The sequence below is a fragment of the Citrus clementina genome, unplaced genomic scaffold, assembly GCF_000493195.1.
Source record: "Citrus clementina cultivar Clemenules unplaced genomic scaffold, Citrus_clementina_v1.0 scaffold_5, whole genome shotgun sequence".
NCBI classification, from domain to species: Eukaryota; Viridiplantae; Streptophyta; class Magnoliopsida; order Sapindales; family Rutaceae; genus Citrus; species Citrus x clementina.
Window position 1 is genome coordinate 9,297,523 of NW_006262201.1, and position 72,089 is coordinate 9,369,611.

At 33.9% G+C, this 72,089-nt stretch overlaps 4 protein-coding genes and 1 pseudogene across 4 annotated transcripts; 3 read left to right on the forward strand and 2 right to left on the reverse strand.

The window, feature by feature from the left end:
• Positions 1–1,119: 1,119 nt before the first annotated feature.
• On the reverse strand, positions 1,120–4,723 carry LOC112097865. Its single transcript, XM_024183455.1, has 5 exons — positions 4,331–4,723; positions 3,789–4,227; positions 2,471–3,527; positions 2,122–2,368; positions 1,120–1,611 (listed from the first exon to the last, which is right to left on the reverse strand). Exons 1-5 carry the CDS (start codon positions 4,721–4,723, stop codon positions 1,120–1,122), a joined length of 2,628 nt encoding a protein of 875 aa, XP_024039223.1.
• A 267-nt stretch (positions 4,724–4,990) lies between these two features.
• Positions 4,991–6,046, reverse strand: LOC112097866. Its single transcript, XM_024183456.1, has 3 exons — positions 5,807–6,046; positions 5,411–5,731; positions 4,991–5,293 (listed from the first exon to the last, which is right to left on the reverse strand). Exons 1-3 carry the CDS (start codon positions 6,044–6,046, stop codon positions 4,991–4,993), a joined length of 864 nt encoding a protein of 287 aa, XP_024039224.1.
• Positions 6,047–32,661: 26,615 nt separating this feature from the next.
• LOC18042889 (coumarin 8-geranyltransferase 1b, chloroplastic) lies at positions 32,662–35,713 on the forward strand. Its single transcript, XM_006431791.2, has 12 exons — positions 32,662–32,824; positions 32,924–33,210; positions 33,448–33,531; positions 33,624–33,698; positions 33,798–33,881; positions 34,012–34,101; positions 34,224–34,325; positions 34,432–34,527; positions 34,664–34,735; positions 34,864–34,959; positions 35,056–35,160; positions 35,284–35,713. Exons 1-12 carry the CDS (start codon positions 32,767–32,769, stop codon positions 35,323–35,325), a joined length of 1,191 nt encoding a protein of 396 aa, XP_006431854.1. The 5' UTR covers positions 32,662–32,766; the 3' UTR covers positions 35,326–35,713.
• A 9,843-nt stretch (positions 35,714–45,556) lies between these two features.
• On the forward strand, positions 45,557–51,359 carry LOC112097867 (probable S-adenosylmethionine-dependent methyltransferase At5g37990). The gene is made up of 5 exons (XM_024183457.1): positions 45,557–45,575; positions 46,135–46,608; positions 48,511–48,641; positions 49,423–50,094; positions 51,012–51,359. Exons 1-5 carry the CDS (start codon positions 45,557–45,559, stop codon positions 51,357–51,359), a joined length of 1,644 nt encoding a protein of 547 aa, XP_024039225.1.
• Positions 51,360–62,494: 11,135 nt separating this feature from the next.
• Positions 62,495–63,894, forward strand: LOC112097868 (annotated as a pseudogene).
• The last annotated feature ends 8,195 nt before the right edge of the window (positions 63,895–72,089 follow it).

Below are 72,089 nucleotides of genomic sequence, written 5' to 3' on the forward strand. Positions count from 1 at the left end.
CATGCTAATTGTTAATTCTATACTTTTGGCACTGGGAATTGGGCTGGACGAGCGCAAGGCCCATGGTTAATAAACAGAACCAGGGCCGGGCTTGAACCATTTTTTTAATTAATTAATTAATTTTCTTTTGATACAAAAAGGGCTTAGTTAAAAACTAGGCAACAACCATTCGTGGGTACGCAGACCCAGACACATCATGTAACAGCCACCCTTCAGTTCCGGATGGAGGAGTTGGAAACACATAGATCCCAAGAGGCAAAAGAAGAGCTTGGTTGGCAAGGTAATCAGCTGCAAAATTAGTTTCTCTATAGCTGTGCGACAGAGATACCTGCCAATCTCTGTTAGGGAGTCTTTTAATTCCCTGAATAAGAGAGGAGTAAGCATTGGGATGAATGTTATTTGTGGCCAGGATTTTAATGGTGCATCGACTATCAACTTCAACACGTAGTTGTCGAATCCCAATATTCCAAGCAAGCTGCAAACCTTGAAAAAGACCCCAAACCTTCGCCCCAGTAATAGTGCAATGGCCAATATTCATACCAAAACCATGAACCCATTCTCCGCAATAATTTCTAATGAGGCCACCTGCACTTGCATGTCTTGAAATCTTTCTAGCACCATCTGTATTTAATTTAAAAAAGGCCAAGGAGGGGGCGTCCATTTCAACCATTTGATGATCATTTCATGGCCTGGTCTAATGATATTCTTCATGGAAGAATTAATTTCAGTCGCACGGTGGATGATGTCCAACACAATATTTACAACACTGATGTTTGCCTCATTATGAATGAATTGAGTTTGCCAATACCAAATCCACCACAGAGCAACACAAAAAATACAGGGCCATTTTTCATCTCTCCTAATCAATCCCATGTTCTTAAGATTGTAGTAGATCCAACTCGTTAAGTCCAAATCAAAAAAATTATTCCATAGATTATTAGGAACCAATCTAAGCCACACTTGCCAAGCAATAATACAATCCCTCAACACATGAATGGTATCTTCAAGGTAGTGGCCGCAACTACAACAAGTAGCATCCGTAGTAATGTGCCTTCGATGAAGCTCAAACTTTGTTTTTAGCCTATTGCTTATGGCGAGCCAAATAAAGGTTCTAATACTTTAAGGTCCATTCCATTTCCAAGCCAAATTCCACAAAGAGTTATCGGCCACATTATTGGACTGGTGCAAGGAGAGGTATGCAGATTTTGCCGTGAAATGCCCTGTATTAGAGTAAGTCCAGTAACATTGATCCTCACCACTATTAGCACAAGGAGCTTTAACTGCAGCAATCTTTAGAATTATGTGGTTGGGTAACAAAGGAGCAAATAATTGCCAATTCCAATTGCCATTGCTATATGAAAAATCAACTACACATAAATTAATCAGCTGATCAGGGATTGGGTTCTGGGCATATGATTGTAAGTTATCAGCCTCATTGAGCCATAAATCCCACCAGAGTTTCACTCTTGTTCCATCCCCAAGGGCCCAATGAGTTCCCTTCAAATCATGATCCCAAACCTTCTCCACAGCACGCCACAAGTAAGACCCGTTCCTCGTTTGTAAGCTATTAGGAAGACAAGTGGTATCAATCTTGTACTTAGAAGCCATAACCTGAACCCAAAAATCATTAGGAGAGTTGACTAGGCCTCACCTAATTTTCATCAGCAAAGCCATATGCATATGAGATAAATTTTTAAGACCAAGGCCCTCACACGATTTGGGTTGGCATAGAGTGTCCCACTGGATGAGATTCAATTTTCTTTTTTCTGTATTTCCACTCCAAATAAAATTCTTGCAGCTTTGATCAATTTTGATAAGAACCGAAGCTAGAATTTTTGTTGATTGCATGGCATAAACTGAGAGAGCTTGAATTACCAATTGTGCTAAAGTTATTCTTCCCGATAGAGAGAGATGCTTGGCATTCCAGCCTGATAAACGCTGCTAAACTTTATCTAAGATCTCTTGATAAGTTGCCTTGGTAACTCGGGAGTGAAGGATGGGCATACCAAGGTATTTACCGAGGTTCTTTGTTACTGAAAACCCGAGTGTATTTTTTATCTCTCGGATTGTGTCCTTCTGAACATTTCGAGAGAAGAAAATTTGGGTCTTTGCTCTGTTCACCTTTTCTCCAGAGCTTAAACAAAAGGTATCCAAAACCTTATTAATCACATGAGCTTGCTCACCAGAAGCCTCTGCAAGAAGAAGAAGATCATCAGCGAAAAATAAATGAGTAATAGGAATACCTCCATGAATAAGCCTGATTGGTTTCCAAACCTCACTCCGAACTGCCTGATTGATTCCGTGATTGAGCCTCTCGATGCACATGACAAAAATATAAGGGGATAAAGGGTCCCCCTGTCTCATTCCTCTAGATAAGATAAAACTTTCTGTGAGCTCACCATTTTACAAAAGTTGCATCAAAGCTGTAGTTACACACTCCATTATAATACGAATCAAGTCCCTTGGTTACCCAATCACCCCTAGGGTCTTTTGAATAAAATCCCAACTCAAACGGTCATACGCCTTTTCTAGATCAACCTTGATAGCCATCTGACCAGTTTTGCCCCCTTTGTTCTTCATGGAGTGGATGATTTCCTGGGCAACAATAACGTTTTCAATTATATGCCTCCCAGGAACAAAACTTGTCTGAGCAGGGCCAATGAGTTGCGGCAGAATGGTTTTGAGGCAATTAGCCACCAATTTAGTTATAGTCTTGTAAACCACTGTGCAAAGACTAATAGGTCTAAATAATTTGAGAGAATCTGGATTATTGGTCTTGGGTATCAGTACAATAAGAGTTTGGTTTAACTCCTTGGGCAATTGCTTTCTCGAGAAAAAAATCTTTAATAAGCTAACAAACTGAGGACCCCACCACATGCCATTGAGTTTGGAAGAAGATGGCATGAGGCCTTCTACTCCTGGGGCTTTCATTGGGCTTATGCTAAAGATCGTATCTTTGATCTCTGCATCATCAACAATTCTGATCAGACTGTTCAGAACATCATTATCAATTAAAGGGAAATCAAGAGTAAAAGGGTATTGGACATGAACACCTCCCTCTTTCATGTACAAGTTAAAAAAGTAATAAACTACATGGGCTTTAATATCAGCTTCATCATGGATCCACTGCCCCACGTCATTTTTTATCATGTCAATTCTATTTCGTCGACGTCTGTCAATAGCATTTTGATGGAAAAAGGCCTTGTTCCTATCCCGATAGACAATCCATTCTCTCCAAGATTTTTGGAACCATAACACTTCCTCTTGAGTTAAAACTTTTTCAAGATCTCTCTTTAGCTTAGTTTCTAACTTGCTTAAACTCCTAGAATGACGCTTCTCCAAAAACCGTTGGATTCCACCAATTCTAGCCAGCAGTTCCTTTTTCCTTTTAAAAATATTGTCAAAAATGTCTTTATTCCAGTTTCCCAGTTTGTTGATAAAATCAGCGGTAGCATTAGTACAGTTCAAGTTGCGCTTCCAGTTATTTTCCACAAAGGGTTGGAACCTCTCATCAGTTAGCCAAGGAGCTAAAAACCAAAAAGATTTCACGCCCGTAGGAGCCAAATTATTTTTTCTACAGTGAAACATCACTGGTCTATGATCGGAATTTAATTTGGGGATGTGGAAAACTTCCGCTGCATCGTTCATCATCATCCACTCTTCATTACAAACCACACGATCCAATCTTTTCGATAAGTTGCCTTTTTATCATGTGTATTTGGGACCCTTAAAGGAAGGTTCCATGAGATGGTTTCGATGGAACCATCCATTAAAGAGGTCACACACACCATTAATTCTGGCTGACCCTCCTTTCTTTTCAGATACTTTTCTAACTGCATTGAAGTCCCCGCCAATCATCCACGGACCATCAATAGACTTGGAAACTTCATCTAACTTAGACCATAGAATTTTCCTTACCATGGGAATCGGACTAGCATAAACTACCGTGACCCAAGAACTAAAACCTCTCGAATCAATAATTTTGAAATGAATAAATTGACTATGATTGATGATAAACTCCACCTCAAACCTGTCATCCCATATAATCCAAATGCCACCAGAAAAACCCTTAGCTTCCACTCGGTGAGATCTCTGGAAACCATTTTTTTTAATGAAACCATCAGCCTTGGATCCACTAATGCGAGGCTCGAATAAAGCAACCAGATTCAGTCTATAATTACTAACAAAAGTCTTAAAAGTCCTGCAAAATCCAGGCGAGAGTGCTCCCTGGCAATTCCAAAACAATATGTTGTACATCATAAGAAATATAAGCAAAGAGATAAGCATGAACTCCTTACATACTAAGCCCTAAAGTCGCTCCTCCATGCACTCCAGGAGTTTCATTAACAACAATATTTTCATCATCAGACATAATGTCTTCATCTTCATTGCTAAATGCAAGTTGAGGATCACCATCATAAAACACCATTGTATTAATAGCTCCGTCATCCTTTTCATCGAGAGGATCAGTTAGGTGATTTGGGTAAAGTTGTTGTTCCAGGTTGTCAGCCTCTTTTCCACTTGAGCCGCTTGGTGGATTACTCACAATCTCATGGTTATTTATGGGAATAGTCACTGCAGTACGTTTGTGAGGATCAAGGGTTGTCAAGATTAAGGTGGGTTCAACGAGCAAGCTATGAGGATGTCTTAAGGGATTTGGGTTAGGGACATAAGTATTGGGAGAGAGAGTTTTAGTAACATGGGGACGTAAATTTGCATGCATGGAAGTAGATGTTTTGGAGTTTGGTAGTTAAGGTCGTGAAAGCTGTGATTTGGCCAATTATTTAGCTTTGGAAAGGTGGTTTTGAGGTTTTAAGGTGCTAAGGGTTTTCAGAGGATGGTTTTTTCGGGTGTTAAAGTGATCGGTAATGGATTTAGTTGGTTATTAGGGAGGGACAATGATGGGGTTTTGAACAGTAATTTTCGTCACGCTATTTGTATTAGGATCATCAGTTAAGGCAGCAAAACGGGAGGTAGTACTATAATTATTTCACTGATTCCTCTCCGAATCGGTGATATTTTCCTTGTCCACAACTACTTTAGGTCTCTCTTTCCGTGCCACAATCATCCATGGACCTAATTTCTCACTACTGTTGTTAGCCACAGCTGAGGCACCATCCTTATCAACTGTCATATTAACTAGTGGAATGCTCTCAGAATTACCGACCTTAGCCCCATTCGAAACTTGTTTTTCAGGACAAACAATATTATTGTGGCCATATTTACCACACTGGTAACATATAATTGGCAACCCTTCGTATTTAACCTTTTGAATTTTTCCGTCTAAATTAAACTAAGACACCAAAGGCTGAGAAAGAGAAATACGGACAACAATCTTTGCAAACTTTCCCCTCTCCCATGATTCGGTATGATAATCAATCTTGATAATGGTGCCCATAAGTTGTCTAACCTTCAGTGGAATACGCTTATCGTATAAATGAAAAGCCGTACCAGGTAGTCGGATCCAAACAGTTGCAGAGGCGATATCAGTAATGGTGCTATCGAATTGAGGAGTCCAAGGTTGTACTGTTAAATAGTGCCCAAAGATTACCCATGGCCCCTCAGTTAAAGCATAGATTGCATCCTTTGGTGAGTGGAGGCGAACTAAAAAGTAATTGTTTTTTAGGTCAATCACTGAAAAATCCTGAATCATAGGCCACACTACCTTCAGTCGATTACACAAAACCTTATATCCAATGTTTCTCCCTAATAACTTCACTACCACAGAATTCTGCCAAGGTTTAGTCAGTTTATCATGGACTCATTTTGAGAACTTGATAGTTGGCATGGTGCCATCCTCTCCAACCGTCACATCGTCAGGTTCAAAGTCCCAGTCATTTTCCATCTCAATATCATCAAAGTTTTTGTGTTGGCTAGGGGGTACAAGCGCATCCTTGAAAGAGAGCGGTGGTGGATTATCCTCGTTCGTACCATGGCTACGAAAGCGAGCCTTTTTTGTGGACCGATCTTTAGGCAACGGGGGTGGAATCACTTTCAGCAAGTTAGGGTTTTCGTGGAGTTTAGAGTTTTCAGAGCTCTCCGACATTTTCTCTGTTACTTGGACTTTTTCTTCTAGCAACATTCTGTTTTAATATGTTTTAGCAAAAAAGGGGGCTCTTTTTTTTTTTTTCTAATCTACCCACCAATTTTTTTTAAATTTTTTTTTCCTTTCTAAAAGAGTTTTCAGCTCCCAAACAATTCACTGCTGAGTTTACCAACTTTCTGCCCATACTGCCCTTGAAAATTAAGCTTCATATTTAATGGATTTTGTTCTCCGATGAATGAACATCAATAATAAACATGAATTTTTTTTTGTCGTTGACTGAACATTATTGAGTGATTTTGTACAATTTTATGCTATGACAATCTTTATTCAAATAATTACAGTTGCAACGATGATTTTAAGAAGTAAATTAAGTTCCAAAAATAATTTTGATAAGTGAATTTTTTTTTTAAATTTGTTTCAATATTGTATGCAATACATCCAAAGCCCAACATGGGAATGAAGTGCCCACTTCATCTACAATCAAAGCTCAAAGCATGTAACTATAACCCACCTTATAGATTTCAATCATCCATTCTTAAGGGAATGAAGTGCCAACCAGCCTAGCCGAAGAGCTGTTGACAGAAGTAAATTAAGTTAAGGATTATGTAACATATTCTATACAAAATCGAAATGGATGCCTAAATTAGCATAAAAAATACAATTAAAGATCCTTAATCCTAACACCCATGCAAGTAGTGATATGAAATATTATCATCTTCATCATCTAATATCCTAATAAAAAGGTTTATTAGGAATAATAATTCGTTTTAACAAATTTACCAAAAAAAAATTTGCTTCATAGTATAGTCTTTGTTCATGAACACATCATGATGAGCAATGTAATTCCATGTTATTACAACGGTAGCTGCCCACTCCAACACAATAAGCCAATAAACTCTTATGAAACCTTAGAAGGCTCCTCACTTGACTTCTTTAAACAAACCATTGGCTTGGTATACAATTGCTTTCCATTCTTAAGTTAAATTTGACTATGAGTCTTCACAAAAACTGTTGGAGCACTTGACTCCAACAGCCAATAAAAAAAAATACCAAATATAATAAAATTAACACTAAAGTACTCTTAAAAAATTGAGCAATCAGTTACTCCAACCCTATGCCAAAATATGGCATGGGAACATCATGGTTGGTTCTTTCAGCCTCAATATCCTCATCAATCCTCTTATAAGAGGCAAGCAATCCCAAGCTTGACGCCATGGCCTTCACAATATTGAGGCTAGCTCCTTTGTATAATTCCAAAAGTTTGTCTTCAACTTTTGTGTGAAATATAGAATGCAAGCCATTCTCATAGTTTTGACACTGAACATATGGAAGAACAAAGTCTCCCTGCTAGCCAATAAGTGGCATCTAATAACAAATAAAGTACCAAATATAAGAAAATTGATACTAAAGTACACTTTGAATCTACCTCAGAATCTTGTACTTAAAGCCATACTAAAATATGGCACATCAAACATCATTATTAGTACCTTCAACTTTAGTCTCTCATAAGGAGGCAAGTAAGCCCAAGATTGCTACCATGACCTTCACAAGATTGAGGCCAACACCTTTTCGTAATTTAAAAAATCTATGTTCAAGTGCTATATGAAATATAACACGCAAACCATCTTTATAGTTTGGACACTGAACAAGTGGAAGAATAAAATCTACTTGCAAATACAATAGCACTTAAGAACAAATAATATACCAAATATAAGAAAACTAATATTAAAGTACTCTTTAAAAGGAAGCAATTTGTCTTGGAATCTTATACTCAAACTCATGGCAAAATATAGCATTAGGAACATTATTATCAGTACCTTCAGACTCGGTATTTTCATCGGTCCTCTCATAAGAAGCAAGCAACAACATTAACGTCGACACCTTTCTACAATCCTAAAAATCTTTCTTCGGTTGCTATACAAAATATAACACACAAGCCATCCTTATAGTTTCGATGTTGAATAAATGGAAGATCAAAATCTACTTACATACAGAGTTATGCCAGGTTGAAGTCTCTGTAAATGAAGGCTTCAAAATCTAAATTAATGAAGTTTTCCACAGATCCCCTATCAGAAAGCCCGCTCTCTTCAAAAGGAGAATCAAAACCTACAAAATCAGAACTACAACAGTCAAACCTCCAATCAGAGAACACACAAACTATTAAATGTGTTTTCAAATTTATAAAGAATTATTATAAAATAAATATAGAACATCATTTGAAAAATAACACCAAAAGCACACTTAACATCCACAGTATAAACAATGAACATCCAAAAGTAGACGTATATGTTATACTTAGTGGACATCTAATGGAACAAAATATATTATTGAAACAAGGAGATGGAGTAATGGACAGAAGGTGATATTTTCAATACTCTGTTTAGTCCAAAAATACTTGGAATATAAAACACAAAATATTTCTAATCAATTATGAGAATATCTACAAATTTAGTTTGTTAGATCTTTTTTATTCTATAGAATGTTGAAATATCATAAACTCAAAACTAACATGAATCTAAGATTAAATTCAATATAAAATAACACTGTTTCAAAAGTTATATAATGTTGATAATTTTCTATAGTGCCAAAACTCTCTTCTAACAGTATATAGAGTATAGCATGGAAGCCATCTCTAAAGGTTTGATGTTGAGCAAAATGAAGAACGATCTTTACTTGCATGAGAACTTGTGCCTAGTGGAAGGAGCTAATTGTAAACAAAGTCTGTAATACCTGAAGTAATTAGATTCTCCACAACCATTTAATATAAAAGATTCTTGATGAAATCCAATACTTTCTTCATTATTCTCTACTAATGCATATTGTTTTCTAGTGTGAAAATTTTGCTTGGGTGCTGTAGTTGTTAAGCCCTTGTTTAGGGTGTAAACACCTTCATTCTAAGCAAGGTCTTTGCTACAGAAGTGTAAGATCCATGATCTAACTATGTTCTAAGTTTGAATCTCATGGTGGATTTTGTAAAAAGTTCTTTCATACAATCTCTATTAAAACTCTTTTGTTATAGTATACAATTTATTCTTAAACTTTTGTCATTTTCTTCATATTTCAAGACAAAAAGCCAAATAGATTTTCATTGATTAATGTTCAAATACCATTTTACACAAAAGAACTCCAAAATGAATTTTTAAATTTATCAAAAAAAAATCATTCTAATAATATAAAATAAATACAAAAGTATCATTTGAAAAACAATATCAAATATATCCCTCTTGTTTTTCTATTCCCTTTCGATAATGTTAAACAAAAGATTCATAAATGGTGGCACCAAACATATTTTTTATTTTTCATTTCTGCAAATGTAAAACACTAAATAATGCTAAAAAGTGGTGACATCAAACACATTTTATTTTTTATTTTGCAGTCCTAAAACAACAAATAAAAAATGGTACCAAACGCCCCCTTAAAGTTTCAGCACATACACTCACACACTTTTTTAGTCTTAGATTTCCCACTTTTCCTTTGTCTTCTCTCTCTATTTTCTCATTAATTTCTTTTTCGATTTATGTAAATATCATTGTTAATGTGTGTGTAGTCCTTCTTATGTGCAGGCACCTTTTTTTTTATTTTTTTCCGTTTTCGTATGAACATGCTATCAATCCATATGGCTTGAAAATGAAATGAACACTAACTCTATTAAATGATAGAACTTAATAGCATCTTTGTATGAAAAGAAATAGGGATGCATGCACCTAAAAGTGTGGGTGTGTGTAGTCCTTCTCTAGTGAGGACATCCTTATTTTGTTAAAATAAGGATATTGCTAAAATTATAAATAAAAAAAAAAGAAATAGATGTCAACAGATTGAAAATATTATTTTTTTGTCCATTAATGTATTGAAATCTGTGTTTGTTTTTGTATTTTAGTAATATCCTCACTTTAACAAAGTGACAATGACCTTATTGAAGAATAATTATTACATACATACAGACACACACACACACATACATACATACATATACATATATATAATTTTCTAGTCTAAGATTTTAAAATGAGGGAAAGTCTGGGAAAGTTTTAAAACCGTGAGATTTAAGAAGTTTAAAATTTAAAGTGCAAAAATTACAAAGTTTTTGCCTTTTTTGGGACTTTTCCGCATTTTAAAATCTCAGATTAGAACATGTGTGTGTGTGTGTGTGTGTTCTTACTAAAGTTTTCAATATATTAATCATCCTCTAGTAAGGTATTCTCATTTTGTTAAAGTGAGAATGCCCTCAATGGAGGACTACATATATGTGCATGTTCCTTTTCTTATCATGCTTTTAAATATCTCTACTTATTTATTGAAGTGATGTCGTTTTGAAGTGTTGTTAGATGCTTTAATTTTCGTCTCCGCAATCTAATTCATGGAAAATATTTTGTCACTTGATAACATTTTTAATTTTAGTTTTTATGTTTATCATCTCTGCCTGCTAGAAATTGCACTTGGAATTATTTTACAAATTGGAAAGCAGAACGCCAGTAGAATTAGCTATTTGAAAAGATTAGTTTTCTGGGTTCTTACGACATTTGATTGATAAGGCAAGAATAAATGAAAATAACAAGTGGTTGTTTCATGATTAAGAAGATTTTTTCTATGAATGTTATTAGGGATAGCAATGGGGTGGGTTGAGGTGAAGAGGCCTATCCCATTCCCCATCCTATTAAAAATTGCACTCCTATTCCCCATCCCATTCCCCAACAAATATAGTGGAGTGGGAATGAGAAATCCTAATGTAGGGAATGATTTCTCCATGCCCACCACATTCCCCATTTATTTATGTTATAGTAGGTATGAGTGTAATTTCAGTAAATTAAAAATTAAAGATTTAAATAAAATCATCACCATATTATAAAGTATTTAAGTTATTAAAAAAAGTCTCAAAAAGTTTAAAACAATATCTTCAGATGATATCAAAAATGTAAAATGTTTAAAGAGAGTGGCACCTTAAGAAAAAGAAGAAAACATAATAATGTTTTAAGGTTGAATACAAATTATATTGTGAAGGTTTCTTTTAGTTATAAACTATTTATATTAGGTAAACATAAAAAAATTTTATTAACCAACATTAAAATTAATTAAACAAAAATTATATAATGGGAATTGGGTAGGAAATACAAAACCAAACCACACCTTATTAAGAATTTAGGGATTATTTTTTCCTTTTCCCCAAAAATTATTTAAAATTCACCCCGTCTGGGGTGGAGCTCCATAGGACCTCAAATCCATGAAAGATTATGTCATCCCTAAATATTATAATGGAATAATATAAAAACCGTAAAGATAAGTGATAAAAACAGAAATTTATTTATTTATTTTGATAAGGATACAACAGAAAATATTAAAAGAGAGGTCACATAAGTACCGTCTTCTGTGTTCTAATTAAATATGTATGCGGGCCTTGTTAAAAAATGAATCTGCTGTGATGATATGTGTAGCCAGCCCAACACCATCTGATTTGTCTTGGATAACTTGCAGCGGAACAGCCTGACCAGCTGCCCAGATCATACTTCCCAAATAATTTTGTGAAGATTTGGATTAACTTTGATCGAACAGACTTAATGCAAAGTAAGGTTTTTCTCACCACTTTAACTAATTAAATTGACTGAACTTGAGATAGGACTTAATTTGTTTCAAACAATCTAATCTTATTTTTTTTCATCTATGCAAAATATAATAAGACTTTTGATTATTATCAGAATCATAATCTTGAGAATTAATGGAGATTGATTTTTTCTTGACAATAATAATATACCATTAAAATTTAGACTCTCTATTCAATTTCAAGATCATGATTCTATATATTACGATTCTGTATATCCCATAATTTATACCTCCCATATTTGTATTTATTTAGTTTCTTATTTGAGCTTAATGTAAAGCCTATAGATAGGCTCATTCTCTTTGTAAATAGAATAATCGAATATATAATAATATTCTTCATATTTGCTTTCATGGTATCAGAGCTAAAGGTAATTGAGCCACAATTTTCTTGTCCTGTTCCTTTTGTTAGAAAATTGGTGGGTGAAGCAGACACACGACTAAAATGAAATTAGAAGAAAATAAAGAACAATCACAATATATGACACCATAAATTACGTGGTTCGGTTTTTAGCCTACGTCCACGGGCGAAAACAGAAGAAAAATATTTTACTAGTGAAAAATGAGTTACAGGTATTGTGGTATTTTGTCTCACTACCCAAAACCCCAATACACCCAAAACTCTCACTCACTAAACTCACAAGAGCTTTATAATTTTAAACTCTTAAAATCTCTCAAGCCCTCTCCTTGTTATTCTCTCACAAATTGAATGTTGAAACCAAAATGGGGGGCTTCCTTTATATAGCCAAAATTGGCTATTATTTTAATTTTTTTTTGTTTTCTTTGGGCGGCACTTATTTTTCTTCCTCTTTCTTCTTTGTCAAAGTTTCCCTTTTTTTTTTCTTTCCTTGGGCGGCATCTACTTAGACTTTAATTTGGGTGGATTTTTCATGGTTTGGCACCGCCCAAGACTTTGACATTCTCCCACTTGGAGATTAGATTGAAAATCAATCAATCTCCACACCATCCTTTTTGCTTCGCCATAGTCATGTTGCCTACGTTTCTGCTAGGCCACAAGAGGATCTACTACAGATAAACTTGTCAGCATTTATCGGCTTGGTCAAAACATCTGATAGGTTCTCCTTTGTATGGATTTTCTGTAAATCCACACTTCCATCTTCCACTACTTCTCGAACGAAGTGATACTGGACTCCTATGTGCTTTGTCCTGGAATGAAAGGCTGGATTCTTTGCAATGTGCAAGGCACTCTGACTGTCACAAAACACAGAAATTTTCTCTTGTTTGTGCACGAGCTCCTCCAATAACCTTTGTATCCAAATAGCTTCCTTGCAAGCTTGTGTAGCTGTCATGTACTCTGCTTCTGCTGTAGATAAGGCCACAACGGTCTGCAGTTTCGAAACCCAGCTTACAGCTGCTCCCGCAAGTGTAAACATATAGCCAGTAGTGGATTTTATTTTATCAAGGTCTCCTGCAAAATCTGAATCCACATAGTCTTTGACAGTAAACTCTAATCCTCCATAACATAATGCAACATCGGAGGTTCCTCTGATGTATCTCAGAATCCTCTTCACAGCTATCCAATGCTCTCCACCAGGATTCGCCATATATCGACTGGCTGCTCCCACTGATTGTGCAATGTCTGGTCTAGTACATATCATAGCGAACATCAAACTTCCCACTGCTGATGCATACGGTACTCGAGACATCTCCTTCCTCTCCGCTTCATTGCTAGGACACATACTTGAGGATAACTTGAAATTAACAGGAAGTGCGGTAGAAATTGACTTACAATCTTACATGTTGAAGCGCCACAAGATTTTCTTCAAGTAATTCTTCTGTGAAAGCCAAATCTTCCTATTATTTCTGTTTCGGTGAATTTGCATCCCTAGAATCTTGTTTGTTGGTCCCAAGTCCTTCATTTCAAACTCCCTAGCCAACTGTGCCTTTAATTCTTCGATTCGATCTTTGTTGGGGCCTGCTACCAACATGTCATCCACATACACAATAAAATAATGAAATCATTATCTTCAAACCTTTTGTAATATGCATAATGGTCTGAACTGAGTCTGTTGTATCCAAGGCTCATGATGAAGGAATCAAATCTCTTATACCAACACCTCGATGCCTGTTTGAGACCGTATAGAGATTTGTTCAACTTGCAAACCAAGTTTTCCTTTCCTGTTTCTGCAAAACCTTTTGGTTGGAGCATATATATATCTTCTTCAAGTTCTCCATGAAAAAATACAGTTTTCACATCTAACTGCTCAAGATGTAAGTCAAATATAGCACACATCGCCAAGACTACTCTAACTGTTGTGAGTTGAACCACCGGAGAAAATATCTCGTTGAAATCAATACCTTCTTTCTGAGCATATCCTTTCACCACCAATCTTGCACGATACCGCTCCACTTGGTCATTGCCATCACGCTTGATCTTGTAGACCTATTTGTTTCCAATTGCTTTTCTTCTACGTGGTTGTGATACAAGTTCCCATGTCTTGTTCTTGTGTAGAGCCTCAATTTCTTCTTGCATTGCTATCATCCACAAAGCAACATCTGAGCTGTTTAAAGCTTTATGGAAAGTTGAAGGCTCTCCATCTTCTGTTAGAAGACAGTATGCAACGTTGATTTCTGTAACATACTCCGAGTGCCACGTTGGCAGTCGTCTCTCACAAGTTGACCGACGAACTTCTGGAGCCTCGGACTCGACTGGTTCTTATTCCTCGTGCTTTGGTGCTGCTTCAGAAGAATCTAAATCTTCTGGATTATTTTCCACATATACCGGTATAGTCTCTGGCTTTTCTTTTACACTGCTATCATCCTTATCTCTCACTTGCAGTTGATCTTCTATAAAGATAACATCTCTGCTGATGACGATCTTGTGGGCAGTGGGGTCCTACAAACGATACCCCTTTACTCCATCAGCATACCCCAAGAAGATACATCTTCTAGATTTTGGATCCAGCTTTGTTCTTTCTTAGGCATTATACATCACGTACACAGGACATCCAAATGCATGTAGGTAGGAATAATCATTTGGCTTTTCAGTCCACATCTCCATCGCTGTCTTCAGCCCAATAGCTGTAGATGGCGATCGATTTACTATATAACAGGCAGTTTTGGCTGCTTCTGCCCAGAATGAATTGGGTAGACCAGCAGTCATCAACATAGCTCTTTTCCGTTCTGTAAGAGTTCTATTCATCTGCTCTGCCACTCCATTTTGTTGAGGAGTGTATGCCACCGTGAACTGCCTCTGAATACCTTCTTGCTTACAGAAAGCAAGAAACTCGCCATCTGTATACTCTCCACCATTATCTGTCCTCAAGCACTTGATCTTTATACCAGATTCAAGTTTCACCGGTGCTTTGTATCTTTAAATATTAGAAATACATCTGACTTTTTCTTAATTGGATACACCCAACATCTTCTGGAATAATCAACAATGAAAGTCAGCATGTACTTTGCACATCCCATGGATATATCCGGTTATTCCCAAACATCAGATGATCAGTTTAGATGTATTTACTTATAGTAATAGATATACTGAATTTTAATCTATGCTGCTTACTTGTAACACAATGCTCGCAAAATGGTAAACTTACCGATTTGAGCCCTGGAAGTAATTTTCGCTCAGAGAGAATCTTCAAACATTGTTCCAACATGTGACCAAGTTTGAGATGCCACATCATCATTGACTCTTCTCTATTTGATGCGACACACGCATCAGCCTCCTGTAGTGTTTCTCCTTTAATCATGAATAAATTAACACCGATCTTTTCTGCCTTCATCAATACAAACGCTCCTTTAACAATCTTCATAATTCCATTCTCCACATGAGTTTTGCACCAATGACTGTCTATTTGGCCCAAAGACAATAGATTTTTCTTCAGGTCGTTGACATGTCGTACCTCCCCAATTGTGCGAATTGTACCATCAAACATTTTTATTTTGATAGTACTAATACCAGCGATCTCCAAGGCATGATCATTACCCATATATACAGATCCTCCTGAGATAGGTTCATATGTGTGAAACTATTCTCTTCGAGAGGTCATGTGCCAGGTAGCTCCTGAGTCTATAAGCCAGACATCAGATAGTCATTTTCTGCCTTCTGAAACAGTTGTTGCCTCGCTGTAAAGAATTTTGACATCATCCGAGGTACTTGCTACACAACCCTGAGCATTTGATGACTCAGATTCTTTGCCCTCTCTTCTCTTTTGGTTACTCCAGCACTATTTCTTGACGTGTCCTTTCTTGCCACAGTTGTAGCATTTAATATTTTTCTTACTTCTGGATTTTGATCTACCATGATTGTGACTCCCACTGGGGCCACGTTCTGTTGATCTCCCTCTCGTCACCAATAGCGCCTCAATACAGCTTTCATCTTCATTTTCCACAACGAAAAATTATTTCCGCTAAATTTCTCAATTTCATACTTTGCCGCCATTTTATTGATAAATATCGCACACAAGCTAGTGTGCCACCTTGAATAGTTGTGAGTATGTGTGAGAATTCACACCAGGAAAGTTCCCATGAAAGACTGGAGGGGTCACAATGGTCCCACTTAAAACCCAGACTCCTTAAGCTCTTATCGCCTTTGTGACAGAACTTTCCTAGAAATGTACAAAACCACACAGTTGCTTTACTCACACCACTATTCCCTGCTTTGCACCGCCAATACTAGGATCGCTCTCACCGTTTCACGTGAATAGTACTGTATACGTGAACAGTATCGTATAGTGTCGTATACGTGAACAATGCTATATACGTGAATAGTTCCCCTTACGTGAACAGTAGCCGACTCAAAAAATACAACCAATGGCTCTGATACCACTGTTAGAAAATTGGTGGGTGAAGCAGACACGCAGCTAAAATGAAATTGGAAGAAAATAAAGAACAAGCACAATAGAGGACACCAGAAATTACATGGTGTATACGTGAATAGTTCCCCTTACGTGAACAGTACCCGACTCCAAAAATACAACCAATAGCTCTAATACCACTGTTAGGAAATTGGTGGGTGAAGCAGACACGCGGCTAAAATGAAATTGGAAGAAAATAAAGAACAAGCACAATAGAGGACACCAGAAATTACATTGTTCGGCTTTTATCCTACGTCCACGGGCGAAAACAGAAGGAAAATACTTTACTAGTGAAAAAGGAGTTACAAGTATTGTGGTATTTTGTCTCACTACTCAAAACCCGAATACACCCAAAACTCTCGCTCACTAGACTCACAAGAGCTTTATAATTTTAAACTCTTAAAATCTCTCAAGCCCTCTCCTTGTTATTCTCTCACAAATTTAATGCAGAAACCAAAATGGGGGGCTTCCTTTATATAGCCAAAATTGGCTATTATTTTAATATTTTTTTTCTTGTTTTCTTTGGGCGGCACTTATTTTTCTTCCTCTTTCTTCTTTGTCAAAGTTTCCCTTTTTTTTTTTTTTTCTTTCCTTGGGCTGCATCTACTTGGACTTTAATTTGGGTGGATTTTTCATGGTTTGGCACCGCCCAAGACTTTGACATTCTCCCCATGGTTTGGCACCGCCCAAGACTTTGACACCTTTTTGGTCTAACTTCAGCCATCGTGAATTGTGCAACCACATTCGGCCATAATCTCTTTTCATTGATTTGGCTTTGCCTTGGTTGGATTCTGCCTTGGTTTTGGCTGGTTGTTTCGACTTTATTTATTATCTTCTTTATTGTTTAGTTTCTTTTGGGATGGAAAAATCTGATGTTTCACAGCCTGTTCATATTATACTTTATGGACATTGTTGTGCAAATTTTATTGAACTCGCAAGTGCACGAATCTATTATAGAATAGATTAATGGTGACGAGTGTCAATCCTACGAGGAGGTGGATTTTAATTATATATAGAATTAATTTTGCATGAGGGTGGTTGGATTTGTGGTGAAAATGATTTAGATTATCCTAAAATTAGAATTGAAATGGCGAGAATAATATTGAAGAGAAATCTATTGAAATGACGTACTTGGGTATCTGGATCCGTATCAACATGCACCATGGGCTAAATATTCCTTATTAATGCTAATTAAATCATGAGGGGGGAATCCACACCTCATGAACCACACTCTAATCAATATGGTGTTAAGGGCTTATCGTGCCAAATAATAATAACCTTGTACTAGGGAGCCGGTGTAACCAAGGCGGTATCTAGACAAGATTATTATTATTTATCGACGAAAAGTCAAATCATCCAAAAAAATTAGAGGGGAAAAGAAAATAAATTTACCAAATAAAGCCCATAACACATGTTGAGACTTCATCTTCAACCCAAGCTTGAAAGAAAATTAGCTATTCATAATTGAACTAGGGGCAAAATGGAAATTTATTAAAATACATAGAAAATATAAGATGGAGAAGGAATTACAGAAAATGGATCCCAAAAATGGATTCAAAGATATCAAATTAGGGGGGGAGGCCCCCTTTTTATAAATACATTGAGTAAATCATGGTCATCGGATTAAAAACAGTTTGGACGCTCAGGATTGCGCCACGTCATCAGTCAACAGTACGCGGTTTGAACAGTAACACGGTTTGACCCGGGTTGAACAGTAACGCAGTTTGGTTGAAAATAATCCTGTGTAATGTATGTACCATACACGAGATTTTTGGTCCATTGATATGCTGCCACGTCATCGATCAACAGTACATAAGAATTTTAGTCCAATAGGATCGTGACACCTCATCAGTCAATGCCACATCATCAGTCAATGCCACATCATCGATCCATCTATGTGAACAGTGTCGTGAATAGTAACGTAAACAGTACCGTACATGTGAACAATGTCATTTTTCCTTTTATGCTCCTCCTAAGGTTTTCGACCGTCCTGAGTTCAAAAGTGATGTCCGTTTTGTCGTCTGATCTCTCGTTCATTGTGAAATGACCATGATGCCCCTAAAATACATAAAATACTTAATTAAAATAAAACACAAGTAATTAAATCACAAGAAGGCTAAATATATAAAAGTAAGGGTGTTAATAAGACTTGAAATGTAAAATGACGATTTTCTCCTTTATAAATATACATTTTCTAACACTCAACACACCCCCCAACCAGCTTATTGCTAGTCCCTAACAAATAAAGCGAAAACAAAATTCAAATTCAAAATGATTTTTTTTTATTTTTTACAATCATGTTTATTCAATCAGACTAATGATAGTAATCAAATAAAAGTATAAGCATTATCTCTAGTCTAAAGAAACATCACACCCACATCAACCATCCATGTGAATCAGCCCAGTAGACTTTGTCACAGCTACTTTCAAGAATGACATGTTAAACCCCAAAATCTTACTGAAAATAGTGACACTCTCACAAAGAAATTAAACCCAATAAAAATAGTCACTCCAATGAATGATAATTGAGAGAGAAAATAATAAAGAAGTGACATCACATGCTCTCACCAAGATGAAAGAAATATGCCCTCAGCTTAGAAATAATACGATCTCAAGTCAAACAAAAATGCTAGTCAACCCAATTTATTTATCTTCTTTTTATTATGCACCACTACATCTTTTTAGCTCATATAACTAGCTTCTACTTCAGACTATAGTTTCCTGAAATCAAGGACTTTTATTAGGACGTAACGTAGGCTAGGGACATGGCTAACGAATGAGGGGAAATAAGGAAAACAAAGTGTATGTTTGAGAAAAATGCAGAGATTTTTGTTTTTTTTTGTTTTTTTTTTTGGAAGTTGCAAAGTGGATTTCACCTATTATTGTTATTTTTTTTAAAACAACAATTTTTGTTTTTTTTTGTTTGTTTTTTTTTTAGCACAACATCACTGAATAAAATAATTATTTACATTTTTCTCAAACATAAATAGGTTATGGAACTTATAAGATATCGGGTAATACTCCAAATCATAGTGGGTCAAGATGATAAGTTGACAAAGAAAAGTTTTTTTTTTTTTTTTGGGTTTAAGGTTCAAAGGGGTTAACTATGGATATTTCATAAAAGGGATGACTAGAAAGGTTCAAACGAATCAAAGATGGTCTTTCCATCATTTTTTAGAGCTCTAAAGAATCTTCCATATCTACTAGGTAGATGGGCCTCCAGATGTAGCAACACACATTTTTTTCTTTTTTTCTCTTTTTATTTTTAATTTTACAACAATTTTTTTTAAGGGTTAACTCAAAAGAAAACTAGAGACCATGTATAAAATAATAAATTGCAAAGCTGTATATAGAATGGGCAAAAGGGTTACTCTCCAAGAAAAATGATAGGCTTAAAAACTCACTTGGTACTTATTATGACATGTTCATTCCGTCAAGCAACTCATATTTGTCTCCGACATCAACATGTAAAGTAGCAAACATAGCGTAACATCACTTAAGACCAAAGATAATACAAATACTAAAATTTGAAATTAATCATGTCATCCAATGTTAAAAAAAATCACACAATTTTTTTTAAACAATATTCTACCCCCCAACCTATTCTGAACATGAAAGGAAAATATGCATGTAGAAATGTGAAAATGATTCAGAAAAACTAATTAGAAAAGTTACACTTAAAATGATAGAAAAATATTTTTTTTTTAACTAAAAAGATGCGTTTCTAGAGGCACTACACTCCATATTCAGCCATCTTCGACTCAAAAAATTTGAAAGTGTATATTTATAAAGGAGAAATTGGAAAGAAGAAGAAAAATGATTGTAAAAAAATTAATAAAGAAAAAAGAAAATATATGAATTTTTTTTTTATTTTTTTAATTATTTTTTATTTTATTTTTTTTTAACGAAGAATATGCGTTTCTAGAGTAACTACACTCCATATTCAGCCATCTTCAACACAAAAAGTTAGCAACAGTTAGTTTCTACAATAAAAAATTAGTAAAAACTTAACAAAGATTTCACAATTGTCGACTATTCCCTCCCTCCAACCAGAACAAAACATTGTCCTCAATGTTTTAAAGGAAAGAAGTAGAGTTTAGAAGACATCACCTGGGTGGTGCAAAACAGAAGAAAATATTTACGGGCGAAGAGTTAAATCTAATTTGTACTTCTTACTGCGGCTACTGTTACCATCATTATTTGGACGCTCCAACACAAAGGTCCAGGGGTCTGGCTCCGGTTTATAAGCTTGTAACATATCAAGTAGCTTATTAGCAGTGTGAGCACAAATAAAAAGCTTTTTCGCATTGGAAGGAACGAAATTGTTTTTTATTGCATGGTTAAGAAATGCGATAAAGCCATCATAAAAATTATTGACATTTAACAAACCGATGGGTTTCTAGTGAATGTGCAGATGGGCCCAAGATGCTAGTGTGATAAATGCCTCTAGTGTTGCAAGATCTCCTGGAAGGAAAATAAAAGCATCAGCATGATTAAGCATTTCAGTTATTCTTTCTTCCATACCTGAGACGACTAACTCTTCTCCAGTCGGTGGGTCAGACAAACTGTCCAAAGGTTTTAGGGCTCTTGGGATGATGCCTAACACTTGACTTCCTTTGATAAAAGCAGCTTCTGAGACCAATTTTAATAACCCTCGGTTACCTCCTCCATACATCAAGTGTAATTTTCTCTTTGCTATGCTTCAACCAAGATCTATGGCTGCCTCAATAAACTCTTTATGTTTGCCATAGTTAAATCCAGAAAACACACAAATGTTCTTGAATTGTCTATTGGGAGTAGCTGCCATTGGAATATTTCTCAAAAATAATTTGTGAGTGCTTAACAAAAAGTCATATTTAAGAATCTTGGTGACAGTGGGTCACAACTGTGTATGAGGTGGCATGTCAATGTCAAATAACGCGTAGAACACATGGATCGCGAGTAAAAAATGAAACAGTAAAAAGACAAAGAAACAATGATAAAATAAAATTATTAAAGACAATAATGGAAAAGATAAAATAACAGTGAAATAAAATAACAGTGAAGTAAAAGGATATTTACAGGTAGTTGCGACTGTGGCTTACATCTTCCTCTGGTTTTACGTCCAGAAACGGCTTTAACACCCTCTATGGGTCGAGGATAGGCTTCCTATCCAGTTTTCTTATAAACTGGCAAACAGGGTCGTTTATAGTCAGATTCCCGAGACTATATCGTGCATGCTCTTTCTGGAATAATGGCCATAACTGGAGAATCGCTCGTTGCACATATCCACTGGGATGCGTTTCAAGAGACAAAAGGATATCATCCAATGACTCCTTATTCAAGCCATCTCTAATTAATTGAATCTTATCTTCCCTGTTATCAGACACCATTCCTAAAGAACATGGTTTTTTATCGCAACTCATTCTGGCACACTTATGACAAGCAACAGAAATTCTTCGAGCTCTTCGTTTTCTTGCATAATTTCCTTTACCACAACCAGGCATGTATGCAATAAATTTTAGAGATAACTCACCTGCCAATCGTACTTTAGCCTCGATTAACCAACAGATGTCAGCAGGTATGTTATTCCTCATGAGTAATCGCGTGCATTCGGACCGAGCTTTATAGATTGTAAGGAGGGCATTCTGAGGAAGTGAAGGGAATCGCTTGTGAAGTTTTGCTAGAATCTCGTTTCTATCCATACCTTCGCCTCAGAATATCAGTTATTATGGGAAACTGAAGTAACCGACTTGATTGTCACGGAGTACCGTTATCCGCCACTTCACCGGAGTAACAAACTAAAGCACACAAACAAAGCACACAAACAAAGAAAAACAAACTAAAACACAAAAAGAAAATTAAAATCGTCTTCTTATTGAATTTACCTTAAGCTCCAACTAGATATTGTAGACACTTCTCTCAATGTCTCTGAGTTGGCTTTCTAAATCCTCAACAAAGGATACTAACTTTGGTGGTTACCGAGCCCAAATATGATGTGTTTTACAATATCGATTCTGCCTTTGGAGATGAGATTTTACACGTTGAAGTGGTTTAAGAATGTTCAGGAGGAACTGTTTAGCTATGGTACTCATGATTAACAATAATAAAAGAAAACTTAATGGTTAAACAAACACACTTATGCAAAAATAATTTCAATTAGCAAAAGAATAATAAAAAGAAAGAAAAAAAATCAAATCACCGAAAAGAAAGAAAAAAAAACTCAATTCAAATCCGGTGGGTCATTCAAATTTATTTCAGTGTCCTCTCCATGTGGTTGGTACTCTAGATATGGCTTTAATCTTTGACCATTAACTTTAAACGCGACACCGTTCTTTGGGTCCTTAATTTCAATTGCCCCATGTGGAAAAACAGTATGAACAATAAAATGGCCAGACCATCGAGAGCGTAACTTACCTGGGAATAGGTGCAAGCGAGAATTGAATAACAACACTTTTTGACCTGGAGTGAAAGAGTTTCTCATAATTTGCTTGTCATGAAAGACTTTCATTCGTTGCTTGTAAATCTTAGCATTTTTGTATGCATCATTGCAAATTTCTTCAAGTTCTGCTAGCTGTAATCTTCTTTCTGAGCTGGCTTACTGCATGTCAAAGTTGAATTTCTTGATGGCCCAATATGCACGATGCTCGAGTTCTATAGGTAGGTGGCAAGTTTTTCCATACACTAGCCTGTAGGGTGACATCCCAATGGGGGTCTTGAAAGCCGTTCTATATGCCCATAATGCATCATCAAGTCTTAATGACCAATATTTTTTGTCTAGTCTCACCGTCTTTTCTAATATGTGCTTTATTTCTCGATTGGAGATCTCAACTTAGCCACTGGTTTGCGGATGATATGGGGTCGCCACTTTGTGAGTGATTGAATACTTCGTCAAAAGAGCCTTGAATGCTTTGTTACAAAAGTGGGCACCACTATCACTGATTATCGCTCGAGGGAATCCAAAGCGTGAAACAATGTTGCTTTTCAAAAATCCTATCACCACCTTGTGATTATTGGTTCTACATGGAATTGTTTCTACCCATTTTGATACGTAGTCAACAGCAACCAATATGTATTGATGGCCAAAAGAAGGGGGAAAGGGTCTCATGAAGTCGATACCCCATACGTAAAAAATCTCAACCACTAAAATTGGATTTAGTGGCATCATGTTCGTTTGTGTAATGCTCCCCATTCGTTGACACCTATCACATGAAGAACAGAAAGTGTAAGCATCTCGAAATATAGTTGGCCAATAAAAACCACATTGTAAAACTTTAGTTGCTGTTTTCTTAGCACTGAAATAGCCTCCACAAGCTTGTTCATGGCAGAATGAAAGAATATTCTGAATTTTATTTTCTAGGACACATCGTCTAACAATTTGATCTGCACAATACTTGAACAAATACGGGTCATCCCAAAAGAAATTCTTTATTTCTGCAAAGAATTTAGCCTTATCTTGCTTGGTCCAATGCTCTGGAAGTTGACCTGTAACAAGATAATTCACGATGTCAGCATACTACGGTAATATTTCCACACTCATCAATTGTTCATCTGGAAATAACTCATTCAATGTTAAAGGTTCAGTAATTGTGTCAAAATGGAGACGAGAGAGATGGTCTGCCACAACATTTTCTGTGCCTTTCTTATCTTTAAATTTCAAGTCAAATTCCTGCAAAAGTAACACCCAATGAATTAATCTAGCTTTTGCATATTTCTTTGTCGTCTGATCTCTCGTTCATTGTGAAATGACCATGATGCCCCTAAAATACGTAAAATACTTAATTAAAATAAAACACAAGTAATTAAATCACAAGAAGGTTAAATACATAAAAGTAAGGGTGTTAGTAAGACTTGAAATGTAAAATGACGATTTTCTCCTTTATAAATATACATTTTTTAACACTCAACAGACATAATTATGTTCTTTGGGCTCAAGCAATGTGCAGTTTTCTTAAAGGTCGCAGATTGTGGCGCTATATTACTGGAACTATTGTTCAACCAGTCCAGAAAGATGACAGGGATGCTGAAAAATTTGTTGATCGTCTTGAGGAATGGGATAGCAAAAATCATCAAATAATCACATGGTTCTACAACACATCCCAACCATCTATTCATCTCCAGTTTGGGCGGTTTGATACAGCCAAATCACTTTGGGATTTTCTTGCTCATCGTTATACTATAGCAGATCTTTCACATTAGTATCAACTGTTGCAGACTCTACATCAGCTTAGACAAGAACCTGGACAATCAATTGATGATTTTCACTCTCGTATGCAATTCCTATGGGATCAACTGGCACTTTCTGAACCTGAATGGAATGATCCTACAAATGCAGAAAAAATCTCAAGCTACCGGGATCATCAACGATTAATACAATTTCTCATGGCACTACATAATAAGTTCAAGCCCACTCGAGCAACTTTGCTTCATCAGACTCTATTGCCAAGTCTTGATCACGCTATTGATCAGCTTATCTCAGAAGAAACTCGTCAAGCTAGCTTACAATCTCCTCCTATGGATACAACTTTGGCAACTCATCAATTTAAACCCAGTCATAGCTCAAAGAAGATATACAAATATTGTCGTGAACCTGGTCACATTTTACTTGATTGTCCAACGAGGCGTTGTAGCTCTTGTCAAAAAATTGGGGTAGGCCATTATGAAAAAGATTGTCCAATTAAAGGCAAACAACTTGTCCCTAAGGATGCACCTCTAAAGAGTAACCCACTTTCTGCTGCAGCTGCTAATGATAGTTCATCTGCTCAAGCAAATATTGAGCAGTCTCATTTTTCTACCTCTATTACTATTAATGATTTAAAATCCCTTCTCCAACAACTTCTCCAGAAATCTGGTAATACTTCTATTTCTGCCTCATCTACTTCATCAGGTAACTCATCTTGGTACTTTGATTCTGCCTGTTGTAATCATATGACTCCTAACTCTACTATATTTACTTCCAAATCTATTGTCTCCAATTCACCTGCTATACACACTGCTAATGGATCCTCACTGCCAATTAGTCATGTAGGTCATGTCTTTGTTTCTAATTTGTCCTTATCAAATACTTTTCTTAGTCCAAAATTTACCTTAAATTTATTATCCATTGGTCAGCTATGTGAACTTGGACTTAATGTAATATTCACTTCATCTGGTTGCTCTATGTAGGATCCAAAGACGAGACAGACACTTGGGATAGGCCGTAAAGTAGGGCACTTGTTTGAGCTTGTTAATCTTCACATCTCATCTCATCTCTCCTACACACATCAGTTTTTCGTATCCACCTCAAAAGTGTCTTCTGCAAACCTCTGGCATTCCCGTTTAGGACTTCTGTCACTTAGTCATTTGCAGTCTTTAATATCTAGTGGGCAATTAGGTACTGTTACCAATGAACATGTTGACTGTTTATCTTGTCGGTTAGCAAAACAAATTGCTTTACCTTTTAATAATAGTGAGTCTGTTTCTCATGGTCCTTTTGATTTAATACATTTTGATATTTGGGGACCATCATCAAATGCCACTATAGGTGGATCTAGATATTTTGTGATTTTTGTTGATGACTATTCTCGTTTTACATGGCTATTTCTTATGAAAAATCGATCTGAGTTTACTAAAATTTATTGTGACTTTGCACAAATGATTAAAACTCAATTTTTTCGGTCTATTAAAGTTTTTCGTACTGATAATGCCATGGAATACAAGGATAGTAAATTTTTAGACTTCCTAAATAAACATGGCACTATATGTCATCGCTCTTATCTAGGTACTTCTCAACAAAATGGGCGAGCTGAACGTAAGCACATACATATTTTAGAAATAGTTCACTACTTTTTAATGTCTGCTTCTTGTCCTGAACGTTTTTGGGGAGAAGCTGCTCTTACTGTTGTATACACTATTAATCGCATTCCTTCTCTTGTTATAAATAACCAATCCCCCTATGAGAGATTATATGGGATCTCATCTGATTATCATCAACTTAAAGTTTTTGGTTGTGCTTGTTTTTTTCTTCTCCAACCCCATGAACGTACAAAACTAGAGCCTTGTGCTCGCTTATGTTGTTTCTTAGGATATGGCATTGAACATAAAGGCTATCGATATTGGGATCCCATCTCTAATCGGCTTCGTATCTCTAAACATGTTGTTTTTTGGGAACATAAAATGTTTTCACCTATGTCATCTTTTCATAATATCCCTAAATCATCCACTCATCTCTTTACAGATACAACTGTCGATTTGTTTCTCGATAATTGTACTCCAGGATTATTTTCTGAACTCCAAACAAGTGCTCTAGAGAATGTTACGCCTTCCTTTGAGTTACCTGTCCTGCCTCACAGATCCTCACCAACCAACTGCAGCTTTTCTGACTCTATTCATTCTCCACCTCTTCGTCATTCCACTCGGGTAAGAAAACTACTTCTTAAGTTTAGAGATTACAAATGTTTCTCTGCCACCCTTTCCTTGTATGACTAAAATTTTATTCTGAGGCCAGCTCTAATTCTATTTGGCAGCAAGCTATGGCAGGAGAATTGTAGGCTCTTGAAGAGTCGCATACTTGGGACTCAGTTGAGCTACCACCTCAAAACACTGCAATTGGGTGTAAATGGGTATACAAAATCAAAACCAAATCTAATGGTTCTATAGAACGATACAATGCTTGATTTGTCGCAAAAGGGTATTCTCAAGAATATGGCATTGATTATGAGGAGACTTTTGCACCTGTTGCATGTCTTACATCAGTGAGAAGCTTATTAGCTGTTGCTGCTGTCCGTCGTTGGGTATTATATCAAATGGATGTAAAAAATGATTTTCTTAATGGCGATCTTTCTGAAAAAGTCTATATGAAACCTCCTCCTGGTTACTCTCATCCTCCAAATAAGGTTTGTAAACTTCGTCATGCCTTGTATGGCCTTAAACAGACACTGCGAGCTTGATTTGAGAAGTTCAGCACTACAATCAAACAATTTGGTTTCAATGCCAGTTCTTATGACTCTGCCTTTTTAGTCCGCATGTATTCTTTTATTACTTTATGTTGAAGATATTATTATTACTGGAGATGATCTTACATGAATTACAGATCTTAAAATTTTTCTTCAGCATCACTTTGAGATGAAAGATCTTGGACAACTTAGTTTCTTCCTTAGACTTGAGGTACTCTCTGATTCGTCTGGTTACTTTCTTTCACATGCTAAGTATACTTCTGATCTTCTTGCTAGAGTTAGGTTGACTGATAGTCAGATTGCCCCTACACCTCTCGATCCTAACATTAAATTTGTGTCGTCTAATGGAACACCGCTCAGTGATGTTACTCTTTATCGACAATTGGTTGGAAGTTTGGTTTATTTAATAGTGACACTACCAAATATAGCCCATGTTGTTCATGTCGTTTGTTAGTTTATGGTAGCTCCTCGTTCTACTCACTATGCAGCTGTCATCCATATCTTGCACTATCTTAAAGGGACTATGTTTCATGGTCTCCACTTCTCAGCCAATTCTTCTTTAGAACTGCATGGTTTTTCTAATTCTGATTGGGCAGGTGATCCTATTGATCGACGTTCTACCACCAGCATTTGCTTCTTTTTAGGTGATTCACTTATTTCTTGGCGTAGTAAGAAACAAAATGTTGTTGCTTTGTCTACTGCTAAGGCTGAGTACCGAGCCCTTGCTAATGCAACTCAAGAGGTTGTTTGGCTTCATCGATTACTAGGGAACATGGGAGTTACCTTTAATGGGGCTACATCTCTTTACTGTGACAATAAAAGTGCCATTGAAATCGCTCACAATAATGTCTTCCATGAACGCACCAAACATATAAAGACAGATTGTCATTTTATTCGCCAACATTGTGCCCAAGTTACCATTCAACTTCAATTTGTGTGCTCTCGAGATAACACAGCTGATCTTTTCACCAAATCTCTTTTACCTAGCCGTTTTGGTGACTTGGTTTACAAACTCAAGCTTACTTCTACGCCACCATCTTGAGTTTGAGGGGGGGTGTTAAGAAAAAATCACTCTCCATTAATTCCCAAGATTATGATTCTGATCACTCTCCATTAAATCTCAAGATCATGATTCTGTATATTACGATTCTGTATATCCCATAATTTATACCTGCCATATTTGTATTTATTTAGTTTCTTATTTGAGCTTCCTGTAAAGCCTATATATAGGCTCATTGTCTTTGTAAATAGAATAATCGAATATACAATAATATTCTTCATATTCGCTTTCAATTATTAGTGCAAGTGCTGTAAAATATTAGAAAACACTTAGCACTGATGCATTAGACATATACAAACATATAGGTTTTAATTTAGAATTCTAAATTTGTTAAAGTTATTAAGTCATATGATTTAGTATACTGGCATAATTATATTAAATCATATGACTTAATAGTTTTCGTAAATTTTAATAAAATACAAAATCCTAAACTATACAAGTATATATATAGTTTTATTTGAATGAAGGAAGTTTTTAGCACCATATGTATATATATATATTTTTCATATTTTGATTTTTGGGATACCAAAGGTAAATTGTAGTTGCTCATTTATTGAAAGTAAATTAACAGAGCATACTCTGTGAATAAAGCGATAGAATCAATCAATTGGGATTTATTATTGTATTTCTCCCGTGTTGAGAGTTGCTAGATTAAACAAGAAGCTTGAGTTATATAACTTTTCTTTTTCTTTTTTTTGGGCGACTAACTTATTTGATTATTTTTTTTTTCAGAGAGAGGATTCTTTTATGTTGATTAAGAAATTTTCGTTTAAAATTAAATAAATTTTGATATTCATATTTTACCATTGCAACTTCGGTGCAGCGAAATGTCGACGTTGAAAACAGACGAGGGTTTTTTTTTTTTTTTTTGTGAAGAAAAAGTAAAGCTTTCCATTAGATGAATTGAGAAAGAATACACCTGATTTGTTTTGGAAAATTTTCCAGCCAAAAAACTTGACTTTCAAAACCTAGAGTTATCTTTGCAATAGAATGAGCAATAGAATTACAGACGAAGGTTTTAAAATGTCCTTAAACCCTCGCTTTTATCATTTATCAGGCGACACAAATTTTAAGTCACGGTCTTTGTAAAATAAGGTGGCTAGCCCACCTATAATAATTATGAAACAATAAGATTTTTATGCCCCACTAGTTGTGCATCCGGCGGCTCGGCGTTTACCAACTTTCCTTCGATCCAAACGAGACAACACAATATTATTTAATTTCGAGATTCTTCTTGTACGTGCAGCTCCCATCGAACCATTTTGGCATTTTCAGTACAATTTTTTTTAATAGTATTATTTATTCTTTGAATATTTTAGTATTCCACAATTTTTCTTAGTAATGAAGTTAGCAAACTCTAAAAAGATTTGGATAATTTAAATCACTAATGTCTAAAGGGGATCAGACACATGCATGTGATGATCAAACAGCCCATTGGTAGTGTCTATTATATAGATTTTTTTTTGTATGTGATTATAAAACAGCCTATTGGTCGTGTCTACTATATATATATATATATATATAACAATAAAAAATAGAGGATAGATAAAGGTTAAATTAATTTTTTGGTCTGTACTTCTTCTAAAATTTAAACTTGAGTGATTATTAATTAAATAAATTCGTTTGAAACTCACTTGAATAACTCCTTGAGAGCAATTTATTCTATTGACTATGAACTTGTATTATTTTTTAGCATTAATTCATAAAATTAAATTAACATTAAGTTGATTAATATTATCCATGAGTTGAAATCTTATATATGAGAAAATTTTAAATAGGACAGACACATCACCTCAGTTTATCCATAATAGCGAGTTATTTGATAGATTAAGCGCCACCCACGTGTAATTATTAATATGTATCTGTGGTTGCATAGTCTCTTTGTTTCCTTCAAGATTCATAAGACACCGTGCTTGTCTTGTTTTTTATCCCACTTCGATTTATTAAAATTCAATTTGCGTAACAATTAAATAAACAATAATTTGATGCCATTAATCTAAACAGTTCACCTGCTAATCAGTTGATTAGCCCATGCAAGCAAATGCAATTTTGATTATTTCATGTCAAGTTAATAATTAGCAACTTGTGACTATAATTATACAAAATATTGATGTCTTTTTAACACTAGTATTATACGAGGACTCGTGCTAGCTAAATGGTTAATTATTGTTGGTAGTATAGGAAGTATCAAAAACTAGTAATTTAACTAAACCGTAGGAGGCTGAAAGATATAAACCAAAAATGGGGTCACTACAGTGGGATAAAATTGTGGTGCAAAATTGTGGTGCAAAATTGTGGTGCAACTGTGGTACCGTGCCACAGTTGCACCCAACCGGATTTCCACTTATTCAAGTGGACCCCACTCATTTGAGTGGATCCAACGGTTGGTGCAATTGTGGCACGGTACCACAGTTGCACTGTAGCCTGACCCCACTACAGTGATATATTACCTTAAACCTTCTTTAAACACAACTATTAATTGCTATAGTGAAACACTCTCCATTTTCACTTTCTTCAAAAAATTGGGTGGAGTCTGACTCATTTAAAAATATTAGGATCTGTTCGTTGATTTTTTGGGAGCTCATTTTTATTTCATTTTCATAATATCGGTAAAGTATATGATTCCCATGACTGGTTGTTATTTTAAGAGAAAATTATTCATAAAATGTAAAATACAGGATCTACAATTTGGTAATGACATTAGGTAACTTCACATCATCATTATTTTCATTCTCATTTTTCTTGGAGATGAAAAATAAGAACTCAAGTGCTATTTGGAAATTAATTGCAGTTTAAACTTTGTTTTTTATGTTAAAGACTATTTTTTAGAGCTCCAAGTTCTATGTGGTCTTAGGTGAAAAAAGAAATACAAATTGAGCTTTTATAATTACAATTGAATAAATTAATAAGATTTATAGTAAAAAATATTTATTCTTTTTCTTCAAGTTTTTTAAGATGTGATTTTTTATTAATTTTTTATTTATTAACTCATTTCTTTTTTGTTTGAGAAAAGAAGGCATGGTGGTTGCATAATTATATTTTCATGTAGTCTATAATTTTCATGAGATCTATAAATGAATGATAATTGCTTTTGTTAAAAAAATAATATGAGAAAGTAAGGAATAAGTTGAAGACAAATATTAAATTAGTTATAAATGAGGAGGTAAATATTATAATTATTATTTTATAATTACTGCTTATCTAACTTACACCCCTCAATAAAATACATGCTGGCTCCATAATTTATTACTATTTTTTACATTTTATCCTTTTATTATTTTTAAAAACTGTATGTTGATTTCATTATTCTTCCTATGAATGTACTTTTGATCTTCGTCAATAAAGCTCCACGCTTACGATTGACACCTGCCCCAGAAAACAAAAAAATAAAAAAAAATAATTATTTATGATAATGGAAGGATTTTTTTTATAAATAAAGTAATGGAGAAGGCTCAAATTTTGTCTGGGCATGGGGCCGCCACTGCTTCGCTGTAATTGCAAACTTGATGGAAGTCAAGAGATATTGGGAGGTCAAGTCAAGACAAAGATAGACAGTTAAAAAGGAGTTCACATATCTCATCTGAAAATTCTGAGGTCAAGTCAACATTGCAAACTTGTTGTCATCAATGGCGTGCTAAGCTAGTCAAATAAAATAATGTGGCCGACGGGCATGTATTCCACATCCAAAGAACGTCAAATTGGTCTACCAGAAACTAACAAGTGACACAAAAATTAAATTAAATGACATCATAGATGATAGATCTATCTAACTAAATAATTAAATAGTTGAGAATAAAAAATTCATTTCGTTAGTTTCCAGGTAAAAATTCATTTCGTTAGTTTCCAGGTAAAAATTTTTATAGTCTTGCAATAATAAATTTTTTGGTCCCACGGAAGAACAGACGCCCCACCTCAGCAATCGAATCTACTATTGCGGAGTCAACAGAGTTACAAATTTTTTATTTCAATTTTTGTTACCTCTGTAATATTGTGAGTCCCATGGAGAACCCACAAGCTGCCAAATGGCGGGTCTTGGTTGGATTGGGAGGTGATGCAATGATCTCTTCGAAGTTACGAGATAGGCTTTTATATTCACATGGTCAAAAAGATTCTGCCATTTTGTCTATGGTTTCCTTATTAAGTTATTAAAATATTTCAATTGGCCAAGTGGCGAGAGACATAGCACCAAGCAACTTGCTATTTATATGTGTGTATGACACACACACACAATAAGAGTGTCAAGATTCTAAAATTCAATCCAAGTCAGTTGCATAATACACAAGTGAGAGAACTCAAGAAGAAGAGGAAGAAGAAACAGAGCAAATATCAATCATGCTTCAAATGCAGTGCTTAAACCTCGCTCCAAAATTCAATCCTTTGCAAAGTCCTGGTAAGTGATCTCTTGCTACTTGTTTCCCCTATATATATATATATATATATATCATTTTCTTTTTTAACATATCTGTTTTTATTTTAACTTCAATTTCAGGTTGCTCTAGAAAATTTGCATCACCAATAGTGACACAGAGACACAAGTCCTCAATCAAATGCTCCTCTCAAAGCTCATTTTCTTTCCCAAATCAAAACAAAATTTCCCACAATAATAATAAACCACCGTGCAAACCCCTAGTTCCTTTGGCGCTACAAGATGGTCATGCATTACAACAATCTGAGGATGATAATAAACCAGCTGCAGCTCCAAGCTTTCTTGAAGTTGTCAAGAGGAAGTTGAATGCAATCAGCCATGTAACTCGCTATTATGCCCAAATTAACATTGTAAGACATATTGCTTCTTTTAATTTTCATGTATAGAGTACTAACCTGATTCAGAGTCTTAGACTTTATCAAAGTTTAGAAAAGTTATTAAATCATATGATTTAATAGTATGTTGCAACTACACCATTAAATTTGTGGTTTAATAGTTTATCTGAACTTTAACAAATTTATTATCTTAGATTGGAATAAAGGTAGTAATGATGTGATGAAGTGCGTTAATTTTTGGACAATTTACAGATTGTATCGGTAACATCGGTTTGCTTTCTTCCCGTACAAAGCCTCTCTCAGGTTACTCCCGCATTTCTTTTGGGAGTATTGAAGGTAAAATATTATTTATCAACGCAAATACAATGAGTACGTAATCGGAAATGATTAACTGTTTGAATTAACATTGATTCATCTTGACATTTCAGGCTGTAGTGGCACAGATATTTATGAACATTTCTCTGTGCTCCCTAAACCAGATTTGTGATGTTGAAATAGACAAGGTATATATATAATTAATTATGTATATGTATATGTATGTGTATATGTATATGCCAATATATATTTGTTTTTGCTAATAAATCAACTGAACGTTCTTGAAGATTAACAAGCCGTATCTGCCACTTGCTTCTGGGGAGTTGTCAATGGGAACTGGAATTGCAATTTGTGCAGGATCTGCACTCCTGGTAAGCATGCAACTGCGAACATAAAATGATTTTTTAAATTTTAGTTTCTAATAAACTTTATTTGCAAAATAAATTTTGTAAAATAAAATTTTACAATTTTAATTAATATTGGTTCACAATTTAATTGCAGAGTCTGGCTTTGGCATTTCTGTCTGGATCTCCCGCTGTTCTTTGCGCAGTAATCGCGTGGGGTTTAACAGGAGCAGCTTATTCCGTCCCAGTAAGTGGCCTAATTTTATACAACATAATTAATTTGATAAAACATAATATTAATTAATACAAGATCCAGATTAATTAATCATCTAGCTAATTGGTTGTTGTTAATTAATCTTTTGGCTGCAGCTTCCCTTTCTTAGATGGAAGTCACATACATTTATGGCTCCATTCACTCTCGTGATTCTTATGGGACTTATACTTCAAATACCTTACTTCATACACAGCCAGGTATATACACATTTGTTTACACAATTTCTTCAAATTAATCATCAACTTCACTTTTTTTTTCCTAATTTTATTGATGAATTGGTTTAATTTTGGCACATATATGCAGACATACCTGCTTGGTAAACCTTTCGAAGTGACAGGACCATTTGTCTTTGCAACCGCTATAATGTCCATCTACGCATTTGTAAACGGACTTCTCAAGGTAATAATTACTTTAAAAAATTTAATTCACATATCCAAATGTAAAATCTTGTGAAATTAAATTGGATTCTTATGTACTAATTTATATTATATACTTTCTAATTTTCTTGTTTTCTATGTGATTTTTTTTTTAATAGGATTTGCCCGATGTTGAAGGAGACAAAGCATTTGGCATGCAAACACTCTGCGTCCTTTTGGGCAAAGAAAAAGTCAGTATATATATAATATTGATATAATATTTTATTATTCCCATCAATCTCAAATGAATAATTAAATCATAATATAATAATAATAATAATTGGCTTACCAATTTATTTATTTATTTTTTTCCCAAAAGGTACTTCCACTTTGCGTAAATATGATGTTACTGGGTTTCGGAGGCGCTGTAGTTGCTGGGGCAACTTCAACTTTGATGATAAGCAAGCTTGTCACTGTAAGATTTTTAACCTTCTATAATTAATGTGTGCTTAAATGTGATGATAATCTTAATCATCCATAATTAATGGTTTTTTTTTTCCATTTCTTTCAGATAATTGGGCACATCATACTTGCTCTCATGATGTGGCTTCGATCTCGAAAAGTTGATCTCGATAATTTTGATTCACAATTTGGTTTTTACATGTTCCTTTGGCAGGCAAGTGATTATTAAATTCCCTCTTAATTTTGACTTTTGAGTTAAATCCCAGCAAGTTCCCTAATTTACAATTTAAATGATTTAACTATTCTAACATAAATTAAATTTTGTTGCATTCTGCAGTTAAATTATGTTGAATACATCCTTATCCATTTTCTACGCTGAGAACTGAGAAGGAAACAACCGTTCAAATTCATGGAACAAATAACAAGAGGCAGTGTTCTCTACCTACCTACTTATAATTGTTTTGTTGTGTATGTGTTTACATATGTTATATTGTTGAGCATTTTAATAATGAGTCATGAGGGTATACTTGTAGCCACTAGTACCATAAAGAAGGTGTTTTCAGCGACGAATATTTAAAAAAATCAACAACAACATCGAATGTAAATCAATTGATGAATGTTAATTTGATTGTCTCTATAGAGAAATGTATTTCGAAAAATATTGATAAAAAAATTGTTATACAACCTTACAAAGTATGAAAACGCCTCAAGTACAATTGTAATGTTATATCAAATTAATTTCAAGTCTATATAGTCTTTTTTTTTTCTATATTTGTCGTTGTTATTATCAGACATGATCGGATTTTTTTTTAAAATATTGTATAGTGCAATTGATATATCAATAATTAGATAATTCAATTAAAACTCGTTAAAATTAATATTACCAACCTAGAATTCAACTCTCACAAATTTAAAAGGATAATCTTAAACTCTACCCATAAATTAACGGATGAGAATATTATATATATATATATATATATAATTATTGTCATTTGAACGTATTTTAAAACCGCACGTTTGCATTAGATAAGAAATATATATATATATAATTGGAAGCTTATCTCAAACTCTCAAATTAAATTTAAGAGTATGGGACCAACGGGGCGAGCGAGGAGCCCACTGGCGGCAGCCGCCCAATTGTAACAAAAACTTCTTCTACAAAATTTCAGCCTCAGGTCATAATCAATATTCCAATAATTGAAATTGACGTTAATATGAATTTTCTTTTAAAAGAAAAATTATAAAACCGGGACCCCACCAAATGATATTGATTCTTTTGAATCTTTCCTTGTCTAATATCTGTGTCTTTTTCACTACTGTGCCTTTATTTATCTCTTGCCTTCCTAATCTTCTCTCAAAGAGGCCTTCACTTGCAGCAAATAGTGTTGTATAATAAGCCGACAACAAGGACATTAAAGTAAATACATGAAAAAAAGAAAATCTTTTTTAAGATTTTTAAATTGAGAAAAGATTATGATTATCATGCTACTGAATGGAAAGGATATGATTAAAAAAGAAAAAGAATCAGTTTTTAAATTTTTTTATTTTTATCAATAAACAAAGTTTTTTGGTTATGATCAATTGTAATGATGAGAAATGATGAAACATTGAAAAAAGGTTGAAATTAGGTTTAACGAGGAATAAGCTTAATTAAGTTTATTTTATCATTCGTGAAAGTATTATGAGAAATTTTATTATTCTTAATTATTCAAATGGGGTGATTCTTTAAAGGGGTTGTGAAAGCGTTTTAGAGGGTGCCAATAGCTCAATTTAGTTGCCCATGTAAACAAAGCGAATTTCATGAAAGAAAGAGGCTCAACTTTTTCATTTCATGCCGACTGTCAGCAATAATTCGGGCGGGCCAGCGATGACCTGTTGATTAAGGATTTGCTTTGACCCCATCTTCTCACTGAAACCATTCGATTTTTGACTATTTATGATTTATTTTTTGATATTAAAATTAATAGCTTATTAAAACGTAAACCAAACAAATATTACAGTGAAAAAATAAAACCCTTGGAATGTAAAAATTCTACATTATCATTTTAATTATTATCATCACTGAACATCTGTTCTAGGTTTCAAGCAATATCGTCGGCTATTGAAGTTCCTTTTTGAAGTATTTACACGTTATATGGTTTAAGAAAAAAATTTCACCGTAGTTGAAAGTCTCTCTGTACTTCAATTTGTATTCCAAAACACAAGCATCAATCATCCATCGATCATCATTAGTTTTTTTTTTTTTTTTTTAATCTCCTTTTTCTGATTTCCTTTTTCTAACTTCTGATAGTTGAAACTACATGAATTTGTCCCACCACATTTATTTATGTGACTGGTAGTGGTACTCACCAATTCAATGTGAATTCGTTGAACAATTTAACAGCCATCTACTTTCCATAAATTGAAGTCAAAATTCAGTGCTCAAGAAAGTTTATTTGAACTAATAATGGATGTCAATTTGATTTTCTTCAAAGACCAAAATAAAGTCGTAAACCAACAACTGGATTATTGTCTATTTGTGTTTACTCACTGAATTAAAGATATAGTATTAACTCTCCTAAAAAAAAAAAGATATATTATTAACTTATTATTTTAACACACAGAGATTGTATAGTGTTAAAATTTCATTTTAGAAAGGAAAAATACAGCAACACCACTAAACATACTTTTTGATTTTGAAAATAATCATAAAGACTCCTTTTATTTTTATTGATTTTTTTTAACTGTTATACACTTTGACTATAACAACTAAAAGTTAACTTTAAATTTTGTAATAAAATAAAATATAAGTTTTATAAATTATTTTGATATTATTGATATGTCATATACATTAAAAAAAATTAAAATCAGTTTGACATAATAATAATTTTAATTGCTGCATTTAATATGCAATATCAATTACAAATTCATATTATTTATTTCTTATGAATCCTTAAATTAATCTTTGGTTAATAAAGTTTAAAATAATTAATTTTTTTAGTAGATCATAATAGTATTGAAAAATAATTTGCAAAGCATACATTATTTATTTTAATACTTTGTCTATATTTAGTGTAAAATTTAAAATCAACTTTTGGATAATGGATTTTAGTGTCAATAAAATATATGGGACAAATTAATAGTAGTTTAATATTTAAAATGATTTGTAAAAATAATTAATTTTAATACGATATTTGTATTTATGATAAAAGCTTTGACAATAGTCAAAAGGTAAATTTATGCATGACCATTTATAAAATAAAGGATGTCTATGTGACTATTTGAAGAAATCTAGGAGAATACATAGATAAATACATACATGTTTGTGTGTGTGTGTACACATAAAAGAAGGTGCGGGCTTCCTCATTTTTTTTAATGCGGATACGCTATTAAGCCAAGTAGTTTAATAGAGTAATTTTTCCATGTACTATATAGCCATGCGACTTAATAGTATACCCATTAAGCCGTACTGCTTAACAACATGTTGGTATGAAGAAAAATGAGGGTATCTTTATATATATATATATATATATATATATATATATATATATAGTAGTTTTCTGGTCCGAGATATTAAAGTACAAGAAAGCTTTAAAATTGCGGGGTTTTAAAGATTTAAAATTTAAAGCGCTTAAACCTCATGGTTTATGCGTTGTCTCAAACGTTCCCGCACTTTAAAATTACGGATTGGAACATTTCTATATATGTGTGTGTGTGTGTGTGCCCGTACATATGCATATGTATTTATGGAGGTTGCAAAGTAGAGTTTCACTCAGCTAAATTTTTAGTTATCTAGTCTAGTATGTAATGCGATTTGTTTATCTTTTTATAATGCTTTAGCCTAAAAATGAGTATCTACCAAAATTATGGTGACTTTTGACTTGTGTACAACTAAAATGTAGCAATATACAAATGCAAAGATAGTGGCATAATAATTTTCCATAGTTTAGCTTTAAGCATATATTTATAGACAAAGACAAAAAAAAAGAGAATTTTTAAATGAGAAATTATCAATCATATACCCTTAAATGACACCAGTATCAAACGTGCTACAATACTTTTTAAGTGTATCACTCGAATACCCTAAGTTGACAAAACACTTCTGCCGTCCACCAATCCGTTAACTGCTGTTTGCGAGCGCTGACATCATAAGGGTAATCTAGTCTTTTAAAAAAACTACATGTCATCCCATTTACCAAGTAAAAAACGACATGTCATATGATATATTTTGATAAAAATGACATGTCATCCCATTTTATCGGATAATTGTTAATAATTGCTAAAAAAAAAAGCTACTTTACAACCGAATCTACTCCTCCAAAATTTAACCTAAATTATTAAAGATCTACTCCTCCCAGCTCAAACTTGAATTTTTTATGGTATAATATGTATAATTGTAAATAATATATTGTTAATAAGTTTTTATGGTATAAGATGAATATTTTTTATGAATTAATTGTTAATAATATGTACCATTAAGAATTCATATTCTTTTAATAAAAAAATGTATTGTTAATAAAAAAAATTAAAAAAAATTGTGTATTGAAAATTTACATTAATTTTCAAGGTAAATTTATTTATTTTACCTCATTTTGAGTTTAAAGGGTAAAATAGTCATTTTGCTCAAATTCTGTTAAGTTCTTAACGGTAGTAAATAGAAAGGTCGACGCCAGAACTCTTTTGTCAACGTAGGGCATACGAGTGATATAAGCGAAAAGTGTTGTAGCACGTTTGATATACTGGTGTCATTTAAAGGTATATGATTGATAATTTTCCTTTTTAAATTTATAAATTTAAAAAATGACTCTCAAAACACAATCCCCATACATCCAATTGGATTCCTCATAATGAGTATCCAATGAATGCCGAGACAAAACTCTGTCAAGAACTCACGTAAATGCTCTAGCTACAACTCACAAAGTTGGGGATGCCTTAGCTATCAAACCGAGAACTCTATTCACAATGTAATTATAAGATGCAAGCCTTTCAAAATCAACAATTTCGGCATAAAATCCTCCGAGATGGCCGCCATTTCTATGTGCAAATCTTGACAAATGAGGCGTGAAGCCATCATTCCATAATGCCAAAGGCCCTATGTGAATCCATTGTTAATTTGCAACCACCTCACTGCATGGATGGTGGCTTTTGTACTTGCATGCATTAGAGCCGTGTAAAGTTTGTCAACCAAATTATCAATGTGTATTAAAAAAAATTTCCATGGCTTCCAATTTCAACATTCACCACGTATAAATGCATTCCCACCGCTTAGTTAAGTATTTTTTCCAACAAAACTAAGTAAATATAGACAACCGAAAACAAAGTTACTAGAGTTTTATACTGCGTTTACTAAACTAAAATCAGAATGGACAGAAATGGGAATGAGCTGGAATGAGAATAGGGAATGAGAATAAAAATAAGTTGTCTTGAATCGGAATCGGAATGAGTTAGATTGTAACAAATTACTAAAAAGTACTTAATTGAATATTGTCATAATTATTATTAACAACTAATATATTAATTAATTGTAAATTTTTTAATTTTATTATTATTATTATATTAACAATTATTATAAAAATATATTAACTAATAATATTAATATTAATTAATTATAATAATATATTAATTATTGTGATTATTCATTCAAAAATTATAATTATTAATAATTATTGTTAAAAATATATTAATTAGCAGTAATACTTATATTAATTAATTAATTAATAATAATATATGAATTAATTATAATAATTATATTAATAATTATTATAATAATATGTTAATTTAAATTACAATAATAATATATTAATTATTTTGATTATTTACTCGAGAACTATAATTATTAATATATTATTGTTAATAATATATTATTATATTATTTAATAGTCATAATTATATTAATTAATAATAATATATAAATTAATTATATTAATTATATTTATAATTATTGTTAATAATATATTAATATATTAATTAGTAGTAATAAATATATATTATTTAATTAATAATAATATATAAATTAATTATAATAATTATTGTTATTAATATGTTAATATATTAATTAATCAAATATAATAGTAATATATTAATTATTGCGATTATTTATTCAAGAACTATAATTATTAATAATTATAGTTAATAATATATTAATATATTAATTAATCATAATATTTAATTAATTAATTAATTATAATAATATATTAATTAATTATAACTGAGGACAAAGTGGGTATTTTTAGTTTTGGGGGAGGGCAAAATGGGAATTCCTGAGAATGAGAGATTGATTCCCACCTCCCCATGGAAATCAATCTCTCATTCCCCAATTCCAAATAGTTGTGGGCCCCACTATTCCGATTCCAATTCCTGCTTCATTTTTACGAAGTAAACGCGTCAATCATTCCGATTCCAGATTCCGATTCCCCAATCCGAGAAGTAAACGCACCATTAATCTTTAGAGTTTAGAGTCAAAATAGTAAAGAGCTTGCAGTTGACTTATAGTTGATGTTCAAAACCTGAACTAACTACCATGGGGTTTTCTAGGAGCCACAGGTTTAGGTTCCTTGATGTCAAAAGTCATTTCATCTTATGTGAGGAAAATCTTCGCGAAAAAATTTGCTTGCTTCAAAGAACATCTTATCATATGAAATTGAAGACATTATTAAGTTTCCTCAAAGGTTTAACAGAGTTTGGAATTAATTACAGAACAACATATAAAAGTAAATCCTCATTTTCTAGCTAGTAGCAGTTTTGTAATCAAACTTGCGGTTATTAGTGGATAGCACCTAATGCCTAATAAAAGTAGAAGAAGCTAAAAGTGTCCAATCATTGTCCTGTCTCATCAATCTCACTGCTAAAAGAAATATGATGAAATGGTGTTACGAAAATGCTATTTACCCCGGGTCAAACCCTGAACTAAACGTACCGTTTTATTTAGTCAAAAACGCACCGTTTGCCTTCTGTCAAAAACGCATCGTTTGCAAAGTTTTTCTCCTTCCCATCATCAATGGAAATCTCTGGCCAAACTTTTCCCCACAAATCAGCCGTTATCGATCAAGGTCTCCAGCCACAATTCTTTTGAAATCGCCCACAAATCAGCCATCATGCGTACCCTCAACCGCCATCACTGCCACTACAGCCATTACGTGACAGCCACAACCACTCACAAAGCGGCGGTCACTTCTGCAACTGAGATAATGCTTCAATCTTTGGCTGGTTTAGGTTTTGTCTTTTTTATTCATTCATTAGCCTTTTTGTTCGTGTCTATCCTTCTCAACTGGGTTGCTAGTTTTGCATGCCTTCTTTGATTATTTGGTTAGAGATTTTTTTAAAATTTTTTATTGTTTTTGTTTATTGAATTAAAGCGTCAAGTTTATGTCTTGGGCTTATTCATGTTTTCTTTGCTTCTAAAATCTCAGTTATTCTCAGTAAGAGCAAAACATGGTTGATTTCAGTGGCTGCATTTTTCTTTATGGCTAATCTCCACGATCTTGGTCCGATCAATCTTCCGAAGAAGTAATACCACATCTAGTCTTCCACCAAGCCCAATGGCATTACCGATCATCGGACACCTCCACCTCCTTGCCCCAGTATCTCACCAAGGACTTCACAAACTTTCCATCCGCTATGGACCCTTAATTCATTTGTTCCTTAGCTCAGTCCCATGTTTTCTTTGCTTCTATCCTATGGGATGAAGTTAAAACCAACAATTGGTCCTCAAAACGGCATCGTTACGTGAAGAAAGTAGCTCATCTATCTTAACAAAATTTAATCCTTAAAACGGTGTCGTTTTCTCAAGTTCGGGGTTTGACCCGGGATAAATAGCAGAACTCATGGTGTTATATCTTAAACTAGAGCAACAACAATTCAAAGAAATATTGTGAAAATAACACAAATTTAAGCCACAATAACAACAAGAAGTAGAGTAGTTTTGTTACTACCAAGAATTATAGAAAACTTTTCGCAGAGCACTGTTTCTGTTTGTGCTCGAACAATGGAAACGGAAATGAAATTCCAGCAAAGACAGCTACTCTGCAGAAGCAAGTAAACGAAAATTACCGATCTTTTTTTACAAACCTATGGAAAATTCTCCAGTTTAGAATAAAGAATCATAATATAAATGATGTAAGAGATTGGAACGAGGATTTTAGCACCTTAGCATCAAGCCTGTTGAGGCAGCAATTTCTTCGATAGCTAATTAACAGTTTTGGAAATGCATCAACAGCCTGGAGGTCCTAACGTTCAAGACATCCCCAATTTGAAACAGTTCAGACTTGAACATCCTCCTTCCGCTCTTCTTCAGTGAATAGTTAATTTCAAACCTAGCACAAGAACAATTGAGGTAGGTTATACGGTCCATCGCCGGCAGCTAAATCCTTGGTCTCACCACTCTTCTCCAGGACACCCAAAATCAACGTAAATTTATATTGGAGTCGATAAACTGTCTGGAGCATGAGAAAAGAAGAGGGGAAATGAATAAGAAGAATCTAGATTAATCTAGAATTTTTTACTGAATAAAGTTGATTGATACAATCTGAGCTATAGCAGCTCTGTTTATAGTTGCTTACAAGCTAACAACTGACCACAGAGCTAAATAACATAATTGCTAACTAACTAATTCTTGTGACCAATTAAATACAGCCAACTTGCTATCAAATTGCTTCAAGTGCTACAGGTCAGCTCTTCACATTTTGTACATGATTCTTAATACACGAGCTAAACTCACCAGCACATGTATCACCGTTCGTTAAACCTGCTCATCAGTACACTCCTCAGCTGCAGTATCTCATCATAATATCTTAACATCCCCCCAAAAGCTCAGCCGTATGAAGTAAGGTTGAGCTTGTCTCGCAGGGTAAAGAAGCGGATGGTGAGCTAAGGCCGTAGTAAGAACGTCTGCTATGTTATTGGAACTAAGAAACATAGCTAAGATGGAGACTCAGGCTAGCAACCTTTTCTCAAATAAAATGAGCATCAGGCTCTCTATGCTTGGTACGAGAATGAAACTTTGGATCGCTAGTGAGAGCAGCTGCACTCTGATTATCACACCAGATAGGAGGTTTAGAGGAAAGAGAGATGCCAATATCTGTCAGCAAAGACTTGATCTATAAAACTTTAGAAGCTGCCATAAGCCCTGTGCTCAAACTCAGTGCTGGACCTGGAGACCACGGCCTGCTTTTTGGAATACCATGAGATCAAGTTTAGACTAAAGTAAACATAATATCCAACTCTGGATCTTCTATCATCCCTATCACTTGACCAATTTGCATCACTGAAGCAGTCAACGTGCATAATACCATGACTATAGAACTGCAACCCCACGTGTAAAGTACGCTTTAGATACATCAGTACGCTCCTCAGCTGTACGCTTAATAGGGGTCTTTAACAACTTCAGGAGCTGGAATATAGTTGATCTGAGCTGAGGAAGTGGAAGCTTCAGTTATCCCATCAAATCCATTTACAGTAGCGAAAGCAGGGGTATTGAAAGAAAAAGTATGATATGCAGTAGCAGAAGTGAATTCTGGATCTGGATACACCACATTCCCTTGAAAGCCTGAGTTCGTTGGCATGTAATAGTTACCAAAATTAGGTCCAAAGCCTCTGCCAAGGCCATGAAAAGATCTGTCCTTGCCATATTGTCCTTGTCCAGGTTTGAAACCACCATTAAAATTGCCTCTTCCAAAGTTCCTTTGAGGGACAAATTAAGAATTGTATCTATTTTTGCACCTGTTTGCTCCATGACCAGGAATAAAGCATATTTGAATGATGTGAGTAGAGTTTCTTCCATCATTATAGCCACCAGAACTTGAATTGATTCTATAGCTATTAAATCCACTAAAACCAGAATTATTTCCACCTCCAAAAGTTCCTCCAAAATTCCTCTAAAAACCACTAAAGTTCTTTCCAGTATATGAGCTTGTTTGAGCCACATTTTCAGTCCTGTTATGCAGAATATCACTAGCTAGCAAGTTTTTCTTTCTTCTTCTCAACTCAGTTTTCATGACTTAAAAGTAAAGAGTACGATCCATCTAAGGTAATCTTTTCTCCCTTAGCCAAAATAGCAGTTACTAATGATTTATAATCAGAAGAGGCAAGGCCAGTCAACACATGCATAACAAAATCATTCAACTCAACTTGTTTTCCAGCCAAAGCTAAAGTGTCTGCTATACTTTTGATTTTAGCAAAATAATTAGCCATATTCATACATCCCTTCTTAATAGTTTGTATTTGGATTCTTAAAGTTCGAAATCTGAGCCTGAGATTGTGATATGTACATACTTGTAAGCGATTCCCAAAGCTGTTTGGAAGTTGTGTAATCAATGACAGTTGCAAGCAGATTTTGATGAATTGATGACATCATCCAGCTCAAGAGAAGTTGATCTGTTTTCATGCAAGCTGTAAACTCTAGATTTACAGATCTAGATTCATTATTACTAGAGGATCCAGCTCTGGTGCTACTCTCAGGTTGAAGATAGTGCTCACGATCACCATTGATGAATCCTTCTAAGCCATTAGCTTTGATAGAAGCCAAGACTTGTGTACGCCACAGAATAAAATTGTTCTGATCAAGCTTAACAAGGGTAACAAAACTATACAATGGATTATTTTGAGTTACGTTCGCCATAAGTGGCTCTGATACCATGAATGAATCTAAAGAAGGTATTTGTTAAACTAGAAACAATAAGAAAGTTGAGAGAAAAATATTGAAAGGAACTTTGTAGAATTGAATGGAAACTTATAGAATGATCTTATTAACTAATAAGAATTCATACAATTTACATATTTATAGTAAGCTGAGAATGTTGCATGGTAAGTTGTTAAACACACGTGTTACACTTCGTATATTCTAACTAAAGGTGTGTTTGAGAGTAAAGGGTTGTAACTTTTAAACTGCAGCTGCTGTGGAGTAAAAACTATAGCTGTAAAGTAGTAGTTGAGAAAAAAAATTTACTAAGCTACCAAAACCCAGCTACAAGTGTTACCAAACACAGCCCAGCTACTCCACCACACTCCCAAATGGGCTATAACTGACTGATTTTGCCACGCCAGCTAGCTCAGTGAGCTAATCAACTGCTGTTGTCTACACGATATTACTGTGCTATGATTCCTCTGCATCCTTATATTCACTAGCAAAAGTACACCTCCTCTTCTGAGGATGCATGCGTGCCGATTCTTGGTTGCAAAATCAGCAGTTGCTGCGCGTGTTGATTATGTATAGGATATCCTTCTGGAACTGTTGGAAGGTCATTTAGAGAAGAGATACGCAATAAAATTGAAAAATGGCAAGAACCGTCTCCTGCAAAGCGACCTAAACCACTTCCAGCACCTGATTCTAAGCCTAAAAAGATGAAGGGTAGTCGTCGGTTAAGGAAGATGAAAGAAAGATATGCTGTAACCGATATGAAAAAGCTGGCTAACAGAATGCAATTTGGCGTAGCTGAAGAAAGTTCCTTCGTTAATGGATTGGGAGAGGGTTATGGAATGCTTGGTCAAGCTGGGAGTAGTAAAATTCGTGTATTTGTTGCTCAGATGAAACTTGCAGCAAAAGTTGCCAAGAAGTTCAAGGAAAAGCATTATGGTAGCAGTGACGCTACTTCTGGCCGGAAGTCAAGGCTAGCATTTACACCTGTGCAGTGGCTGGAGCTCTCAATTCCTCAGGCTCATGCACAGCAGCTTGGAAGTGGATCTCAAAGTACGTACTTCTCTCAGAAGGGAACCTTTTTTTTTTTTTTTTTTTTTCTACTTCTAAAATTCACTGTTTGATATTAGACTTTTAATTTTAAACAATAATAACAAAATGAGCAGAAAAAATACGGGACTTGGCAAGTGACAACCACATCAGAGAGCCAAGAAAATTGCAAATAAAATATTCATTCCATGAAACGAAACTTGCTAATGAAAAACTGAGGTTCAGAATAGAATCTGCTCGATACAATTACCAACAATCTAAATCAAAAGAATTCCAGATATAATATATCTCAAGATAACTGAACAACTCCTCTAAAAGACAAGCTCAGGAGGTTTCATGCCCGACTTGAGAGAAAACCTCGCTGACAATTAGGTCTTCAAGTCTGGCACTGCTTCAATGGATTTTATCAATTGCACATCAACAGTCTTTTTATTTTTTGAACCTTTATAATGATATTGCTAATAATTATTTATAAATAAATTAACATCAACCAACTTAAAGTAAAGTTTAATATACTTGCAACAATCTTAATAATTGTACATAAAAATTTAATATACCAAATTAATCTAAAAGTAAAATGATAAGTTAAAAATTTACTTTAAATTTTATTTTATTTTTAAGGCTAATTTGATGAATTAACAATTTTTTCATTAATATCCCAAGAATATTATTGTAAGGGTATTATTATTAAAAATACAGGGACTAAACAGACTATTATGTCAAAGTATAGAGATTAAAAGAGTATTTACCCTTTATCAATTAATTAATATTAACTAAACTAATTGATATTCTATACTCTAAAATGCTATTATTTATTAAGATTCTACTACTATATTGGTAGAAATTAACACCCCTATCATTTCTGTTTAAGGGAATTTTCCAATTTCCTAAGATCATAGCAAAATATTTGTGCCCAAATAATTTTATCCTTCAGTCGTTAATTAGTCATAAATTCATCCCAAACAAAAGGATTTTTCATAAAAGAAAATTCTTGTTTGTTGTAATTGGCGTTCTCTTGTGATATATAAAAAAGAAAAAATGATTTTTTTTATAAGAAAAAGAAAAATAATTTGAAATCCTAAAGATTCCATGGATATCTGAAGAATCTTGTGGGAATTATTAGATATAGCACCTGGATCGCGATTGTGAAATAAAATACTTGATAGACGAGGTCAAATTTGTTGGGCTACCTTCCAAAGCCATGGAATCATCAGTGTCTATTATATATTGATTATGATTGTATTCTTGTCTATAATTTGATCTTATTATAACATTAATTTAACAGATTGACATCTCGGGGATTTGAATTATTGGCCTGTACTACTTCAGAGAAGGACACTTAAAGCACCGCCCATCTTATTAAACTCCATCACATTTGTTACCTAATGTATTACATAAACTTTTAGGTGAAGTGATATTATTAATATGGTGACAAAGCTAACTAAGGTAATACATATGTGCAAACCGACCAGGTCTAATTAAGTTTTCAACCAATTAATTTCTTGGTCAGTGTTCAAGATTTGTGACAATTTCTCAGTTTCATTACATTGATGACCACTGACCAGATATTAAAATTAAGCGTGGACTTATGTAACTCCTTTAATTTTCTTTATTAATTTTTATTCTTATGTATATAACATGTACAACTGAAATAAAGCCTTCCCAAAATAAATTACAAAAAACCCTTGAAACAAAGCGGCCAAAAAGGAACCAGCAATTATTTTAAAACTGCTCCCCTAATGAAACCTGCTGATTTGTTGTAATTTGTTTTGCGTCGTCTTTTACGAATTTTGACTGAGAGAATAAAGAAAAATATATCAAGTTTATGCGCACAAACAACTACAAGTTTATAACTGATAGTGTTGAAGCTTTAATTTGACCAGAATTAGCCTTAGATTAAACAAGGTATCTGCTTTTGGCTTGCCAAGAGAGGAAGAGAGAAAATGGGTTGTGCGAACAAGGATAATTTGCCAAAATCGTATCCCATGGTTGGTGGAGATGGCACTCAAAGCTATGCTCAAAATTCGAGTTACCAGGTAAACTTTAGGGCTTAATAAAGAATCCATATATGTTATTAATTCATTGGTTTTAAGATACTAATATCAATTTTAAAGACAAATTTATATCAAAATGAAGATGAGGAAGGGGGTATACTAGATAGTTTAGCATATTTATCTCAATATCTTTGATTAGTTTAATAGAATTTTGTTGACGGTTGGTGAGTGCTGCTACCGATTCCCTAACTTGTGGATATTTTAACATTAAGTTATATATCAACGGTATTCATGAAAACATCTGTTTTATCAACTAAGATTGTTTATATTAGCTAGCAAGCGACTCTATATATTTTCAGATTCTTGCTTTTTGTTTCCCTTGCAAAACTCTTATATATGTGTTATGTTGTTGGATTTAGATTCAATATTATATTATTTTTGCGTTAATCATTTGACGAGTTTCTGATTCATAGGTAGTTATTAGAAGAAAGAATATATATAATGAAATTGTAACTGTGGGATGTTATAAAATATACAAATGTGACTAGATATTGAAGGAATTGAAATTTTCTACTGAGCTTTTTATAATTTTGTGATTAGTTATTATTAGATAAGAAACAAGAAATAATATGCAACTAAATCTTAGTTGTAAACTACTATAAATGCACGATGGCAAGAAGTTAAATTATAAAAAAGACAAGCAAAGCTCATAACATTTAAAAGATGAGAACAGTTACATGATTCTAACAAGAATAAGCAGAAACTAAACATTTGATGAAGCATGTTGAAAATATAATTCACACCACTTTATACATGGCTACAGAAAGGAGTAATGGATGCTGCAAAGGAACTGATCCATGAGGCCATAACTAACAAGCTTGAGCTGAATATCATGGGATTATCTCATACAACCGGCACATTTCATGTAGCAGATTTGGGCTGTTCCAGTGGACCTAACACCTTCTCTGCCATGCAGAATATCATTGAAGCTGTAGAACTAAAACTCATTCAACTTGCTGAGCACCAAGACCCTTCAGCCCTAGAATTTCAAGTGTTCTTCAGTGATCAATACGATAATGACTTTAACACACTCTTTAAAACCCTTCCTCATTCACGGAGATACTTTGCTGCCGGCGTGCCGGGTTCATTCTACGGCCGCTTGTTTCCAAAATCTTGTCTTCATTTTGTACACTCCTGCTACGCACTGCATTGGCTCTCCAAGGTTCCTGAAGAGATTGTGGATAGGAATTCCCCATCATGGAATAGTGACAGCATACACTGCACTGGGTCGGTAAAAGGAGTTGCCGAGGCTTATTCAGCTCGGTTCAGGAATGACGTCGAGGCCTTTTTGAATGCTAGAACACAAGAAGTTGTGCCTGGAGGATTGATTGTCATCCTGATATTAGCTGTGCCAGATGGGATCCCTTTTCCTAAGACAGCTGCTGGTGTTTTATACGATGTCTTTGGATCTTGCCTCATTGACATGGCCAAAATGGTAAGAAAGAATAACTCTTCGCTAGGTCCTTATTGTTTCACAATTTTATCAATTAGGTACTCTTTTTCTTTAATTTTCTTTGACATTTCCGACTTATAATTTTAATGTTCGAACTTTACTATTGAAGGATAAACATGACTTTTTAGCATACAAAGCCAGAACCAATTCTCTACTTTTTGACAAACACATCATATTAGACTGACAATCAGGTTATTATAGTAAAAAAAAATGAATAACTAATAAAAAGAGATATGATCATTTTTCACAACTTAACTTTACAAAACCGTGTAAGTACAACTTAATCTTGTAAATTTACAAAATAAGAAAATAATTATATACAAAGAGATATATCTAAAATAATCAATTGATAAATTGAACTATTGTAATACACTTGACTTATATTGAAATTTTCAAAATACCCTAGTGACATCAACAATTTCTTAACTAAGTTAATAGTTTGGTAGTAAAATGATAAAAATTTTAAAAATAACTGTCATAAAATTTTAATGGTAGTGAAATGATAATAGAGAGGCCTAAGAGATGAAAGTGAGAAATAAATTTGGGATCTAAGTGTCCTTATCCTTTTCTTTTTCCTTTTTTTTAAAGTGCTTGTTATTGGTTAGATATTTTTTGAAATATTAAAAAAATGTGAAAGTTAAATCTTGCTTACACTAGTTGTGAAAGGTGGTTTAAGTATTGTACTTTCTAGATTTTTTTTTTTTTAGAGGCATGTAATTGAGTGACTTTAGGTATATTGGTTTGGTTAATCACTCAAGTTCTAACTCCTGTAAGAGATAAAGGGTTAGAAATTATATTTGAACTCTGTCAACCCCTGTCGCTTAAAGTGAAAAAAAAATTCCTTAATTTAGAACCTTTGGAATTTATCGGCATAGACAAAATTCTCTCTCTTATCACAGGGATTAATTAGTGAAGAAAAAGTGTACTCATTCAACTTGCCCATATACCACGCAACCCCTAAGGAGTTGGAGACCCTTATACAGAGAAACAAATACTTCAGTATTGAGAGAATGGAAGAATTGAATCATCCCATGAGAAACACACCATTTACTGCTGAAGATTACACCTCAAATTTAAGGCCTGTTTTTGAAGAAATTATCAAGGACCATTTTGGGAATGAGTATGTAAACCAGATATTTCATAATTATACCATAAAGATTGCTGAGAATCTCTCCATCATCGAGGAGAAAACAAATGATATTATTGACTTGTTCATCCTTCTCAAGAGAATCATATCAACTGACTAGATTAATTTACTATTATTTCAGATTGTGTTCAGCATACAAGATACAATTGAAGTAGACTGCTTGTCTGTCTCTCTAGCCATTTATTTCTTCTTTTTTTCTTGGCAAATATATATTATCCATTTCATTTATTTTACTTCTAACAGTGTATGGGTGGGTAAAGTCTAATTTATTTTTTTAGCATCTATCTATCAAAGTTCAAAGAATTCATACTTGAGCAGCTAACTAAATAAAATTACTTAAAAACCACTGAATTAATCAAGCCCGTGAGTTGGTTAAATGTTCCTTAAATCTCTAACTAAGGCTGGAGCAAACTGTCCTTAATCCCTTTTTCTCTGAAAAAGTACCCAAAATATATTCTCATTCATCAATTATTCCATACTTTTCGCATACTATATATACATAATTTATCCTTACAAATCCATGTTTGATTTAGGCAATCATTTTAAATACAGGGCCTAGGTAGGAAATTGGTCCAAATCCCGAACTTAACACTAGTTTATGCTAGACCTTATGAATGCTTAAATTTCATGAGTTACTTCCTACTAACTCTTTCGGTTAATATTGCAATAAGCCTCTTTTTCTTTTTTCTTTTTTTCTCCCTCTTTGAATTTATTTCCCTCTCTATTTTAATCGATTTTATTATATTGTGTATAACACATTATAAGCGTGACACAACTTTTTTCCTATTAGTAACTTATTTCCTGTTAGTACCCTTGACTAACAAAACTAAGAACATGTCACTAGTTAAAAAAGGGATAAAAAAATGACGGTTTTTGACCGTCATGCACCCTAATAAATGACAGTTACCAATTATCACTAAAGCCTTTATCAAGAAATTTCAGATGACAAATTATACATATCTATACAAATTTTATCACGCACATATGACAAATGTTTATCATAATACTATCCATGCATAACTACTATTTATCATATAAATTTAAAAAATTATTTAAATTAATATTAAATTATTTAAATTAATAAATATTTAATGGATTAATTACCTCTGGGTGACACATATTTTCACAAATTTAAAAAAAGTGCTACATTTTTTAAAATACTAGAGCAGGTAACATTCCATTAACGTTTGCCGTTAACTTTATCAGGAATAATGAATTAGTTACAAAATGATGTTTGTACCCTTACAATTACTTACAAAATGATATTTTTACCCCTACTCACTTATTTTTAATTTTTTAAATAAAAAATATATAAAAAATAAATCTAAGTCAAACTAACAAGGCCTTAATCAAAGCTGGCAGCATAAATTTTTTTCTTGTGGAGGGAAAGAAGTCTTAATCAAAGCTGTTGTGCAAGCCATCCCAGCCTACGCAATGAACGTTTTTAAAATTCCGATGGGAGTTTGTGATGATATCCAAAGAATGGTGGCAAAGTTCTAATGGGGCTCCAAGAGGGAAGGGAGAAATATTCATTGGGCGAAGTGGGAAAAGATGAGTCAAGCTAAGTGCAATGGAGGGATGGGATTTCGGGATTTTTCAAGCTTCAACCGAGCCCTTCTAGCAAAGCAAGGCTGGAGGATTCAGCAATGTCCAGACTCACTGGTGGCAAGGGTCCTGCAAGCCAAGTATTTCCAGTCAAAAAATTTCTTGGATGCAAAGATCGGCTCAAACCCTTCATATATTTGGAGAAGCATTCTGTGGGGAAGGAAAATTATTTGCTCGGGCTCTAGGTGGAGAGTTGGTAATGGTCAAAAAATTCATATTCATAAGGCTAACTGGATTCCATAGCCTTCAACTTTCTAGCCAGTAGTTAAGCCAACTTTGCCATTTGATGCTATGGTCTCTGAATTAATCAATGAGGCAAACTGCTGGGATGAGAAGAGGATTTATGAGCACTTCGACAAGATGGATATTGATTTAATAACTAAGATTCCTCTGCCTAGAAGACCAAGGGAGGATGAGCTGATTTGGCATTATGGAAAAAATGGCAAATTCTCGGTTAAAAGTGGGTACCAGACAGCTCTCCAAATAAAATTTCCAACCATGCCTTCAAGCTCAGTGGCTTCAAAGAATGAATGGAATATTATTTGGTCTCTTGCTTTGCCTCAAAATATCAGAATTTTTACCTGGAGGGCAGCCAAAAACCTCCTCCCCTCAGTTGAGAATTTGTGGAAGAAAAAGATACTCCAAGAACCCACTTGCCAAGTGTGTAAAATGGGAATGGAAAATGTTTTTCATGATCTAGTGGCTTGCAAATCGGCCAAGAAGGTATGGAGGCTAATCTATTTTGAAGATGATATTAATGCAGCTCATAGCCAAGATATCTTAAGTTTGCTGCATGCTATGAAAAGAATGAGAAGCAAAGCTGATCTGGAGCTGCTGGTAACGATTCTTTGGGTGAAATAGAATGCTAGGAATCAGTTGCTATTCAAAGGAAAAAGGGAGAACCCCCAGATTATGGTAGCTAAAGCTGAAGCTATGATTGCAGCTTATAAGAGGGTTCATTCTTCAGCTAAGGCATGTAGTGAAACAGAGCAGAGGGTACCTCCTCAGACATGGAATCCCCCTCAAGATGGTTTTGTGAAGTCAACACTGATGCAGCTATCAACTTCGAAAAGAACCTTGTAGGGTTGGGGGCAGTGATTAGAGATGATTTGGGGCATGTTACAGCAGCTGCAATCAAGCTCTCCAAGTTTCATGAAGATGTTTCTTATGCTGAGGCAGAAGCTATGGAATGGGGTATGTTGGTGGCGAGAGAAGCTAAAGTGAAAGCTGTAATCGTGGAATCAGACTCTCAAGGTGTGGTCAGTTTAGTTAACAACAAGCATGGCAGCAGATCCGAGATCTATTGGGTTGTTTCAGAAATTCAGAAGTTAGCGGAAAACTTCGAGTGTGTTAGTATTAAGTATACGCCTAGATCTTGTAATGTTATTGCCCACTCTTTAGCTAAGTTAGCTCTAGAGAAATGCGAGACTGTTGTGTGGAAGGGTTCATACCCTTCACAAGTGATGTATCTCTTTTCATTGTTGATTTAATTGAAATCTCTTTTCCAAAAAAAGAAAAAAACAAGGCCTTTTTTTGGTTAAATCAAACAAATTTTTTTAAAAAATTTCTTGTTGAATCAAACTGATTTGTGAACATAAAGAAGTAGATCCCTTATAAATTGTAAAGCATTACATAAATCCAATATTTTTATCTCTTTTTATAAAATGAATCTATTTTTTTTCAATTTTATCCTCACCCGATTAAAGTTAACAGAAAAAATTAACGGAACGTCACCAACTTGAGTATTTTTAAAACATATGTCGCCTCTTTGAAAATTTTCAAAAAATGTTTCACCCAGGGGTTATTAACCCATATTTAATTTGAATGGATTATTTAAAGATTATTTGTGGGGATTGAATTTTATTTTTAGGAAACTTGGCAGGATTGAAATTAGTTTTAAGTTTTTGGTGGCAATTATTAAGATTATTAAATTTCATTTTTCCGGAATAAATTTATTTTGGTTCCAATTTATTATTATTATTATTATTATTATTATTATTACTAATTTTGCATAATCACTATTACACACACACACACACAAGAACAACAACTGGAATTATGTCCAGCAACTCAATAAATCCAGAAACTCAAACGGAGAAATATAAAAAACGATTAGCAATACCTGAAAAACCAACAACTCCTCAATACAGCAACCTCAATGATTTCCACACTAGGTAAATGAAAATTCTAGTAAAATTGTTGAATCAACTAGTTTTAGCAAACACACAATGTTAAAAGTAATAACACCACAACTTACTAATAACTTTGAAAGTCAAAATTATAACAAAAAATGAATCGCATTGGATCTTCAAATGATTTTGTTTCCCCAGGAATTATACACCGGTAATAAAAAAAACGAAAGGAATAAACAAGTGCAAATGGGCTGCTTTGGAGGAAGCCACCCATCCTCTATCCTATACTCTTTCAAGCATACAATTAATAAAAAAAAATTAAAAACAAAAGTACCGTTATAGCAATTTCATTTTATGAGATCAAATAAATACTGATACAAGGGACGGATCCATAAATTTGAAGCCTTTTATTAAATAAAATTCTTGTCAGCAACCATAAATAACCCTCTATGAAAGGAGTTTAGATTTATCACAAATAGATGTAGGCAATTAAAAAGTAAAAATTAATTACTTAATTAATTTTGTGGAAGAACTGTTCACTGTTATTGTTCACCATTATTGGTTACTGCAACTGTTCATGATTACTGTTTATCCGCATAAAAAATATTAATTTTTCAAAAACACAATAAAATGCAGAAAATAAATGACACGAAGACTTTTACGTGATTCGGATTAATCAATCCTACATCCACGAGGCCACGCCTAGATGAAAAGCAATTCACTAAGTTGAGATGTTACAACCTATGGATTTATCAAACTTAAGACTTTCACTTACAGTTTATCATCATACAATTTACTCAACCTTAGACCGAATCTGTTTCTCTTGAATAATTACTACCCCTCTTGATCCACGATCCTCAAGGCACTTCGCAAAGTGATCAATAGCAATTCTTTAATTCTTCAACATCTAGTGATCCAAGATCAACATAAACTCTCCACAGAGATGAAAAGAAAATAAGAAAATAAATCAACACAACATTATGTGCCAAATCCAGATTCTCTAGGGAGGAAGCCGAATTTTGCTTCTTTACTTTATGCTCTATGTTATGCCTCCCTTCAATTGTGAAATACCTCTCTTTATATAGGCACTAGAGTTTCACCAAACTAACAAATCTTAAAAGACTTGGATTCTTTCCAAATAAGAGTTCATTTCCTCTTATAATTCCCATGAATCTGAATAGGAATAAATCTGATCTTCTTGCCTTACTTGTCTCCCAAGAAATGTCTAGAGCATCTAATAAACTTCTTATTTGAATCAACTTCTTACTCTAAATAGATCTCATGAGCCAATTATAGAATCCCATCATTAATTGACTTGCTAAATTAGACATCTAATTAAATTAGGAAACAAATATTCCTAATAAATTGGAATCTCACTAAATTGGGAAATTAATAAATTAATCCCTATTAGAAGATATGCAATAAATAAACTTCCAATTTAACTAGACTTCTCATAAGATGCCAACTATATAAATAATGGACTTAACACTATTCTCAAGATAACAGAATATAGGAAATTTTTTGAAGTATTATAAGGGAATTTATTGATTAACATAAATCCTACATTTGTAAACTGAAATTGGGATAAAGTATAACTGTAATAAAGCAAATAAACTATATATGTGTTGATTCACAATCAGAATGTAAAGAGTTCTTAATGCTAGACCATACATCTCAATAACTTGTACTTGACTTTAAATAGTAACTAACTTATATATGCAAATAGATCCATTGGTCGAGTGAATGAATAATTAAATACATGACAAGAAAGTGAATAATCAAATAAGAATACATCTACAACACAAAACGTCTTTTTTTTTTCTCTTTCGTTTCATTCAGTTCAAGTTTCAAGAGAATAAGCTAATCATCAAGCAATGACACATGAGTGTTTAGAGAAATATCAACATTGACAATGAAATGGAATGGGAACAATTGGAAGACTGACATAAATTGTCCAAATTAACTAAACTGTTCCAAAAATAATTAAATTATGTGTTATATATGTTTGAAAATACCTGGCATTTGAAAAAATACTCGACTTTTTCCTTATTCTTGTTGTCTTCCACACAGTTTTCGTTCTTATTGTAAATAAGATTCCAATTCAAACTACCTGTTTTCAAGATATGGGATGTCAGGGATTTAACAAAGAACATGCATGCATGAAGTAAATTAGTAAAAGATGTGCATCAACATGTTTTAGCACGAACATCTGTAAAATGTTGTTATCCCATTGCAATTTGAACTACATCAAAAGCACCTTTAAATCACAAGATAATTATTTCGTCGCTCTGAAAGAAAAAAAGAGAAAGTGGCACAACCCAAGGTTGGTGGATATTAAGGAAGCACATAATGTGTACAAACATGCTACTCATGCTTAGCACGTGTGAATAAATTTAGTCAGCCAAAGTTAGTTAAGTGTGTAATGCTAGCTCAGCAAATTAGTTAAGCTTACTAAGATTTTGTTTTGTAAGCTTTCTTTATGTTAGCTAACAGAGCAGAGTATAAAAGGTGTGTTGTAATCATTCATGAACTAAGAATAATGAAATAAGAAATCCATAATCTTCTTTGAAATTTTCTCAGTAAACAAAATACATTTTCTTAGCAACCAAACAAATTGATCAGTGAGATTTCAGTTTTCAAACATGGTATCAGAGCCAAACAGAGCAAGTTCTAGCAATCAGCAATCAATTATGCGCAATCCAGCAATAAACAACACAAATCAACAATTTCAAATCAACTTTTCCTTCACTAATCCGATCAAACTAGATCAATCAAACTACTTACTCTGGCCTTCACAGGTTCTAACTTCAATTAGAGGTAATAGCTTGCAAGATTTTATTACTAGAATCAAGTCAGCGCCTAAGGAACATCTTCTGTTAGCTGGAGTTGATGGATCTACACCACAAATTGACAATCCTGAGTATCAGATCTGGAGATCACAGGATCAAACTCTTCTTGACTAGCTACTGTCATCAATTATTGAAGGTATTTTAAGCCTTGTTATCAACTGTGAAAGTTCATTTGATATATGGAAAACTTTAGAAAAGAAGTTTGGAGTTCAATCTGAAGCTCGAGTTCTTCAACTCATATATGAATTGAACGCTCTTAAAAAAGAGTCTCTTAGTGTTAAAGATTATTGTATCAAAATGAAGGCCATAACTGATAAGCTTGCTAGTGTTGGTAGTCTTATAATAGAAACAGATCTTATGCTAATTATCCTTAATGGATTAGGACCAGGATATCGTGATATTGCTACATTTATAATTGGTTCATGCATGGAATTTGATGATGCTTATGCACTGTTGCTCACTCATGAAACTAGATTAGAACAAGATTAGGATTATAAAAGTGTAATCAATGCTAACTATGCATATGGTAATGCATATTATCCTAAGGCTTATTATGCACATCCTAGGAGAAACTTTAAGAGATGGGGATATTATGGTGGTAGAAATGCTTTCTTTGGCAGAGGAAACATGAATTTTTCTCCAAGGATATTTAATGGAGGTTTTACAAATGGTTATGGTAGAGGATACTCTTCTGGTAATAACTTCAATAGTAATAATTTTCCAGCACTAAGGAATCCACCTTCTGTTGTCAAGAATGGATCTACTAATCTGAATAGATCGCAAGGAACTTTCAACAACAACTTAGGAGATCAAGTATGTCAGATTTGTTTTAAGACTGGTCATATTACTGACATTTGTTGTCACAGATTTGTTGAAGACTATGTGCCAACACAAGAGGCTTTGGCAAAGGCAAAACACCAAGAGCAGCATATCTATCAAATTTTGATGGCTTTGTGTCTAATCCAAACATTGATAGTTATGAAAACTTCAACTGTATGCCTTCAGCTTATAATTCTATGTCTAACAGTAGCTATTATTCTGGTATTGATGCATACACTCCTGGAGCAGTATTTATGGCTAATTTTTAAGAGGCTGCTGATGATAGATGGTATTTGATAATGGAGCAACTCACCATTTGACCAACAACATGGAGAACTTGCAGATCAGTAAATAATTCAAAGGTACTGATCAGCTTATCATTGGTAATGGTCAAGGTTTGTCTATCACTCATGTTGGACATGCTTTTCTGTCACATGGAGCTTCAAATCTCTTATCTACACATACTAAAATAGCACTTAAAGACATTTTACTTATTCCTTCAATTACCAGAAATCTAGTAAGCATTTCCAAACTTACATATGATAATCTAATAATTGTTGAGTTTTGTGGAAATGTTTGTTTTGTGAAGGATATGAAAGAGCAAGTTCTATTGCAGGGTCTTGCTGAAAAAGGTCTATACAAGCTGCCGCTGGATTCTAATTATTCTTCTCCATCACCTACATCTCATCTTTGTCATACTCAGCTAAATAAACTTGTCTCTATATTGTCCATTTTTCAAAGCTTTGATGACTCTACTAAAGCTTGTTATCATTCTGTTTCCAAAAAGTGTAAAGCCAAATCTGAATCAATAACTTTGTTACATAGAAAATTTGGCCATCCAAGTTTAATGGTATTGATGCATTTGCTTAAGTCTTGCAAACAGTTAAAAGTCTCTCAAAGGGATGTCTTGTATTTCACAAATTCTCTATGTGAAGCCCGTCAGTTAGGCAAAGTTCACAGGCAAAATTTTCTAGCAACCGAAACAAAAACAAAGGGAGTCCTAGAACTTATTCACACTGATCTTTAGGGTTCTTCATCCACTGTATCTAGAAATGGATACAAATATTACATTAGTTTTGTGGATGATTATACTAGATACACCTGGATCTATCTACTTAAACTTAAATCACAGGCATTTGAAGTTTTTAAATTGTTCAAAGCACAAGTTAAAAATCAGTTTAATGTCAAGATTAAGGAGTGCCAATCTGACCTGGGTGGAGAGTTTAGAGTGTTTGTTGATTTTCTAAGCCAAAACGAGATCATTTTTAGACATTCATGTCCTTATACCCATCATCAAAATGGTCTTGTGGAAAGGAAGCACATGCACATAATTGAATTAGGATTAACACTCTTAGGTCAAGCCAATCTCCCTTTTCAACTTTGGTGGGAAGTTGTTCATAGAGCACTATACCATGTCAATATGTTACCTACACCTATCCTCAAGTTTTTATCTCCTTATAAGAAACTTTTCAAGCACAAACCAAATTGCACATTTCTTAAATGTTTTGGTTGTCTTTGTTATCCATATTTGAGAGACTTCAATAAACATAAATTTGATTGTCATACAACCAGATGCATTTTCATTGGCTATAGTCCTTCTTACAAGGGTTACAAATGTCTAACAAGTTTAGGAAAAGTTTATATTCTTAGACATGTCATCTTTGATGAAAACACATTCCCTTACTCAACAAATAGAGCCTTTCATCCATCTGAAAATAGTTCAACACCTAAAATATCAGTGTCAAATTTTTCTCAACAACATATTTATCATCTCTCTACATTATCCTTAACTACAGCAGCTTGGGAGATCTTTAATCAGCAAGTCCAGAAAGCAATGAACAAATTCCTTCTGTTTTTGCACATACAAACAATCTGCATCAACAGGAGCATTTTCAACTCACAATATCATAACAGTTCTCATCAACCACACCATCACAGAATATATCACTAACACAACCACAAAATGAATCACAGTCATTCATTCCCTAATATACAAGTCAAAATTAAAATATAAACATTCCTCCACAACCATCCCATCCAATGATAACTAGATCAAAATCTGGAATCTTCAAACCAAAAGTTTGCACAGCCACATTAACAAACAAAGAACCAAGCACAGTTCAAGAAGCTTTAAGTTATCAGAATTGGCATCAAGCCATGAGAGATGAATATGAAGCCCTGATAAGAAATGAAACTTGCTCATTAGTACCATTTTCATATGCATACAAAGTTATTGACAGTAAATGGGTGTTTAGAATTAAACAAAACACAGATGGAAGTGTAGCTAAATATAAGGCTAGGTTAGTTGCAAAGGGTTTTCAGCAAACTAAGGGTGTTGATTATTTTGAAACCTTCAGCCTTGTTGTAAAGGCTTGCACAGTGAGAATTATTTTGAGTTTGGTTGTTATGAACAAATGGAAAATATGGCAAGTAGATGTAAATAATGCATTTTTTAATGGAGAATTGACAGAAGATGTCTACATGCATCAGTCAGAAGGATTTGTTGATTTAAAAAGGGCCAGCTATGTATGCAAGCTGAAGAAAGCCCTGTATGGACTAAAACAAGCTCTTAAAGCTTGGTATGACAAGTTGAAAAGTTTCCAGATGATTAATTGGGGATTTCAAAGTTCCAGAGCTGATACTTTTTTTTTCTTCAAAGAGATACAAGGCTCAATGATATTTGTTCTTATATATGTTGATGATATATTAATCACAAGGCCTGACAGTGGAGAACTAGAGAAGTTTATCTCAAAATTTAGTAAGACCTTTGCTTTGAAGGACTTGGGAATACTGTCATATTTTCTCGGGATAGAGGTTTTCTATGCTGATGAATGTATATATCTATCTCAGAGAAAGTATATTAAAGATCTATTGTCCAAAGCTGATATGCTGAACTGTAAAGGGTGTGACACTCCCATGGTGACTGAATAAAAACTTCAGAAAGAAGTTAAAGGATATTTGGGCCAGTATGTTGAAGATACAATAGGCTACAAAAGCTTCGTTGGAGGTTTGTAATATCTGGTATTGACCAGGCCAGAGATAGCCTTTGTTATGCATAAACTCAGTCAGTATGTAATAGCCCCAACATTGCAGCATATAATGGCTTGTAAAATAGTTCTTCGATACTTAAAGGAAACTGCAAATTATGGTCTGAAATTTTCAGGTGATAGAGAGATGAGAATCACAGGTTTTACAGATGTAGACTGGGCATGTGAAATTGATGACTGGAAATCTATAGGTGCATATTGTATCTATTTTGGAAACAACTTAGTGTCATGGTCATCTAAAAAGCAGTCAGTTACAAGTGAAGAAAGTGAATACCGAGCTTTGGCCTCTGCAAGTGCAGAAATAGCAAGGATTCAGTCATTGCTTAGTGAGCTTAATATCAAATGCACCTCAGTACCTACCATCTGGTGTGACAAAATGAGTGCAACAAAATTAGCCAAAAATCTAGTCTATCATTCACGAACCAAGCATATTGAACTGGATATGCATTTTGTCAGCGATAAAGTACTAGCAGAGGAGTTGGAAATTAACTACATTCCAAGTGAAGAACAAATTGTCGATGTCTTGACAAAGCCTTTCACATTCATCTATTTTAACTACCTCAAAACCAATCTCAACGTGCATCCATGCCCCTTGAGTTTGAGGAGGGCTGTTAAGGAAGCACATAATGTGTACATACAGGCTGCTCATGCTTAGCACGTGTGAATAATTTTAGTTAGCCAAAGTTAGTTAAGTGTGTAATGCCAGCTCAGCAAATTAGTTAAGCTTACTAAGATTCTGTTTTGTAAGCTTTCTTTCTATTAGCTAACAGAGCAGAGTATAAAATGTATGTTGTAATCATTCGTGAACTAAGAATAATGAAATAAGAAATTCAGAATCTTCTTTGAAATTTTCTCAGTAAACAAAATACATTTTCTTAGCAACCAAACAAATTGATTAGTGAGATTTCAGTTTTCAAACAATAGAGATGATGCTCACATCTATGCAAAAAATTCTAGCAGCCAGGTACAATTCTATGCAAAAATAAATATTGACGAAAAATAATCAGACACAAATTAAAAAAAAAAAGCATTTAATTTAGTGATGTCTAATCCCCCTTTTATTTTATCTATACATAATGTTAATTTTAGTTTGATTTAGACACAATGTTAATTTAGTTTGATTAAGCCCCTTTGCAAACAGAATTGACTCGATTGAATTAACATCTAGAGAGGCGAGTTCTAGAACGTGCAAAGGAGCTTATCAATGAGGCCATAGTCGATAAGCTTGACTTGAAGCTCCTGAAAATTGATACTTTAAGTACTTTTTTAGTATTAGATTTCGGCTGCTCAACTGGACTTAACACCTTCATTGCTATGCAAAATATTATTAAAGCTATAGAGCTGAAACTCTTACAAGCTGTTCACAAAAACCCTACAACTGTAGAATTCCAAGTGTTCTTCAATTATCATCCTGAGAACGACTTTAACACACTCTTTAAAACCCTTCCACATTCATGAAAATATTTTGCTGCCAATGTGCCGGGTTTTTTCCAAGATCGCTTGTTTCCCAATTCAACTCTACATATTGTACACTCATCCTTTGCATTGCATTGGATCTCCAAGATTCCGGAAGAAATAGCAGGTGGAAAATCACTGGCCTAGAATCAAGAAAGTATTCGGGGCAAAAGATTTGTTAAAGAAGTTGCGAAAGCATATTCAACTCAGTTCAAGAAGGACATCGAGTCCTTTCTGAACGCTAGAGCACAAGAACTAGTGGTCGGAGGCTTAATGTCTCAGACTGCTTTTGGTATTTTTTTTATGTTTTTGGATCTGCCCCATGGACATGGCTAAAATGGTAAGGATTTAATATATGATTAACCACAACTATAATGATTGTATTAAATTATAGAAATATGGTTTTCTCCTGTTACGAACTTTTAATGATTTTGTACTTATTGGCAATAGTTCTGTATGGCCCAAAATCAACTATATTTATATTTTTATATATTAATCGCAAGTCATTGAAGTGAATTTTGCTCAGGCGAAACTCATATTATCATAAGGAAATTCTAGTTCTAAATTTTACAAGTAAAATTTTCATATTGTAGGGAATAACTAGTGATGAAAAAACTGATTCCTTTAACATACATAATCACCACCCAACCCCCAAGGAGCTGGAGTCAATTATCAAAACAAATAAATATTTCACTATTGAGAGAATGAAGGAATTGAGAATCATATAGGGTAATCAGTACTCTTCGCTAAACGTGACACTTCGTCAGTAAGAGCTATGTTTGAGGGAGTCGTCAAGGAATGAAAGAAAATTGAAATGAAGCTGTTTGGTTACTAAGAAAATGGACTGATAGTTCTGGAAATATTTCTTAACAAACTTTATTTCTTATTTTGCTTAACTAATGATTACAGAGCAACAGTTATTTATATAATATGTAATTACGATAACATCAATTAACTAATCTGAAACTAATTGTAATCAAGCTAACTAAGCTTCAGTGCAACGCACAGTATGTTAAGCATAGTGAGCTGCTCTAACAGCCCCCCTCAAACTCAGAGGACAAATATGGACATTGAGTTTGGATCTCAAGTAATTAAACCTTATAAATGAGAGAGGCTTAGTCATTATGTCTACAATATGTTCTTCACTTGGTACATAGTGTATGTTTAACTCGCCAGCAAGAACCTTATTCCTAATGAAGTGCATATCAATCTCGATATGCTTTGTTCTTGAATGGTACACAAGGTTCTTTGCCAATTCAGTTGCACTAACATTGTCACACCATATGGTTGGCTTTTCTGTGCAACTTATTCCTAACTCAGAAAATAAAGATTTCAACCAAGTTAGCTCTGCACTTGCTGATGCCAGGGCTCTATATTCACTATCTGCACTTGATCTGGTTATCACTGATTGTTTCTTAAAAGACCAAGATATCAAATTGTTGCCTAAATAAATGCAATAAGCACCAACTAATTTCTTATCATCTAAGTCACATGCCCAGTCTGCATCAGTGAAACCAGTGAGTGTTAAGCTTCCTTCTCTAAAGAGTTTCAAACCATAATCTTGAGTTGCCTTTAGGTATCTTAGAACTCTCTTGCATGCCATTAGATGTTGTAGTGTTACTGCAGCTACATATTGGTTGAGCTTGTTTATAGCAAAAGCAATCTCAGATTTGATAAGTATCAAGTGCTGCATTCCTCCAACTATGCTCCTATAATGAGTTGGATCTTCAAGATAGTATTCAAGTTCTCCTTGAACTATCTTTTGCAATTTAGAGCCAATACTCATGGGAGTATCAATGCCCTTACATTCAGCCATTTCAACCTTCGATAATAAGTCTCTGATATACTTCCTCTGTGACAAGTATATACAGTCTGCATTATATAATACTTCAATTCCAAGAAAATAAGATAACACTCCTAGATCTTTTAGAGCAAAGGTTTTGTTGAATTCAGTTATGAAACCTTCCAACTCTGCAGTGTTTGGACCTGTGATCAGTATGTCATCAATATATATAAGAACTATGATCATAGATGCCTTAATTCTCCTAACAAACAATGAGGTATCAGAACTAGTATTAGTGAAACCCCACTCATTAAACACCCTTTAACCTTATCATACTAGGCTCTAGGGGCTTGTTTGAGACCATATAGAGACTTATGTAGTTTCTATACAAAATCAGATCTTTGAGCATCAATGAAGCCATCAGGTTGAGACATGAATACTTCTTCTGTTAATTCTCCATTCAAAAAGGCATTGTTGACATCCACTTGCCTTATTCTCCACTGATTCATCACTGCTAGGCTGAGTATTACTCTAACTGTAGCTGACTTCACAACTGGACTAAATGTCTCAAAATAGTTAACCCCTGCCACTTGTTGAAAACCCTTTGCAACAAGTCTAGCTTTGTACTTAGCTACACTTCCATATGTATTATACTTGATTCTATACACCCATTTATTCCCAACCATATACTAATCAGCTTGTCTTGGAACCAATGTCCATGTATTATTCTTAATTAAGGCATCATATTCCTCCTTCATAGCTTATAACCACTTTGAATCATTCAATGCCTCTTGTACAATGTCTGGTTCTTTGTGAGTAAGTACAACAATATAAATTTTGGGCTTGAAAATTCTTGCTTTACTTTTGGTTATCATCTTATGTGTATTTGGTTGTGAATATAGATGGAAAGAAGTATTGCCAGGATGATGATTTTGTATAGGTAAAGAGTGATGTGTACGTTCTGGAATATGTTGTATGGGTTCAGCAGTTTATTGGACATGTATGAGGGGTTGACATATTATTTATAACAGCTTGTTGTGAAATCTGATAAGTTGCTGTCTATTCTAGATGATTTAAGTGACTTGAACTGCTACTCCCAGATCTTACAGAGTCCAGATTATCAGTGCTGTTATTTTGAAATCCTGGTATCACAGGCAAGGAAGAAATATGATAGATTTGATGTGGTGTAAGGGAATTACAAGTTTGAGAATTAGCTTTAGTGTGACTATGAAAGACAGATTCAGTGGCATAAGGAAAAATTGATTCATCAAAGGTAACATGTCTTGCCACATAGACTCGACCTGAAGAGTGTAAACATTTATAACCCTTATGTGAAGGGCTGTAACCAATGAATATGCACTTACTAGAATGGTAGGCAAATTTATGTTTGTTGTAATCTCTCAAGTAAGGATAACAAGCACACCCAAAGCATCTAAGAAAATCATAATCAGGTTTGTGTTTGAATATCTTTTCATATGGGGTTATAAGTTTCAAAACATGATATGGAAGTCTATTGATGTGATATACAGCAGTGTGAAATGCATCCCACCAAAACTTAAAAGAAAGTTGGCTTGAGCTAAGAGAGTCAGACCCAATTCAACAATATGCCTATGCTTTCTCTCAACTAACCCATTTTGATGATGAGTATAAGGGCAAGGATGTCTAAAAATAATACCATAGTGGTTTAAAAACTTAGTGAATGGTCTATACTCTCCCCCCTAGTCAGATTGCATCATCTTAATGGTTGTGGTAAAGTGATTTTCAACATGTAGTTTAAAAAGCTTAAAGACCTCTAATGCGTCTGACTTTAACTTCAAATGATAGATCCATGTATACCTGCTAAAATCACCTACAAAAGTTATATAATACTGGCAACTACCTCTGGAAACAATAGGAGAAGGACCCCATAAATCAGTGTGTATAAGTTCTAAGATTTTTGAGGTTTTGGTTTCAGTGATTAGAAAGTGAAGTTTATGTATTTTGCCCATTTGACAGGCTTCACAGATATCCTGATGCATTTGTTGTTTTTGATATGCAGGTAAATGAATAGATTTTACTGTCTTGAGTATATGTGTTAGCACTTGATGATTGGGATGACCAAACCTTCTATGAAGTAAAGTGGCTTTATTGACTGAAGTTTTACAAGATGAATCATCAGTTTGATTACATGATTTTTGAGATTCTGTAACAACTTCAGAAGGAACAACAGAATTGAAATAACAGCAAGAAAGCATAGACAATGGTTTATTGAAACACATATGAGAAAGAAAAGATGAATGTGATAACTGAGAAGATGATAATGATTTCAATAACAGCATGTATAACCCTTTCTCAGCAAGACCCTGCATAAGTACCTGTCCCCTCAGAGAATCCTTCACAAAACAAACATTTCCAAGAAATTCAACATATAAGTTGTTATCAGTGGTAAGCTTTGAGACACTTAACAAATATTTGGTAATGGAAAGAACTAACAAAATATCTTTAAGTGATATAGGTGAGTGTTTGTGTTTAGAATTGGAACTTTTAAAGAGAAAGAATGCATCACCAACATGTGTTATAGGCAAACCTTGTCTATTTCCAATAATAAGCTTATCTGCTCCAATGAATTGATCTCTGACATGCATATTACCCATGTTGTTAGTGATGTGGTGTGTAGCTCCACTATCAAGATAACATCCTTCATCAGCTGTCCTTCAAAGTTTGCAATATAAGCTGCTCCAGGTGTAGAGTAAACATCAGATGAGTGATGATTTACTGATGAATTCATATCATGTGGATGATAGCCATGATAACCAGGATACTCTGTAGCAAATGAGTCTTCAAATTGTGAAACAGAACCAAGTTGTGGATCAAATTTAGCCATATAAGCAGACTTATGTCCTCTGCCGCTTCCAAATTGTCTAGGTTGAAGAACACAGTTATCAAAGTGTATGTGCTAACAAACATCAACTGCATGTCCAGCTTTATGACAAATTTGACAAATAGGCACATTATTATTAGATCCATTTCCATTAGACATTGAAGTTGAACAATGAATCATATTGAAATTATGCCTATTGTGAAGCATTGGTCTATAAGCATATGCATTCATTTGCTATCCACTGCCACCAGTATTACCAATATAACCACCAGCTGGAAATCCTTTTGGATATGTGTTGAAAGACATTCCTCTTCCTCCATTTTGATTCCTATTACCAGCATTAAATTGTCCCTGATATCCACTATAACCACCTCTCGTATTATTTCCTCTAAACTGAGAGTAGTTAGCATTCACCATTCCATAGTTTGCATTAAACAAATCTTTAGTATTCTGATTTTGTTCCAGTCTTGCCTCATGTGTTAAGAGTAAAGCATAAGCATCATCATACGACATTCTATTAGCAGTAATTATTGAAGCAAGATCTAGAAATCCAGGTCCTAGGCCATTCAAAATTTGCATTAACAAATCTTTCTCAGAAACAAGACTACCAGCACAAGCAAGCTTATCAGCAACAACTTTTACTTTTAAACAGTACTCCCCAACAGACATATTCTTTTTTCTAAGGACATTCATTTCATATCTCAATTGCATAACTCTAGCTTTAGATTTTTAAACAATACTCCAAACTATTTTTTCAATTGATATCCATGCTTCAAATGAATTTACGCAATTAAGAACAATATTTAAGATACCTTTACTTATGGAGGATAAAATCCAGCCAAGCAAGGTTTGATCCTGAGCTCGCCAATTGATGTAAGTTGGATTCGTGATTCTCTGTACTGATCCATCAACTACTGTATTAGAAATATATTGTTCTGGTATGAGTTGATTTCCAGAAATGAAATCTTCAAAACGATTTCTTCTTATTGTAGTAAGAACTTGCTTTCGCTAAATCATGAAATTTGATCGATCCAATTTGACTGGAGTGCTAAATGAAAAAGAGATATGTGATGATTGATTTATATTCATTTGATTTGGATTTGATGTTGTGCTACTGGAACTAGCCATTAGAGTGGCTCTGATACAATGAAAGAAAAGTGAAATGAAGTTGTTTGGTTACTAAGAAAATGGACTAATAGTTCTGGAAATATTTCTGAACAAACTTTATTTCTTATTTTGCTTAACTAATGATTACAGAGCAACAGCTATTTATCTAATATGTAATTACGAGAACATCAATTAACTAATCTGAAACTAATTGTAATCAAGCTAACTAATCTTCAGTGCAACGCACAGTATGTGATAACTCTATGAAATGAGAGTTATCATAGCACTTTTAGACTTAAATTAATAATACTTAGAGAGTAAATGATGTGATTCTATTGCATTTTTATTACATTTTGCATAGATATTCATTTTAGTTTAGTCTTAATGAGTTTTGCTTAATTTAAAGTAATTCGTACTTAAACTAAGTGCATAATTGTAGGTTTCCATAAGCTTATAATTCACGGAAGGAATGTTGATGCAATAGGCTTGCAAAAATGAGGAAGAACTTAGTTACAAAAGAATTGAAACAAATCTGGAACAGTGCAGTTACTGTAGCCATTGCTGTAGCAATCCTGGAACAGCGACAGAGAAAATTCTGTGCGGGATAATTGCATAATTGCGATATGCAGTTTCTTAATCTGACTTATATGCGATCTAGGCTTCCGTTTACCCTAATTTTCAACTATAAAAGAAGCACACATCATAAGGAAAAGAGAGAGTCATCACCCAAGGAGAAAAACACAAAGAAACAAAAGAAAAACAAGATTCAAGAGAGAGATTAAGGGCTGCACAAAAGGAGAATTTGCAGAAATCAATTGGGGGCTCAATCATTCTTATTCTTCTCTTGCTTTCTCGTTTTCTATTTATTTATGGGGATGTGTTTCATGGCTGAAACTTTGTTCTTTATTTTTCTTTTACAAACCATGAACTAAATTTATTTGTAGTTGAGTGATAAACAATCTTGATGGTTTATTGACTAGAAATATGTGTTGCCGCATGTTTGCTGTAGCAGTTTGTTTTGATAGTATTTATTTTATTCATTATTTCGGTTGATCACCCATTTAATGATACTAGCTAATAAACAGCCACTAAAGGGCATATCTTAGTGGAACATATCAGAACAATACTTGATCTTAAATTGAGTTTCCCGGATTGAGTTTTACTTGAGTCCCAAAAGGGCCATACTTGATTTAAGATTAGTGATGAACTAGACATAAGGATTCACATTGTAGGGTAAATAGAACCTAAGCGTGTAATGCTATATCTTATATTGGCATAGCAACTGATCATTGTTAGGTTGCATATAGATATAAGATATCCAACATGCGACGGCTGAGGATACATAAGAATTATGCCCAGTACTGTAGCAAATACTACAGCAACTAAGCCAACCATTAGAAAATAGTCAAGACCATTAAGAGAGTTTATTCACTCAACTACTCTATATTCTCATTGTTTTTATCTTTGAGTTTGACGTGATAATCTACTTTGTTGCATTTTATTTATTGTGTTTTTATTATAATTAGTAAATTAGTTTCATCAATTGTTTATCTTAATTTAGACACAAAATCTGCACTGTTAAGATTGATGTAGCAAGTATAATAACATCAATCCCTGTGGAGACGATCTTGAATACTCATCACTTTATTACTTGTTATGTACACTTGAACATTGACACCAATAACATTAGTATTTATACCCAACAGTATGCTTATAACAATCTTTAACTAATCTGCTAAGTTGGCACTACTAATTAACACGCTTGCTCTGTATTTTCTTTATCTTAGCCTTCACCTTCTTTTGTTCAGCATAGTGAGCTGCTCTAACAAGGAACATTTCGGGGATGAATTCGTAGAGCCGTTTTTCAACCATTTCACTGTAAAAGTTGAAGAGAATGCCTCTAGAGTTGAGAAATTTCAGAACCCGATCGACTTGTTCATCCTACTCAAGCACATCGTAGATAAATTAAATTGATTATAGACGTGTTTGGGGCAGTTGCGCTGCCACTGCACAGCTGCTCCCCATGTCTATTCTAGGAGAACATTCCGGTAGAATATGGCTTGGGGAGCAGCTGCGCGGTGGCAGCACAACTGCCCCAAACGTGCTATAGATTTGTTATGCTTTCAGAAATATTTCAGCAAATAAATTTCGGTCAAGATCTAGCTAGCTATCATATCGTTCTTTGTCCGAAAGAATCTACGGGCCTTTTTAGTATCCTGTATTGTTTTTCAACAGGTATTCCTTGAAAATAAAAATGAGTTTGCTGTATTTTAAATTTAAATATGCGTCTGGTATCATTTTCTATATCTTATATTTTTAATAGAAAATAATAACATGTGTTCAGTAGACATAATTATAAAAACAAATAATTCATAAAGCAATTAAATAAACAATTAAATTATTAAATCATATCAGTGATAGTTATGTTATTTTTTGTTTTTAAAGTTAATCCCTCCGTGTTCGGTAGATGTAATTAAAAATAATTAAAATATTAATAATTGTTTTGGCAGTATTAATTTTAGGAGCAATTTTTTTACTAAATATGCAAGTTATACTCATGTTAAAAAGTAATATAATATAATATAATATAATGAAATTAATTTTTGTTCATCTGTTCAATCTCCTAACTTATCAAATTATTATATTTTAAAAATTATTACAAGCGTATTATTTTTAACATGTTAAGTTACTTTTGCAAGATATAAAATTCATAATAACTGCTACAATCTCGCATATAATAACATTAATCATATGAGTAAATTTTCCTCCCCCCATTTATTAAACCTACGAATATTAAATTGATGTTAGAAAAAATAATATTTTTTTTAAATTTATCTATTTTTCTTTTTCAATAAACAACCACATACGTCTGAGATTAATAAAACAATTTTTTTTCTTTTATCTTGTTTCTTCTCTATTTCTGTCCCTTTCTCCTTATCTCTCTCTATTATTAGTTTCTTCATCACCTGCGATAATAATATTATTACTAATGGTTTAATTCAATTTGAGGAAACAAATTCAACAATAACGACGGTGGGTTTGAACTTTAATAATAAAAATATAATGAAAGATTCTGGAAAATGAAGATAGAAGGGTTACGTGCTTTGTTTGTTTGGAAAGAGAAATAAAGAACATGGGAACTGGCATTGTTTGTTTCAAGGAATAAATTACTA

What these genes read in the sequence shown, in the direction of transcription:
- LOC18042889 (XM_006431791.2), top strand. Translation starts at nt 32,767, where the DNA reads ATGCTTCAAATGCAGTGCTTAAACCTCGCTCCAAAATTCAATCCTTTG. An exon ending in GTGCAGGATCTGCACTCCTG is followed by an intron (nt 33,882 to 34,011) that starts GTAAGCATGCAA and finishes ATTTAATTGCAG; the next exon opens with AGTCTGGCTTTGGCATTTCT. An exon ending in TCCTTTTGGGCAAAGAAAAA is followed by an intron (nt 34,736 to 34,863) that starts GTCAGTATATAT and finishes TTTTCCCAAAAG; the next exon opens with GTACTTCCACTTTGCGTAAA.
- LOC112097867 (XM_024183457.1), top strand. An exon ending in GCTTGGAAGTGGATCTCAAA is followed by an intron (nt 46,609 to 48,510) that starts GTACGTACTTCT and finishes AGATTAAACAAG; the next exon opens with GTATCTGCTTTTGGCTTGCC. An exon ending in TCATTGACATGGCCAAAATG is followed by an intron (nt 50,095 to 51,011) that starts GTAAGAAAGAAT and finishes CTCTTATCACAG; the next exon opens with GGATTAATTAGTGAAGAAAA.
- LOC112097865 (XM_024183455.1), bottom strand. Translation starts at nt 4,723, where the DNA reads ATGCATGCAAATTTACGTCCCCATGTTACTAAAACTCTCTCTCCCAAT. An exon ending in AAGACCCTAGGGGTGATTGG is followed by an intron (nt 2,369 to 2,470) that starts GTAACCAAGGGA and finishes TATCTTATCTAG; the next exon opens with AGGAATGAGACAGGGGGACC. An exon ending in GTTTAAGCTCTGGAGAAAAG is followed by an intron (nt 1,612 to 2,121) that starts GTGAACAGAGCA and finishes TTTTGGGTTCAG; the next exon opens with GTTATGGCTTCTAAGTACAA.
- LOC112097866 (XM_024183456.1), bottom strand. Translation starts at nt 6,046, where the DNA reads ATGTCGGAGAGCTCTGAAAACTCTAAACTCCACGAAAACCCTAACTTG. An exon ending in TTGAACCTGACGATGTGACG is followed by an intron (nt 5,732 to 5,806) that starts GTTGGAGAGGAT and finishes AAACCTTGGCAG; the next exon opens with AATTCTGTGGTAGTGAAGTT. An exon ending in ATAAGCGTATTCCACTGAAG is followed by an intron (nt 5,294 to 5,410) that starts GTTAGACAACTT and finishes TTGGTGTCTTAG; the next exon opens with TTTAATTTAGACGGAAAAAT.